The sequence below is a fragment of the Lissotriton vulgaris genome, chromosome 3_1 (genome assembly GCF_964263255.1).
Source record: "Lissotriton vulgaris chromosome 3_1, aLisVul1.2, whole genome shotgun sequence".
Lineage (NCBI taxonomy): Eukaryota > Metazoa > Chordata > Amphibia > Caudata > Salamandridae > Lissotriton > Lissotriton vulgaris.
This window is the reverse complement of record NC_141689.1, coordinates 562,259,858-562,331,946: the sequence shown is the minus strand read 5'-3', so window position 1 is coordinate 562,331,946 and position 72,089 is coordinate 562,259,858.

Below are 72,089 nucleotides of genomic sequence, written 5' to 3'. Positions count from 1 at the left end.
TAGGGTTGTCGCAGCTTTTGTCATGGGAACGCCCACTCTGCATCTCATTAGCGATTGTTGTGGGGGTCCTCTGTGGCGATGTTTTTGCGGTTGCTATCACGGGAAAAGTGGTGCTCATGGCTGTTGGCATAGTTTGTGAATGGTGGGGTAAATTTATCACGACTTTGGCTGCGATAAAGTGCAGTTAATTTCGCAATGGCTCCTTGTGAATATGCCCCTATGTGTATAGATGACACAACGTGGTCTCACACAACTTACTGCTTATGCATATTTTAATTGTGGTCCACACTCCTACAGAGAATTAAAGAACAAGGTATAACATGATGTCAAAACTGAAAAACATTAATCAAGAACCCTGCAGTTATGCTCTGCGTGCTAGGATTCAGGATTATTTGGTCTTAACCGCTGGATTTCAAGAATAGTTGTTTTTGGAGGCAAATAGTACAATTGATTTTGGCATGGAATTATGGAAAGTATATCATTTGTGATAACCTAAACATAAAAACCTGAAATGAAGAGAGTTATAATTGTTGGGAGTGGTCAGATAAAATGTGTTTCCACAATGGGAAAGATACTGGATGCATGGTAATTGATTTGAGATGGCAAATGTAAAAGATTTTCATAACTGTATTAATTTCCGGCTGTTGGAAATGATACAAGAAACACGAACACCCCTTCCTACAAATGCATATACAGCCACACGAATCTGCAAGTACTAAAACACGAAACATGGGCACACACAAGCATGTAGCAATGCACATTCATACAGATATGCATGTACACAAAATCAGCCTAATTCCACACCCATGAGGGGAGGTTATTTCTTGGTAGGGGTAGCATGCTCCCTTGACACTTCTGTGTCTCACAACTCGTGCCACCAGCCCCCCATTCCATGTCACTTCAGCAAGCCCAGGTTTAGTGAAACCTTGCATAGGAGGGATTCCTTGATCCAGCCACTAACGCTAAGACGGAGGAAACGAGCCCCCTAATTTGTCACCCAGGCTGGCCAGCTCAGAGAAGCACAAAGGCCCTGAGCCAAGCAAGGGCACTTTGGGTGGTGGGGTCCACTGTACTACAGGGGCTGATGACATGCCAGTACGCGGATATGCTATCAGGAGGATTCAACACCCTTGATGCCACACAACACCTTGCCCATTTGAACTTGCTGAAGTAGCACAGAAAAAGACTGCTATTTAGGAAGTCCCGCATTTCAACATCAGCAAACTGAACTAGGTGATTCTCTGTAGATAAAGTTAGTGAAGCAGAGACAATGACTTAAACTGCTATGGACAGCTAAATACTTTGGGCCACAGGTATGAAACCATTTTGCATTTGCAAACGGTGTGAATCACTAAGGGCCATATGTATCAAGGCCAAATGGGTTCGCAAACGCCGAAATTTGCAGAATTTCGGCGTCTGCCAACTCATTTTCGCAAAATGGTATGTATGAAAGAATTTTGGTGCAAAATAAGGAATTGCAAAATTTGTGATTCCTTATTTTGCGATTGCATTTAAGGAATCGCAAATTTTGCAATTCCTTAAATGCAATGTATTAAGCAAAAATAAATTCCAAAATGCCCTTAAGGAATCGTAAATTACCACCAACTTCTAGTTGGTGGTAAGTTGCGATTTCCTTGAAAAATGCAAATTTCAGCATTTTTCAAAGTGCCATGTGACGCACATACATGCCCTTAGGGCATGTAAGTGCACCACATGTGCACCCATAATTATTTCAGGGGTGCAATAGGGTGTCCTTTGGACACCCCTGCAACCTTGAAGTTATTCTCAATTTGCGATTCGCAAATTGCGAATCGCAAAGTGAGAATAAATTCCCATTCCTTCCTATGGGCCAGGAGGCCCATAGAAATGAATGGGAAAGTATTCTTTAATTGCGAATTCGCAATTTGCGAATTCGCAATTATGAAATATCAAGAAATCGCTAAAAAATTGTGATTTTCTTGATACATACCAATTAGCGATTCTGAAATAGCGATTTCTTAAAAATCGCTATTACAGAATCGCTAATTGGTATCTTGATACATATGGCCCTAAATTCAGCCATTTGCGAATGCAAAAGCTTTACAAGATGTATGAAAAGCTTTGGCAGTACATTTTAGGTCATCACAAATTTTTGCGATTATCTAAACTTGCAACTACAAATAAAGAAATCGCAATTCACAATTCTCTAAGCAAACGTACCAAGCATTTTCTAAATGCAAACTGTGTAGTATGGAAATGCAACTCCAAGTCGATGATAACGAAGTGCAATTTAAAAAAATGCTCCAAAAATGCATTTTTCGAAGTGTCATGTAGCGCACACATGCCCTTAGAACATGTGTGCGCTTTACATGTGCATATTTTTTGGGTGAGTCCTGCAAGGGTTCTTAGGCTCCCGGCCACCCTTGCTTTTGCATTACCTAATTTACGGTTACCAATCTTGGTAATCGTAAATTAGGTAATGCAAACTCATTCGCCCATATGGGCCTTTAAGTAGTATTATCTAATAGCGATTTCTAATTGAGATTGTGACTCTGTAGGAATCGCTATAATGTAATTGCTATTTTCTTACATACAATATCAGGCAATATGATGCTATAGCAGTCTACCTCAAAGCAGGAAAACCGGGTTCGAGTAATGACAAGGGACACTCAACCTCCTGTAATTCTCGGCAAATCACTAAATCTGCCCGTCCCTAACAAAATGAACGTGTCCGTCTGTAATGCAGCTGGTGCTTTTGTAAAGGGCTCTGATAACTGCGGGTCAAGTTTGCGCTATATAAATCTCAGGGGGAAAAAGGAGAGCAGCATCTGGATTGGCTGGGCAGCCTGTGCCTTCCAGAGACTGCCAGGATTGAAGCACTGAGGCGGCCGACAGTGTCTGGGCAGCGAGAGGTAGGGTTTTATTATATAACTTTTACCCTCAAATACCCTCATCCTTCCCCTTCCCGTCTCCCCACCTTCATTGTGCAACAGTTCCCACTGCCAGTAATGACTCATAATGGGACACAGAGGTGGTTTTCTATGTTGAGTACAGCTTTCACTGAAGAACCTATTCTAATTCAGATTTAGATTAGCTCCATCCCGACCTTTGCGTTCCTCTTCATCCAGGCTACTTATAGTCCTGCGCTTCCAGAGAGTGAGGATGGGTGGCCGATCGTTCAGAGTAGCGGCGGCCAAACTCTGGAACTCCCTGCCAATATCCCTGAGAAGTCTTGAGGATCTCTTAGCCTTCAGAAAGGCGCTGAAAACCTACCTCTTCCCTAGGACAGGCTGAGTCGCTGAATTTGTTGGATCACGGGTCAAAGCGCCAGGATGCCCTTTGTGGTGACAGGCTTGCGCTATATAAGTATACCACAATACAATACCTCCTGGAGGTGCAGAAGGTGTGAGGCAGTACTTGAAGTTATGTGGGATTGTCACTCATTTGGTAGCCTCTAAGCATTGCTGATTGTGGCGACACATTGAAAGAACTTAGTGAACATTGTTTCTGCATCTTTACTGGTACGTGCTGGGTTTTAGCTCTGGGTCTTACCACATCTCAATAAACTGAGACAATCACTGAATACTCTCTTTCAAATGGCCCCTGGCCTTCTGTGAATTTACACATATTAGAAATGGGGGTCTCTACTTGGCAGTGGTATGTACTCTATCCAAGTAGGAACCCTTCCTTCTAGTCAGGATAAAGGAGTTACGCACCTAGATCTATTAACATCTTGGTCTCTTTCTGTCTGAAAAAAACACATCTGTATAGATGGTTTTGGAAAAATCCCAGATGATGAAGGGCGGTTCCGAGTGGTGACTGATGGGTATCTCTGACCATCTATCAGGTTGTCATTGAATACTATTTTTTATAGGTCAGCATTGGGATCGTTTTTCGTTTGTCTGTTTTTCGCACAATATAAACCCACCTTTTCTTCTAGACCCTTTTGTACTCTTTTGTTGTTCTGTATCTGTGGGGGCTGTTCCCAGAGTTTGGTCTTTAAATATTTCCCCGGGTCCTACCCTACCGTAGAGTTGTTGTTGTTACCCAGGAAACATCACACTCAAGCCTTCAGCCCCAACTTGCACACTCCTGTCACTTAGAGCGCACAAGTCATTTAGTATGTAGTCGGAAGTCCTGGAGACCTCTATGAAAACCGGAGGCAAGCACACACAAGGCCTTGTACAACCTTTGGCAAGCAGGAGAGAAAGACAGTCCAGTCCGCTCACTGCCCACAGAAAGAAGCAGCATCTGCAGCGCCTGTCAGCCCAAACCAGACGTTGATTCGGCATGTAGGGGCACAGAATGGTAGAGCAAGAAAATCCCCACTTTCTAAAAGTGGCATTTTCAAACACACAATCTAGAAAACAACTTCACTAAAAGATGTATTTTAAAATTCTGAGCTCAGGAAGTCCAAACTCCAAATCTCCATCTCCTCCTAGTTGAAAATTACACTTGTAAAATGTTACAAGGTAGCTCCAATGATAGCCTATGGGAAAGAGAGTCTTTTTAATAGTGAAAAACGAAATTGGAAGGATTTCTGAACATGTAAAACACACCAGGAAGGAAAAAATAGGGAAAGGAAAAGTAACAAGGGCGTTGGGGGGCCTTTCATTCTTTTCACAAATCATATTATTGTACATGGAAGGCTGTCCGGTATGCAATTTCTAATAATATATATTGCATCTAGAAGTGGTCCAGTGTTAAGTTACTATTGCCACTCTGCACAGATATCCAAACGATCCAGGCTTAATGAAAGAGAGTTGACGTATTATTTTTCTTTTTCTACTCCTTATCCACACGAGCACCTTCTCTGAGCACTCACCTTGATCACTTTATCCATTTGTGGAACTAAGAGTTTTTGAGATATTGCGTAAATAAGAATGTTGTTTGCAACTGACTTATATGTAACTAAACTTTCTGAAATACAATTATGTGTATGCGTCTTAAAATGGTTTTGAAATCTTGTCTGCTGCCCCAACAACATAACTGTGGATTGAATCTACAGGACTGTGTTTTTTCTTTTCCATATAGTGTTAGTACATCTTTTGATATATTCAGTTCTCCTATGCCTCCTGTTGCTTTTTCCGATCAGACCATTGTTTGTCTGTATCACAAATTATCCAGGTTCTTCGGGTTAATTTAGGGTTACCCCATTGTTTTGTGATTACAGGGGCTACCTTGGGCCTACCTTAGGGGTGCTTTACGTGTATGAAAAGGAAAGGTTTGGGGCCTAGCAAGTGGGTGCACTTGCCAAGTCAACATGGCAGTTCAGAACTGCACTCATAGACACTGCAATGGGAGGCCATGGACATGCTTGCAGGGTTACTCATGTGGGTGGCACAATCAGTGTTGTAGGCCCACTAGTAGCATTTGATATCCAGGACCTGGGAACACACAGTGCACTTTACTAGGAACTTACCAGTACATCAGATATGCTAATCATGGATAACCATTCATAATCACTATATAGACAGAGAGCATATGCACTTTAGCACTGATTAGCAGTGGTAAAATGCCCAGAGTCCAAAAGCCAATAAAAACAGGTCAGAATAAATAAGGACCAATAGGAGGAAGAATGCACAAAGTTTGGGGATAACCCTGCAAAAAGGGCCAGGTCCAACAACACACTTGCCTCAGGCTCATTCAATACATTAAAAAGTGGATGAAACTACAAAACCTTGAAGTGCTCCTGTTGGAGAAGGAAGGGCTGGTGTTTTTTTTAACATTGTCAGCGATTATCAATGAGGTGAGCAAATTCAGAAACAAACCTTTGAATCTCATTCCTTCTTCGACAGTTTTCAATAGGATGGAATGATTGGCCATACTGAATGAAGTGGATACACTTCATCAAGTTTACCAAAAGGCTTGTACCTATATTGTAGCATTGTAGTCTCAGTGCTGTAGTCTGCAGTAGCAGCTGGCAGGGAAGGAGAGTGGATTGGAGGTTGCGGAGGACAGGACCTACAAAATAAAAAATAATTATCTCCTCGCTGCACCTTGAGTCCTCAGTAGTCTCTCCTCTGTCGCCCTTGATCATCTCACTGTGGCCGGAACCAGGAAGTCCACAAGCTCCCTCCCCTAAGCAAATCACAACTCTGCAATGCGGTATTGGGATTGGTCTGAGCGCTGTGGCTCGGCACTCTGACAAGGAGTGTGAGGATGGGCATGTTCCCCAACAGGCTGTGTAATGCAGCCTGGTGGGGATCATGCAAAGTGCGCATGACTGTTTGGCTGGCCCGAGAGGGCCTGCCAAACAGTCATGCACACTTTGGAGTGCGGCAACCACTCAACCTCCAGCACATCATGGGAGACCAGCCACGCCCTGATGCACCCAACCTGGCTTATACTAAAAATAAAATGATAAGAACAGAGATAACTTCTGTTATTATCATTTTAATTTTTCTTTTTAAATTGTTCCGAGAGCAGTGGGGCGACACTCCTCCACCTTCGCGGAGGAGCCTTCGCTGATGGTTTGGTCTGAAACCTGATTGGAAGTTATATTTATTTTAGCTGGTTCTTCATACATCTTTTGAGGGATGGATTTGACACAAGATGGTAGTTATTCATGTCTTTGGAATCAACTTTTTTTTTCGGAAGGGGCATGACTGGCCAGATTTCTAATCAGAAAGATACTTTGTTTTTAGAGAGTGAGGATTTTATCGAATTGACTTAAAAATGGAATCAGAAAGCACTGATTTTGTTAATGAATGAAGTAGGGATGAGATTTGTGAAGTGGGGTAGAAGGTCTAAGATTTACAATAGTTAGGTGTAGTTTTGATAACAAGATATCTCTGAATTCAGAACAATGGAGTGTTAACATGGAAGTCGTGGCAAAGGGTAGCTCAATCTTCTTTGCTTTCTCTTTAAAGCAAAGGGTACATTTTTCTCTGTTTTTAGGTCTCGCTATTCGATGCGCACGCATCGAGCTTGCGAGGATATAGGGCTTTAAACAAACTTTAACTAACTGGGCAATTTGGTGCTGTGCCCGTGGCTTTTAGGTCAATGCGCAAGCGCATTGACCTAAAATGCGCGTGCACATCACCAAATCGCCATCTGTTCCCTCAGCCGCACTCCAGGCCCCTGCTGCTTTCACACCCTTTCCCCGCTCCGCCCCCTCCCCTGCCCGCCGTGTCGCATTTCTCCTCCCCCCTCCCCTTCTCTGCCTTCCCTCCGCTTGTTTTTTTTTTTACCCGCTCCGCCCCCTCCCCTGCCCGCCGTGTCGCATTTCTCCTCCCCCCCCCTTCTCAGACTGTCCGGCACCCGCACTTCAGCAGTGGCGGCCACACACCACTCGTAGGACGATGCCATTGAACAATAATGGCGGTCGCTACTTGTTAACATAAGGTGCCATACCTGCTTTAGTGTGAAACATGCCTGGTATGCTTGCTTTGTCATAGAGCCTTGGTGCGTTGTGTAGTTGCTCAGAGCATGCCTGCTCTTTATGCCCTTTTCCTTTGCGTCTCTTGCCAGCTAGAGCCTGCCCTAAACACGGGCTTCCCATAAACGGCAGCCTGACCACTTATAATTACAGGACCCGTAGCAGGCTACCCTGGACAAGGTGAACGACGGGCACGAGGCGCAGACCCTGTCACTAAGCAACCTCTCTCCTTTCCCTCTGCACAAATGCTCCCTTGGGCAGAGCAGCGGCCTTGCCTGTAAACTACTTCCTGTCCAGAAACAATTAGACATAGCATTGCAAATGCATCCTTGTAGCTCTTGACACAGGCAGCTAATTTCAGGCGGCGCTATTCATTGCAAATGCCATGCTCTCAGCCTGAGATCAGGCCTTTTTGCTGCAGCTGTAGACAAGAAAACTGTGTCAGGTGCCGTCTTCCTCACTGCACATGTGATGTCGCTGTATATAGTACCCATCGACAGCCAGGCTTCGTCACTGCAGATGGATGCCTGCTGCAAACAGCTAATTTCAGATGGTGGCCCTTTCGTTGCATATGGGCATCTGCTGTAGGTTCACCTCCAGTCCCCAGCTGCACACTTGTCGACTTGGTGAGACCAAATTTAGGGTTTGTCAGGTTTTAAAACTACTAATTCGCATATGGATGAAATCTCTGAAAATTACACTTGTTGGTCAGAGGATGATGTAACATGAATTCACTCTGTGTTTTTATTTAACTCAATACCTCTGCCCAAAACCTCGCCAAAAATAAACATGGGAGAAGATGTAGCACAACGAGCAGTGCTGATGAATTTGGAGCTGGGGAACCAGGTTCGAGTCTCCGCATCCACTCAACATCCTGTGATTTTGGGCAAATCACTTAATCTCCCAGTTCCATCTAAAAATAAATGTGTACTTGTGTAACTTAACTGGTGCTCATGTAAAGCACTGCAGGTCGAGTTTGCCCTATGTGAAACTGCAGAAGAAAAAGTTTTACTAACGCGTTAGGCCTCATTTCCTATGTGCTGGCGATGCAGATAGAGCGCCCACACTGCATAAAAGTGGCATCCTTCTCTACTGCATTTTCTTTTCCGCAAATTGCTATAATATCTTTGTTACATTTTCCAAACTATAATGGCAACAAGTCCACGCCTCCAGAAAAAAGGCTGAGTTAACGCTTGTAGCTGGTATCTGTTATTGTTAAGCTACAAGTTCAAATCAAATCAAGGAAACTCAGACTTTCATCCGGGGCACAAGTGCAAATAAGCATTTGAAATGCAGTAGGTCTCGCATTAATGAAACTTGGAGCTCTTAGCGTTGCAAATGCCACTGGTTTTTTTTTGTCAAAATATCCCAGCAGTAGGCTAAGTAATGAAAAAAGTCCACTAAGCAAAGAAAGGGTGCAGTACCACAGGCTGTTACTAGGTGTCCCTAAGGAGTTGGTAATGGACTTCTATTAGCCACAGAAGGTACTGCACCCCTAATGCAATTATAATTTGAAAAATTGCAGCTGAGCATGCGTTTCCATTTGTTATATTACAATTGAGATTTTTGCTAGCTTGCATTTTAATGATGTACCATATAAATAAACAACAATGGTGCATTTTTAAAACGCAAGCTAACAACCTGAAAGCTTGTGCGCTGTGGTTTAACCAGCTTTAGTTGTGAAAACCAATACAAACATTTGATATTACAAATGCAGAAGTAGCAGTTGTGTGAATAACCATCATTTCAATGCTGTTGGAAATACCGTGCAGGTCTGATGTTTTCAATTTGACTTTTTCCTCCTCTGTGCTCAAGTGCCTGTTTTAGTTAAAAACCTCAGAATGCACAATACTAATAACATAGCCTCTCTTTGCCGAAACACTCATATAAAGATCCTAAATAATTTGCAAATGTGACATAATTTGATGTAGAGGTGAAGGCATTTTTTTAAACGAGTAATAGCGCTGGAGGGATGCGCAGGGACGGGCAAGCAACTACAACAGCAGGGCTTCAATGACGACATAATGTATCGTATAATACGCATGGGTAGGAGTACAAATTGCCAAATGACCTGTTGAGCTTTGCAATGCAGCAGCGCCCGGTAGCTGGCCACAACAATATCTGAAGAGTATCTGTAGGAAGGTAGTATCTTTCTGCCGGTTACACCCATTTTTAGGTCGAGCGACCTATCTCAATGCGCATGCACATTGAGCGGGAGCTCGATATATAGGGACTTAAACAGAGCTTACCGAGATCAGGCGATTCCCAGGCGATTTCTTGCAGTGCATGTGAAAGCGCGTGCACAATGCCACCAGCCGCTTGCCTCGCATTACCACATCAAAGGCGGCCGCGTCTCAGGCCCCTGCTGCTTCACACCCTCATGCCGCTCTACCCGCTCCGCCCCCTCCCCTGCCCGCTGTGTCACATTTCTCCTCGTACTTTATTCACGGCCGGCCGGCCGTACTTTCTCCCTCTCCCCATCTCCCCCTTTGCCTGCTCTCCTCTCTCTCTCCCTCCCCCCTCTCTCCCCTCCGTCCTTCGCACTCGCATGCTTAAAAAAAATACTAAAAGTAGCCAAAGTGACAGAATAAATTATTTCAGCCAAGATGATCTCACAAGAACGGCCAATTCTATTGCTCGCAGCGTCTTAAATGTTTCCTATTTATTGCAGAGGCTAATGGAAACGCAGTGAGTTCAAATTACGAAACGTAGACCGGGTTCTTGGCATGGTGTTTACTTTCTGTTCTGCACTGCTTCTTGACCACTCGGGCCATGAGTATTAAGGGCAGATCTCGAGGTAAACAAACAGTAAGCCAGAGGTAACAACACCTGGTAACCCTGACGAATCTCAATTGTCGTCTATTTATGAACACAATCAGACTTTGAGATATTAATCGCATAATTCAAAGGTGCAATTTATATTTGAGGGAGGTCATGATTACGTGCCACAGGCAATACAGTGGAGAGAATGTGTAAGGTGTACAGCCGTTGGAACTAAAACCTACTTCTGTGCAGGCATGTGCTTAAGAACAAGAAAGCAAAGTGGAAATGCATACTGCGAGTTAGAAGAGTGAAGAACTTACCCGTCTCATTCTACCATTGGACATGATGTCTGCAATTCCTTTCGCTGCATCGTTTTTCTCTGCAACACAGAGGACTTTACGAATCTGAACTCTGCGAGCCTGAAACATGGCGGAGGACTGACAGAACCTACTACTACACTTAGATAAAAACCTAAACCCATAGGAGGCTAAAATCGCGGGCTGAAAGATCATCCCTTACTTAGGGGGGCGCTGCCAACTCCCACTGACTTCATGTCATATAGTACCCCTGCTCAATCATAAATGATTCCCGATTCCTAAAACTCCCTCTTTTAGCTTATATTGCATAGTATGCTTATGGTAGCGTAGTTTACACCTCTATATCAAAATGGGATTCATTACTTTTGACCTGTCATTGCTTTCAAGTATTTAAATATTTGTGAACTGCAGCCATTCTAATTCAGTACTAACAGTCAATTCCGTCATCTTCTTTGGTCTCCATATCAGAGATGCACTGGTATTTTCACTAACACGGGCACTTGTCACCACTGCCCGCGGCTGTTGGGTCTCCATATCAGAGATGCACTGGTATTTTCACTAACACGGGCACTTGTCACCACTGCCCGCGGCTGTTACCTGCAGCACTAGATACAGAGGGGCAGCAAAGTTCACGGCATACCCAGGCACACACAACTACCCAAAATGTATTAAGGAGCGCCCCTCGTCCCAGCACACTATAACCTCAATTCTCTCAGTCACAAAAAGCGGGTAACTCTCCCTATTCCAAAACAAGGCAGCGCAACCCACCATCTACAACCATTACATTAACATCGGTCAGTGATTGGTACAAAATAAGTACCCCTCGGTATATAATAAAAATGTCATGCCACATCCACCACCACATCCACCATCACCACCGCATCCACCACCACCACATCCACCGCATCCACCAAAACCACATCCACCGCATCCACCACTGCATCCACCACCGCATCCACCACCACATCCACCACCACATCCACCATCACCACCACATCCACCATCACCTCCACATCCACCATGACATCCACCGCCACATCCACCACCCCATCCACCACCACCACCACGCATCCACCACCACCACCGCATCCACCACCGCATCCACCGCATCCACCACCCCATCCACCACCACATGCACCATCACCACCACATCCACCACCACATCCACCATCACCTCCACATCCACCATGACATCCACCGCCACATCCACCACCACATCCACCACACCCACCACCACCACATTCACCTCCACCACCACCTCCACCACCACATCCACCACCACCTCCACCACCACCTCCACCACCACCTCCACCACCACCACATCCACCCCCACCACATCCACCCCCACATCCACCCCCACATCCACCCCCACATCCACCACCATCACCACCACATCCACCACCACCACATCCACCACCACCACATCCACCACCACCATATCCCCCAGATCCACCACCACCACATCTATGTGTGTGTGGCTGTGTGTGTGTGTAGGTGCAAATGCAATGTTCTTGGATTTCCGTCATAATAAAATACACTGAACATAATCTTCACAAAAGTTATTTACAAACGTATAAGCTATTTCCATTATAAATTACAATAAATTTGATTTAAGTATTAATTATTTACAAAATTAAAAGCCATTGTTATTTGCAATATCAATACATCTAAGTCACGTAAATACAACACACATTGCATTACAAATGCTATAGGTGTCACATTTGCGGAAGTTAAAACTATTGACATTGTAACTGACAAAGCTATTACTTTTGCTATTTTCAAAACCAACACATAAATAAAAAAAGTGTCATTTACAATAACAATTGCTCAAACTTTCCTAATGCGAGACCTATTGCATTTCCAATGCTTGTTGTCAGAGGTATTATTAGACAATGGAAAGAGGATTAGTTGGGTCTGTCAAAAATCAAATCGTTTTAGTATGATTTTATTTCTGCTCAAATAAAATAAGCTTTGGCTTAAAACATATTATCCTATGTCATTGTCTTTTATTGCTGAGATTTTCAAGCTTCCCTGCTGCTTGCTGTTGGCACCAGATGTGTTCCACTTCTTTATTGCCTTTCCTGCTTGATTATCTTGAAGATTTGGATTTGTGTTATTTTAGTTTGACAGGGGCACATTTATTAAAAATCGGAGTCATGTTCGCTGTGCATTGGTTAGTCGACTTAGAGACCTCCTTGGTTGCTGGAACGTTTTGATGAGTGGAGGATATATTGGTTGACTAATATCTAGGTTGATGTGTTTATACTTTTATTGTCTTGTGGTTATTTTGTTGGCTTTTGAGTGTTAGTTTGGAAAAGCTGAGGAATGACAGGCCAGGGGAGATCTTACCAGTCAACTGCCTTTGGAGAATCCACATCAGCTGCTCTTTATTAGCAAAGTTTAGGTCAAGAATAGAACCTCTCTCGAGTGTAGGGGTAACAGAGTGCTGTCTACGGTCACTGCAGAGTACAAATGTAGACAGCTGTGAGATACAACAGTAATTTTGATCCCCACAGCGTAATTTAAAGACTGCGAAAAAAAGATGTGCTTAGAAAATGAGCTGTGCTTCTCCAAAATGATAGGATCTATTCAACAACTCATCCCTTAGGATGATAAATATTTTTTAATGGGATTGTGTCTGCCGACTTATTTCCCACCAAAAGGCACACATTATTTTTCTTCAGACTTTTGCACTATATAGAGTTTTTATGAGTAAGTGCAACATCTTCAACTAATGTTATATTCACTCTAGCCAAATCATTGGATGGTCTGGCAATGATTTGGCTACAGTGAATGGAGTCCTGTACATGGACTAAGCAATGTTGAACCTAAACAATTGTATACAGCAATAATTGTATACACACCTACACACACACACATACACACACACACACATATCTATATAAATTGCACCCCACCATGCTATAGTTACTATAGGGTCTAAGTTAGTTACTTGACATAACTATAACGTGTGTATTTCAGTGGTTTTTAATTTAAAATGGTATGTTTAACTGACATTTTCACTTAACTATAACATCCCTTTAACCTTTCTAACTTTTATTTTTAAAGTAAAGTAATATGTTATTGGAATTCCTAACTATAACATCACTTTAACCTTTAGTTTTTTCAGTAAATTTCTATGGTGTTTGTAATGTGAAGATTGATGTCCATTGCCATGTGCAGTATTGGGTTGGGTGCTCCCAACCTTGTGTGATAGCCTACCCTCCTTCCGCGTACGGCTGACTGTGTCATGTAACAATATAGAGGGTTTCCTTTTAATAAGACAGACCTACTGGCTGTGTGAAAGGATCAAAATACAGAAATATAAAATGTAACAAGCCTATTGACTTTATTAAGGGGTCAGCACATCAATATATATAATGAAATCCTATTGGCCTTATCACAAACTCATGAATAACTATACTGAAATGGATGTTTCATAAATTCACACATTCAATGTTCAATAATAGCAAGAGTTACAAAATATTTTCAACAAAACATTATTTTAAAAAATGTTTTATAAAACAAAGTTCAGGCCACCAACCATAGAATAAACCACAAGGGGTCCCTATACTTCAGCTAAAGACCACACAGCTCGGTGTGCTTTAAAGAAATACAGCACGTTCTCCCGGGGTCACAAATTTAATGACCCAGTAGGCTTACTGAGTGTTTTTTTATGTTGCTGGGAGAACTGCTGTCCTCCCTGCAGCCCTCCGCAACATACGAAAACATGATTTCTGGTGAGCCTGCCCCTTCTAGGGGCATCACCAGGAAGAAAAAATATAATTTAAAAAACCCTCACAGGGCATTATGGGGCGCCTCTTGCATGAATGAGTGCAGGGTGTCCATAAGGCTCGGAGACAGAGGCCACTTGCCCTCCTCCACATAAAACAACAGAATGCCACACCCCCTGGCCCTGGACTACACGAGAGCTTACATTTAAAAAGGGCAGAAGCCCGCTATTTTTTAAATGAGACCTTGAAACCTCTGTGGGTCCCTTAAAAAAAAACGTTTTTAGCTTCAGGGGGACCCTTGCCGGGTGAGAGGTAGGGTATCCCTATATGTTTTTTAAAAAACTTTACCTAGGACAGGGAACTCAGTCCTCGAGTCCTAAAATGGCTACTGCTACATTTTTGTTGATGTGGTGACAGTCAATCAGATCTTATCTTTAGATCTGTTGGCTATGCAGATCTTCCACAGTGTGAAATATACATATATTTTCAACCATAGTTTCCCAAAAATTACTGAATGGATTTACACCAAATCACAAAAAGATCTCTTGTGGGTAGGAGCTGGGCGGGAGGGATGGGAGGAGAGGGAGGTTTCTTTTATTTATTTGTTATGATTCTTGCGAGTTCGTAATGGAACAGACTGTTAAGATGTCGGCTATCCACTGAAAGGACGTAGATCTTGGCTCGCTTGAGGACACTGATCTGACCTCAAAGAACTGTTGACATCTTGCACAAAGATCATATCTGGCGATTATCTGGGGACGGTGGATTGAGATCATTATATATGTTGATAATTATTGGCAAAAGTAAGATGTAAGCTCTGGATCCCCATTGTATTGCTCTTGAATGCTTTGATGCTATTGAATAAAATCTGTGTACAAAAAAAATCACAAAAAGATCTCTTTCTGGACTAAGATATAGCTTTCTGCCAAATGTGGTGTCATTCCATTCAGCTGTTTTCAATGTAGCTGTGTCTAATTTTCCTATAAAAAATTGCATGGGGAAACGCATTTTGGGGACCCTCTTTTTATCGCCCATGTTTGACAGATCACTCTGAAACTTTCCAGGAAGGAGCGAAGGTGAATGAACATTTGTTTGCTGAAGTTTCCTGAAAGTTAGCCAAATAGCGCACAGTTATTAGCAAACCAAAAATGGTCTGTCTATGGAAAAGCAGCCCTATCTATAACTAGTTTCAAGTTCAATTTTATTTATTTATGATTTAGAACTCAAATGAGATCCACATAAAAGATTGACAAAGACAAATACATTTTCATACAATCACAAATGAAAATACAAAGGAGAATGAACATTCAAAACCCTCTAATATATATCTAGAAAACTTTTTAAAAAGTTAAAAATGTTATGACAAAACATTTCATTGGGGGGATTATAAATAGCGTCTAAAAATGCAGTGGCGGAGAGAATACTTAGTTGAAGTCAAATTGGTCTCAGCCACTTACGCCTATGCAAAAGTAGAGCCGGACACACAAAGAGCACATGGGTGATATCCTGAGTTGAATTATTACAAAAATTACACATAGCTGAGAAGGCATACCATCTGGACAATAGATTATTCAAAGGAAGTAGATCCTGCCTTAATAAAAACAAAAACTGACGTACACCATGTGGAAGATTCCAGGTAACATATGATTGCGCTTTTCTTATTAGGCAGGCATTGATGGCCAGAGAGACACCTTTCTTCAAGATACGGGCTTCCCTATCCATCTTAAAGCTTAATTTCCAAGAAGCCAGCTTCAGAATGGACTTCAAGTGATATGCAGATAAAGTAAAAAGAACTGATTCATCAAGTTGTAAAAGATCAACTGCAGTTCTAAAAATTTTTACAATTAAAGAATGCTCTTTGAAAGTTCCTAGCAATTCTTTTTGAATGAGGTGTCTTAGAGTACCAGGTTCTCCCCTTGCAAGGCTAAAGACCCAGCGCACTATCCCAGCTAGGCCCTGAACCCAACTACTACGGAGGCCAAATTCCAACCTAAAAGCGGCTATAGAGCACGCTGTGTTAACTGTGGTTAGATACCGCAAAATATTGCCTTCCGTAGTATTTAAGAAACCCTAGTGTCTTATATCAAGTAATTCAATACAAGAGAGTAACGATGCTTGGATTTTAGCACGATAAACCTCTAGCAGAATAGTGAAGTGTCTTCTACCTGTAGAATTATAAAGGGAGAATAAACTTTTACCTTGGGCAATTGCTTTCCGGGTGTTGTTTGCTATGTGAGCCTTTTCACTTAGATTACCAACAATAGTTTTTCCGAGGAAGACATACGATTTTACCACTTCCAATCTTTGTCCACCTACAGACCAAGGAAAGCTCACATATTTCAACTTTTTCCTTCCCGTCATGCACATTACTTTACTTTTTGACACATTTATCTTCAGAATCAGATAGTCTGCCTCTGCATATTCATGAAGTACCTGTAGACGATTATTTAATCCTTTTTGTTTTAAGTCCAGAATTAATATATCGTCTGCATACAGCAGACAGACGTTCGGTATACCTCCAGAATGGGTGCAATTCCTTCACTTAAGGACAAAACATGAGGGAGATCAGATATGTAAAGGGAAAATAATAAAGGGGCCAATAAACAGCCTTTTTGTAACCCATTGACTGAAGAAATTACTTGAGAAAGTCCCCTTTCCCCACCTAACAAGACTCTACACCAGGTGTCAGAGTGGAGAGCCCGGACTTGCTCCAGGAGGGTGGACGGCATGCCAAGGTCCGATAATTTCCTCCACAGCAAAGAGCGATCTACTTTGTCAAAAGCTGTGGAGAAGTCTATAAAAGCTCCATAGACTCTCCCTCCTCGGACCTTGATATATTTTTCAGTTATGACTTGCAATGCCGTTAAATTGTCCATAGTACCATTCCTTTGCCTGAACCCAGTCTGCTCGAGGGGTAAGATTTCACCCTTGACCACCCAATCATTAATCAACTTAAGAAGACATTTTGCGAAGACTTTGCCTATGGCGTCCAAACGGGCAATTTAACGGTAGTTGTGTGGAGCGTCACGGTCTCCCTTCTTGTGTAGGGGGACCAATATGCTCCCCCTCCAGGAGGGGAGAACAGATTTATGGGAAAAACAAAAACTAAAAACCGGAAAGAGAATTTTGCTCCACATCTCACTGTTTTGTTTTGTGACCGAAATGGGAAGCTCAGCCGGACCCATTGCTCCGGAAGAACGCAAGCCCTTAATAGCCAGTTCAATGTCCTTTTCGGATGGCGGTCCATATGGAGAGCTATCTACATATATTCTACCACATTCAAACACCAATCCATTGCTGGCATATAGATTCTGAATATACCCAACCAAGTTTGCTCTTCAATGAGTATTGGCAGTGGTCTAGATCTTACTCCACAACCCTCCCCAATAAGCGACCAAAATGTTCTAGCTTGACCGTTGCATGCTGCTTCCCCCAGTTTAATCCATAAAGTGTCTTCACTCTCTCTTTTCAATTTAGCCTTCACCCTGCTCCTCCTTCTTCTTAGTAAGACTATTCTGTGGTATCTTTCGGGAGTATAAATCAGGTACTGTTCCCTTACTAATTTGTTTATTTCAATATTAAGATACCTAAGACAACTGGGAATTACTTTGGTATTTCCTATAGGATAAGGGTTTTTTGCAATGGAAGTTACCACAGTCAAAAAATCAGCAAAACATATTCATTCAAAACCATTCCAATAAACCAAATTCTCCACAGCAGCCTCTAGGATACTCGCCAAGCCCTTAATAGCCCTGAAATTCCAATGGCATCTCCCAAATTTGTCTCCAAAACTCACCAATTCGCTATTTATAACCCACGAGTCTGTCAAGGGCGGATTTAAATTTACGGTAATAGTGAGTACCTTATGATCACTAAATACTGTGTTGGAGACCGAAAGATCTTTCAGGAGGGAAAAAGAGGAACTTCCCACTGACACATAATCAAGAATAGACTCACTATTGTTGGACTTATAAGTGAAATTTGCCGGAGTATCTGAAGACAGCCTTCCATTTACTATGATGCCATCAACTTCTAACAGTTCCTCCAGAAATAATTTCCCTCTCTTATTAGTCTTGATATTGCCTGGAAAAAGGGCTTGAGGTATCTGTAAGGATTCCTCATTAAGCTTATTTCTAAACAGCTCTAAACTACAGTTAGAGATTTTACAATTAAAATCCCCTAATAGAATTATTTGGGGAGGGGGTTCAGAATCAAGGATTTTCTTTATATAGGAGAAAACCTTTTTTAAACATACATAATAACATGTGTCTGGAGGAATATAAACATTTATCAATACAGTCAATTTACGTGGGTTACCATTAACAAGGTTGGACAGTGTTATTGCCTGGAAAAGATTACTGGGATCTAAATAATGGGCAATATTCCATTTTATCTTATTAGACAGCAAACAGGCCACTCCACCCTTAGCATGGCCTCTCCAAGAGGAGGTGGCTCCGCCATCCAACGAGTAGTAGTCCTTACCCGCAAAAAAATTCGCATCACACCAGGTCTCCTTGAGACAGATCACATTAGCTTCTAATGTGTGCAAATATTGTAGTTTTTCTGGACTATTCTTTATTCCGGCCGCATTCCATGATATTATTTTTAAATCAGTGCTAAAGATGGGGATATGGTTTGGGATTATTCATAGATTTACTTGACAAGACACCGGGCAACCAATTCCATTTAAGACTCTCTTCTGCCGCATTCAGTTGGCAAGGGAGGGGGTTTATGTTTGTCACATGTCGTACATTTTTTGAGATACAAATTTTTAGTTCATCAATTTCAACGGGCCTATCTGTACTGCCCAAGACTGCCTGGGGGAGTAGGGGCTTATTGGCGAGTCTTCCGTTACGAGATTCCACTAAAGATGGAATGACATCAATCCCCCTACTTTGTAATCCTTCAGACCATTGTAAAATATGAGTTACAACAAGTTTAGAAAAAAGTCTAACCCTCTCTAGATTCCCAACCTCTATTTTCACAATGGAAACTACATCTATATCATTAGTTTGAATGAGTTTCAGAGTTTCGATCTCCCAAAAACATTTGAGGAGCGAAGATCTATTTAGTGTGAGATCCGTATCAAACAGCAGAACAAAATCTAGATGGAAGGTGTCTATACTTTCCTTTTCAGGAACAGTATTTGGCTGGAAGGTATCTATACTTTCCTTTTCAGGAGCAGCATTTAGCCACTTAGAAGCTTTTTCACATCCAATTGTATCGGGGAATGGCTTGGCTAAGGGATTAAGGGCTGTTGAAAGAGGACTAGCAGGTTTTATCTGTTCGACAGATCGAATACTGTTAGAAGACCCCCTTGTACGGCGATCATAAGTTCTTGGTCTGATTTGATTTCCCCAATCATGTCTTGGGATGCATTAAGCAAAGAGTCTTGGAGGAGGTTTTTTTCTATGGAGGTATCTAAGTTTTCATCAAAATAAATTTTCCTCTGTCTTTTTTTTGCAAATCTACGAGTTGGTTTCCTCTTTTTTCCTCTGAACTTTTTATGTTTTCCTGTTTTTCCCTTTTTTCCCTCATACGGAGAGTCCAAAGCACCCTCTTTCTCTTCATTTATCTGGGGTTTATATATAGGGAATAACTCCTTATCTGTCATTTTTTCAGGGTCCATCAAGATTTCTATTTCTTGATCAAGCTCGATAACACAATTAGCTACAGCTGCTTTTGATGTACTTACCGGGGTATTCCCCAATGTAACTACTACTTTCTTTCTATCAGTAGGATGGAAATTCTCATCATGTTCAGTTCAAACTAAATCTGAATCTTGAGGGGCGCTCTCAAACTTGTTCTCTGCCATCTTATCTTTCATTACTTGCGCGTCTACTGGGAATGACTCATGATGTAAGCTAGATTCGACCCCCTGTTTACTAGTTAATAATACCTTAAGTATTTGGGTTACAGTTTCTAGCACACAATCTGAGCCACCAACACATTTTCCAGTAATAGTAAAATAGAGGAAAGCAGGTGTTGTAAGGATGTCAAAGAATCGGAGAATGGTTTATCGTGCCTAATGGGATGTTTAGAATGGATGTCAGTAATGTTAAAATTAGGGCTCGTGCAGATATTTGACTGTGATATAAAAAATTGACATTTATTAGAAGGGGTACTACTATATAGTTGAAGCCCTGTAGGGGCTGGTGCTGCTGGAATATTTGTTTGATCTAAAACTTTGCTAGAGTCATAAGTAATGTATCTCTTGCAGAGCTCGATATCTATATCAGGGAGATTAAAGTCATTACCACAAGCAACCGCAAGATGGGACGGTCCAGGGGAATCTTTTAAGCCATCACCAGGGGAAGAAGAGGAGTTGTGCACTAACACCTCAACTGTTTTAGAAGTGAAGCCGTGGAGGGGCACAATACTGTTTAAGCTTGTTTCCCCGGGAACTTGCTTTAAAGGCACCGGCAATTTCAGGGTGTCTGAGGGCCCACCCACCCCAGCGGTGGGAAGATCAGCAACCTTTACTGTATTTACCAAAACAATAGAAGCATCTTGATTGCTGTACCCTCTCGTAGTAGTTCTGCCTTCTTCTTTACCTTTATCATTGCTGTCTTCTGACATTGAACCCCCAGTCTGGGCCTTATCCTTTCCCCTTTCCCATAAACTATGTAGTTGACATTTTCCCTTTAACTGCAAGACAGAAGCATCCTTATTTCGTAAGGGATTTGATTTAGTCTTAGAGCAGGTCCTGCCCACCAATAATCGGCCAGGCCGTAACTTTTTAGCAGTCATTTCAAAAGACAATTCACCAATAAGAGGTGAAAAAAACAGTAACGTTAAGAAACAATTAAATAGCAAACAGCTTTACTCCTATTGGATATTCCCTGACGTAAGCATACAGGGAAAGGGATTGCAAGCACAACTAGCTCCAAAGCAGTCTTTACTGTGCAGGAACCACAACACAAGATTATTACAGACACCTAATAATAGATGTATTTTAAATAGGACTAAGAGGGGCGGCCCCAGCCCAGCCTACTCCGGTCTCGGAGGGCCTCAGAGGGCCCGCCCTTTGCCCGTGCTTAGCCCCGCGCTTTGACCCGCGCGCGTCCCACGTGCGCGGGGAGGACGTGTGTTAAATGTACAAAGGTGGCCGGGGCTCGTCCGGGAAGAGGCAGCAGCTGAGAATGGAGCAAGGTGAGCTGGTCCTCGCAGTCCCGGGCTCCCACAGTGAGTCCTAATGCTCAGGGTCCCTCACACAGCAGTCTCCAGGCAGCACAACAATGAAACAGCACAAAGGAAGTCCGAAATGAATATGCAGACAGGCTTTCGGCAAGAATACCACTGCGAGTGGCTCCCACGTAGCGGGGGCCGCGAGCAGTAATCAGCTGGTGGAGGCGGGCGGTGCTCGTCCGGGAAGAGGCAGCAGCTGAGAATGGAGCAAGGTGAGCTGGTCCTCGCAGTCCCGGACTCCCACAGTGAGTCCTGATGCTCAGGGTCCCTCACACAGCACAGTCTCCAGGCAGCACAACAATGAAACAGCACAAAGGAAGTCCAAAATGAATATGCAGACAGGCTTTCGGCAAGAATACCACTGCGAGTGGCTCCCGCGTAGCGGGGGCCGCGAGCAGTAATCAGCTGGAGGAGGCGGCGGGGCTCATCCGGGAAGAGGCAGCAGCTGAGAATGGAGCAAGTCGAGCTGGTCCTCGCAGTCCCGGGCTCCCACAGTGAGTCCTAATGCTCAGGGTCCCTCACACAGCATAGTCCAGGCAGCACAACAATGAAACAGCACAAAGGAAGTCCGAAATGAATATGCAGACAGGCTTTCGGCAAGAATACCGCTGCGAGTGGCTCCCACGTAGCGGGGGCCGCGAGCAGTAATCAGCTGGTGGAGGCGGGTGGTGCTCGTCCGGGAAGAGGCAGCAGCTGAGAATGGAGCAAGGTGAGCTGGTCCTCGCAGTCCCGGACTCCCACAGTGAGTCCTGATGCTCAGGGTCCCTCACACAGCACAGTCTCCAGGCAGCACAACAATGAAACAGCACAAAGGAAGTCCAAAATGAATATGCAGACAGGCTTTCGGCAAGAATACCGCTGCGAGTGGCTCCCGCGTAGCGGGGGCCGCGAGCAGTAATCAGCTGGAGGAGGCGGGCGGGGCTCATCCAGGAAGAGGCAGCAGCTGAGAATGGAGCAAGGTGAGCTGGGCCTCGCAGTCCCGGGCTCCCACAGTGAGACCTAATGCTCAGGGTCCCTCACTCAGCACAGTCTCCAGGCAGCACAAAAATGAAACAGCACAAAGGAAGTCCGAAATGAATATGCAGATGGGCTTTCGGCAAGAATACCGCTGCGAGTGGCACTAACTATAACTACCCAGTGGTGATCCCACAACTCCTCTCACTCCAACGGAAGACAGGCACTCTGGTGCACATTGAGTTAAGTTTTAAGTTTAGAGCATCACAACGTACAGAGGACCCGTTTTGGCAGAGAACTGCCTTTGTCACAGTGATACGCGCCATTTTGTCCAAACATTATATGGTCTCATGAGCATGATGTCGAAACAAACATAGATAAAAGCTGACAGAGTAAACACTGGCAAAAGTTGCATACAACATAAAATATTTGACAGCGCATTTGACTTAAAAAACTTTAGACAAATACCACATATTTAAAATATCACATTACTGCTATAGTGTGCATAATACCTACCTCTTAGCCTTTTGTGCTACAGAAAGGCCTTAAATAAGCACAAACTATGTAGTCAGATACCAAAATCCCAACTGCCACATCTACTACCCGAGTAAGCAATTGAAATTATACACATAATAAAGCAAAATAAAGAGAAAAGGAGTAAAATCAAATGAAGAGATAATTGTAAATCTTAGTGTATCTCAAGGTAAAGCTGGGGTTGTAGGCTGCACATATGGACATTCACTGAGGGATATCTTTAGTGATTGCACCAACGTAAGCCATAATAGCTTAAATTACTAGAGGTTCACAGTTGTACAAATATACAAATAAAATAAAATGGCATGTGGTGGCTCTAATTCAGCCCAAGTGGGCTCTCAACATACATGTGCAAAAATATAGTGGTCAGGTGTCAACTAGCATTGCACATATATGTGTGTACAAGTATATGTGTATTTATTAAGCATGGGCGAATTTTGCGAATCTGGCGTTCGCGAATTTTGCGAATTTGCGAACTCGCAATCCGCAAAATCCGCGAATTCTCGCGAATTTGCGGATTATTTTTTTTGTGTGTGTTTGCAAGGATTCCTGCCAGTTCGCGAGGGTTTTGTACCAGTTTGCAATTGCGAACTTACATGTCGGCCCGCAACGGTCGCAATTATGTTGTTTCTACGTCTGGTTCATCATCACAGGTTCCCAGCACCCTCTGTTTCACCCCTGCCACCCTCTGTTTCACCCATGCCACCCTCTGGTACATCAATGCCACCCTCTGGTTCATCATCACTGCAGATTATGGGGGGAAAAAGCAAGCACACCTGCCCTGCTTCAACTGACATGAATTAATTTGGGGTTGATTTATTAATGTGTCACTGTTTTAAAATTCCAGTCTGGCACCTGCTTCCTTATCTGTAATTTGCTTTCTGTTGCAGTGCAATTTTTTTTCCAGGACCTTTGTGGTCTACGTGTAGCAATTCTATGATCCGGCTGTGAGTGTCAGAGCAGGGTCATACAATTGTTGCAACTAGCAACTGAACTCTGGAGGGGCCCCAGTCAGGAAGCACTACAGGGAATGGTTACTAATGATGAATTTGAACTTTTGCACCTGCTGAGTGCTTTCAGTTTAGCAAAACTTGTTTTTCTGCAGAACAGCATTACAGCAAAAGTAATGCCCCAAACAAGCTTACTTGTGAAAGTTGATTTCTAATCCAAAAGTGATCCAAAGAAAGTCAAAAGGCCTCAAATCCAAAAAAGTGCAGGCAAATGTCAACCTGAGGAGTTATTCTCATAAAAATCATCATTTTCAGAAGGTCTATGCTGCTTGCTCGTGGATTTCTTGTGCAGAATTGCAAGTTTTGTAATTTCGCGAGTGCGAGATTGTTGCTGCCCGCCGCACCTACATGTTCGCAATTGCGAACTTACACTGCACGCCGCAAAATTGTATCACCAAGAAAAAAAAATCCGCTGCGTGCGAATTTGCGGATTTTCGGTAAATTCGCGAGCGTTCGCGGATTGCGAATTTACAGAAAATCCGCAAAATCCGCGAGCGGAACGGATTTTCCGCCCATGCTTGGTATTTATGTATAAACGCTAAAATGAAAGAAAGCTGCATTATCACCTGAAAACATAATAGTTTTATATATATATCCAATACAGCAAATGTAAAACGAGGTGATGGATGGAATGCTTAAATTAATCTCAGACACTGCCAATTGCTTGGGCTGCAGTCCAGTCCAATATTTTTGACCACCATGCATGCCTTGTGGTTAGGCTTATTGACTACCAAAGTAGTCATTGGCCAAAGACCATAGGTCATACATCATAGACCATAGGGCAGAAGCAGGGAAGGGGTGAAATATAGGAGTAAAAGTTCAGATGTCAAAGAATACATAATGAATATTTTTTAAGCACACAACATAGGTTGATGCATAGAATTACTTTGCGGTACCTCATCAACACTGCTCATGTTACATCGGTTATGGCTGCTGCTGCTGTGATGATGTTTCTGTTCCTCCCACTGGGGAATAAAGTAAGCCCCTGTAGCCCCTGTAACCCCCGTGGCACAGGGGGACCCCAACCCTTCAAAGGACACTCAACCCTACAGGTAGAACCTCATTCAGTCCAAAACCAATTTATATCTGTGAGATCTGGAAGACCGAGGGTTCCTCATCACATTCTATAAGGGAACAGATCAATAGATCTTGCCTAGGCAGCACATGCACGCTGTCTCTTGGAGACATGCTGTATCTATAATATGGGCTTGAGAAACCGCTCAACGTTTTCATTGGTTCCTCTTACTGTCCTTTGAAAATTCCAGCTTTTCTTTGTTGAATATGCTTAATGGTCCCTCTTTTTGGACTTTTGTATCCTCCCATGAGGACAGCCCCTGTTAAATGTGCTCTTACTCTTCATGTTATTTAGGATACTTTGAGACCACTCCTTTTTTTGTTGGCCTGCAAGTCTGTGTTAAGTGTTTGTGTGGTGTTTACTTCGTGGCCGGCTTGTTTTTTTCTTTCAATAGCTCCTGCACCATTTGTTTCCATTTCAACTTGGTTTCGATTCACCACTGTTTAAATTAATTTGCTATGAGTTTAATTTTATTTATTACGATTGGCATGTTTTTTGTAGAGCCGACGCCAAGACTCAATCCCGGTTCCCCAGACACAAGTCTGTAGCTCTCTTTGTTACGCCACATCACTAACTTGTTTTTTCTTGGAATTGCTTCTGCACTGATTAAAGGCTGCAGCACTTCAATGTAATCAAGCACTTCCCATGTGGCACACGCTTCACAGGCACAATGTTCTTTTCATTTATGCACATGCTTCGTGCAATGTTATTTTTTATATTTTTATTCTTTTTAGGGATGCTCAGCACGGCACCTGCTTCACCGGAGTCACAATTCCTTTGCTCTTTTAATCCCTTGCTCAGCACTGCATGCCCTCAATCTGCACCTAGATGGGGCACCAGGATACCGCCTTCGTGGGGCGGTTTGCCGAAGCTTGTTACTCATGCGTCTATCTTCCTTTGTGGCTAGACCACGCCCCCCCCCTGGTTTTTGCTTGATAATGAGGCTTATACCTATTTTTGCCTCTTGCAGCTTCTGCCCATCTCCCCTGCGCCCTCCTTGTACCTCACTCTGGCTTCCGTCTGTTGCTGAACTTGCTTCCTTTCTGTCTAAGATCTGACAACCACCCAAAGAAGAAGAAGTGTGGCTCAATGGTTAGAGCAGCAGACCCTGATGCAGAGGTCTAGCTCGGGACCAGGGTTCAATTCCCCGCCTCAGCGGGTCTTGGGCTCAAAAATTCCACGGACCTGATAATACTCGCCTCGGTGCCTATTCCAATCATGGAGTCCCACTCTGCAACTCTGGGCAATAGCTTGCTTAATCTCCACAACGGCCCCCCACAGCGCTAAGGATGCCTGGCCTCCACCTTGGGGGTGCCCAGGAGTGGAGGCCTCACAGAGAAAGCCAGGATGGGTTCCACAGCGGTATTCGTACAAGTGCCTTGAGACCCTTGCGGGTGAGTAGTGCGCTATACAAGTATCAATTTACATTTACACCCGTGCTGCAGAGATCCTGGCCATTAAGGACCCAACACACTTACGCCATCCCCAACCACCACAGAGTTGGTGAAGTTCTGCCAGCAGTTGTTTCTCAATGCTGATGTGGATTGGTGCAGTCCTCTGCTTCCTGGCCTACGGCATCCAGGCAGCCCTCGGAGGATGGAGGATAAACTGCTCAACGACAATATGAGTGTGTGCAGCAGCCGATGACATCTGTACCTGGGGCAGACTGTGTGTGAGTGGCCATTGCGGTCAACTGTGCAGATCGTTCCCCTGTCCTGGCAGCAGGTCGGCAGACCATGTACCATACCCCACCCCCGTCTGGCTGCTGGTTGGCAGACTCTATACCAGCACCCCTGTCATTGCACCTATTGCCTTGCTATAGTTGGATCGGGAATTGTTCTCCAGCTCCTAATGCTGAGCAATTCTAACCATCCTTGCTACCACCGAGTTCCATCTTGATATTATTGTCCACTCAGGCAGAAACTTTGGGGAACTTATCCTGCCTGGACACCAGCCTTTGGAACCAGATAATAAAATTAGAAAAAACATCTAACCTCCGAAAAAGTCTTAAAATGCTCATTTTCAGACTTTTCCCTATCGTAATTCCACCTAGTAGATTGTCTGCAGCTGTTCTGACTTCCCTAGAATAAATTCTATTGGAAGATAATGTTACACTATGTTCTAATGTAACTGAATGGTTATCTATAAAGCTTCCCACTGTCGTGTGAATAGGCTTGTTCTCTTTAAATATTGTAAATAAAACAAATGTGTTGTTCTGTAGTCTTCAATTTAACTGTTAGCTTATCCTCCTGTTCAAATTCTTTTTGCACTTTTATATAGCGTGAAGTTGACTCCAAGGTCGAGCACTTTACATGAGCCCCAGTTACATTACATAAGGATGTATTCTGTTTTGTTTTGCAGGCACCGGGAGATTAAATGATTTATTCAAAAACAACAGTTGATGGACAGAATGCAGCACAATGTCATACATTCACTCCAGTACAGAGATCTGGGCCTAAATCCATCGTTTTTTTGCACTCCACACCACCCCAGTTCAGACATGGCCATATGCAAATCAGCCTTGACCCTGTGCCTCATGAGAACAGTCCAGCCCGAACTGCCAAGTCATGTCTTTCCTGGACCGGAATCAAGCATCCTAGGACCGGTTTCTGTCTATCAGCCGTCTTCAGCCAGGATAGCTTGACTCCAGTGGTGTGGAGAGCATGGGACTCACGTCTGATCATACCCATCCCACTCGTGGTGGCAAATGCATAAACAACAGTTGAAGGACAGAATTCAGAACAATGTCATACATTCACCCCAGTACAGAGATCTGGGCCTTAATCCATCGTTTTTTTGCACTCCACACCACCCCAGTTCAGACATGGCCATATGCAAATCAGGCTTGGCCCTGTGCCTCATGGGAACAGTCCAGCCCGAACTGCCAAGCCATGTCTTTCCTGGACCAAAATCAGCATCCTAGGACCGGTTTCTGGCTATCAGCCGTCTTCAGCCAGGATAGCTTGACTCCAGTGGTGTGGAGAGCATGGGACTCACGTCTGAGCATACCCATCCCACTGCCCTGAATCAAGGATGTTGAGCCGAAGCCGAGACTCAAACCTGATTCCCCTGTTCCAAGGTCGGCAGCTATGGCCATTGCCATTCCCATCTCATATTCTTTGCAGATTTCATGCTCATCAGTGTTCTATTCCTGAGCTAACCTTCCAGTTGTAACAAACAATGAATGGGACACCTTCACTATTTCATCCTGACCTCGGATACAAATCTTTAACTTAACCATCCTTTTCAGAAATCACAGTCAGACTGCAGAATCTTGTTCAAGCTCCCGTGTTTGCAGAAGGAGAGTACTGCAGAATCAGCTGCATGGACAGCATGTCATGTCTTTTGACAGCCGCGCATCCCTCTCTTGGTACTTAAGGTTGTGGTGGAGGTCCTCCCAGTAACTCTTATACCCTGATCCTGAATCTCAGACCCCGAGGCCCTGCAGGCTGAGAGAAAGAGAGGGCAGAGTAGCAGGAAAATGGGGTCACCCAGAATCTACTAGTGAAGTCTCTACCACCTTCTGAAAGATGAATTTTTAGCCCCGGCTAGTTTCAAGCGCCTTTTATACTTCTCTTTTATCCACACCTAAAGAGGCTGCCGCTTACACTCGGGCATTCAACGTCCCCAGTGTAATACAGCATTTCAGACTTTACTGGCTCTTGTAGGCAAAGTCCAGCCAATCACAGCCAGAAGGAAGCAGTATGCAGTTTCCTATTTTCTATTGGGAGTTAGCTGTATGGAAATATTGTTTTCTCTTAAACACCTGAGGTACAAATTTTAGGAGTGTATGTTATGAGTAGTAGCCAACAATGCTTATAGTGTACAGAGCTATGGATAGCCATGGTGTTATTTGTTTAATTCTATGCCCTGTTAGGATAATACCGATGTCAGCTATGGAGGTGTATATTATGTGGGAAACAACCTTTACAAGGCAACCATTACATCGCACTACACTTACAACGCAGACATTACATCGCAACATCCTTTACAACGCATGACACTACAACGCTGACATTACAACACATACCATTAGAATGAATGACACTACATCGCATTTTTACCCCTACACTATTCAACACTTACCCTACTGTTGCACCCCCTGGAGTTAGAATAGTACTTTTTTCCCCTATACTATCCAATACTTACCTTAAATGCAATGTAATGGTATTTTTTGTAATGGTATCCCTTGTAAAGGTAGTATGCGATGTGATGGAATGCGTTGTAAAGGTAGTTTTTAAAAATGCGATCTAGTGTCATGCGATGTAATGGAATGTGTTGTAGTGGATGTTACAATGTAAAAACTGCGTTGTAAGTGCAACTTCTGCAGGATTCTACCCTGATTGTTGTGGAGGGTGTTCTGCACTGCACATTGCTCAGATTCCTCTCAGCTGGTGGGGCTCCGTGGAGGCGGGCTCTGACGGTGTCATGACCTAAAGCTTCCCTCTACTTGACGCAGAGCCATTTCTCACGCGCAGCGGACGGTGTCAGGTCTGTAAATCCTAGCGCGGCCATCATTTTTAGAAAAGAAACAAGTAAAGCACTGCCACGCTTTTTAATATTGTTTTAAGAACAGCTTTCACTTTTCATTCCCTCTTTGATTAGCACGCTCACCTTGGTCCACCGCGTGCTTCTACCCTGATTGTTTTAGAGGGTGTTCTGCACTGCACATTGCTCAGATGCTCTCAGCTGGCGGGGCTCGGTGGAGGCGGGCTCTGATGGTCACATGACCTAGAGCTTCCCTCTACTTGAAGCACATACTATTCCTCATGCACAGAGGGCGCGCCAAAGGCAAGCCTCTCTGCCCCCATCCGCGTCTGAACAGTGCCAGGGGCCACAACCCCTGCTCAAAAACACTCAAAACGGAGCCCCTAATCCTTCGATCAGCTCCTTGCTCTATTCGCCCCCAGCCAAAACTAGGTTGCACTTGGTTCTCCACTGATAGTACAAGCACTAAATTATGCCCCCACTGCAATTTCTCTCCCGACTCCTCACATCTGTGACTCCCTACCCAGCCAGGGACGAGAGCCAACCCCTCTTTGTCAACCCAGTCCACTAAAGACTTCACCTTCCTCAGTCTTAACTGCCGCTCATTACCCAAGCACAAAGGTGATATCTATGACCTTCTTTCAGACGAACAACCCGACGCCTTATTCCTCACCGAGACCTGGCTCCATGAAAGTGCTGGTCCTGACGTCGCTGCAGCTCTACCTCCCAATTACGCTATTGTCAGGAAGGACAGAGTCAATAAAACAAGGGGTGGTATAGCTATTATTTTTTGAAAACCATCTCCAATGTAAATTTGATGCGCAAGACTTCCCAAACTGTGAGGCTACCCTTTTTAAACTATCCCTAAACCGGAATTTTACATTCTCTGGTCTCTTAGTTTACCGTCCACCAGGAACCCCCAACCCCTGGGCCTCATCCTTTCCAAACCTAACAATCCCTTTTCTTATGCACTTTAAAAATGTCTCAATCCTAGGTGATCTAAATCTCCACCTAGATGATCCCCATAACTCCACGTGCAGCAATTTCATATCCGATCTAGCTGCCATGAACATCCCTCTCTTAAACTCGGGCCCTACTCACATAGCCATCTTCTTGACCCTATCTTTTCTAACCTTCCACATATCCACTGCGCCCCTGCAGTGCAGTTAGACTGGTCTGATCACTTCTTATCTAAAATCAGTTTTGCCCCCCCTTCTACTCCCACCCCTTCCAAGCTATTTTGAATGACGCCCGATGGAGCTACCTGGTTTAGCTGTAGGGGAGACAGGTCGGGGATTCCCTCCTTGGACGTCACCTACCCAGTCGGTCTTTAGCCAAACTTCCTTCCTTCTCTCCTGTCATATCTTCCTGCATCCACCCTCTATTTATGTCTCTCCTTTTCTCCTCTCTCAATGTATTGAGACTGAACTATTTTGACTGATGCCCGATGGAGCTACCTGGTTTAGCTTTAGGTGAGATGGGCCGTGGACTCCCTCCTTGGTCGTCACCTACCCAGTCGGCCTTCAGACAGACTTCATTTCGTCTCTCCTTGTTGTCTCTTCCCCTATCCTCCCTTTCTCACCTTCCCTGTCACCTCCCCTCTACGCTCCATTATTTTGCCCTCCATGTTCTTTAAATGTTTCCCATTGAGACATTGCTATTTGGCCAAAGCCCGGTGGAGCTACCTGATAGCTATAGAGGAGATGGGTTTTGGGACTTCCCCCTTGACCGTCACCTACCCAGCCGGACTTTGGGCAGACTTTCCTTCGTCTTTCTGCCGTATCTCCCTCCCACCCCTTTACCCTTACCCACTTACCCTCTATACCTCACTTATCTCGTTCTCTATGCTCTTGTAATTGTTTGTCTAGCAACTGATGTAAATTGAAACTGATGTGATCTTGTAATTTTGTGGAACCTCATGTAAAGTGCTCTGATACCTCCGGGTCTAGCCAGCGCTATATAAAACTCCTAAAATAAAATAAATAAAATAAACATAAAAAAAATAAAAAATTCCTGTCCACTTCTCAACCTAGATTCTCTGAAAAATACTTTAGGGAAATGAAAATCTGGCTCGCCAAAGGATCCTCCTCCCATCCCAATATTTAAACAACTTGACAACCCCCATCTGTCCCTTATTCTTAAAACCCTTAACTCTTCCCTGCTAGAATCCACAGTCCCTGTTCATTGGAAGCACGCCATGGTGACACCTTTCTTGAAAAAGTCTACAGCCGACCCAAGCGATCTCTCCAACTATCGCCCAATTTCTCTTCTGGCAGCCTTCTCCAAGATCCTTGAGAGACACATTCACTTCCACCTCTTCAAATTCATTGAATCCAACCAAATCTTCCATCCCTCTCAATCCGGCTTTAGAACTGGATTTTCCACCAAATCCACATTACTGGGGGTCACGGAGAAGCTGCGCCAGACACAGCTGCGCTCATATTGCTCGACCTCAGCGCGGTGTTCGACACAATCTCCCATACCATACTCATCAACACACTAAGCTCTCTGGGCATTTGTGGCCCAGCATTGAACTGGATTTCCTCTTTCCTTGCCAACCGCACGTTTCAAATCTTCTCTACCACGGCTATTTCCAATTTTCACCTAATGGGGTACCCCAGGGTTCTGTTCTCAGTCCTTTGCTTTTTAATTTGTACGTCAGGCCTCTAGCGCGCATTGCCGAACAAGCCGGCCTAACCCTATTCATTTACGCCAATGACTCTCAGATCACCTTTTCCCTTTCGAGCACTGACCCCAGCGCGACTTCTCTCCTTCAATCAGGCTACATGGATGAATGACAACCTTCTAAAATTAAATGGCGAAAAGACCGAAGTTCTGATTCTTGGCAAAAAGAAAGACCTATGGGGCCCGTTACACTGGCCTGAAGAGATGGGTGCCCTCCAGCTGACCTCCAGACACATCCGTAACCTGGGAATTACTATTAAAGATGCCCTAACCATGCACCAACATGCAGTCAAGGTCTCAGCCCTCTGCTTTACCATCTTGCATTGGCTTAGGAAAATAATCTGGATGCTGCCAGGTGACACCCAAAAATCTGTGGTCCATGCCCTTATAACATCTCGGCTGGACTACGGAAACGTCCTTTATTTGGGCTCTAACAAGGCAATGACCAGACAACTGCAGCTGGTATAAAACTCTGCCGCAAGATTACTGTGCAGGATTCCCAAAACCACCCCCATTTCCGGTTATCTCCGTGACCTATATTGGCTCAGGGTAGAGAGTTGTATCAAATTCATAACCCTGAGCTATATGTTTAAAATCAAAATGGGCACGGCTCCACAATACTTACAATCCCCTGTACGTCCCTACACTCCCACTCGTGATCTACGATCAACAACTCAGGGAAATTTTACTGTACCTAGAATCAAACTTTCCAGGATGGATGGTAGATCTTTCTCATACCTGGGTCCTTCACTGTGGAACTACCTTCCCCCAGACATCCACAAAGAAACTATCTACACATGTTTTCGCAGATCCCTTAAGACCTGGATATTCAACCAATAACTCTGTCTATCTGTATAAATTAACTATTACCTGCACTCAGCCAGTCCAGCGCCGGGAAACCCTTTTTGGGTAGCTGTCATGCTCTACAAACTCAATAATTAAATAAATAAATGTGTTGTAAATGTATGCGTTGTAACGTCATACATTCATATTATGTACATTCCCGTGGTTATGTATCGATAGAGTTACCATATGTCTTCATGTTGAACCAAGGAAGCAGTTTTGAAGACTTGTCTTTTTTACAAAAAACTGAATGCATTCTGGTAGTTAGAGATGTTTGCCATAAATTAAACCAATCCCCGTAAATCAGATTACAGGAGATTATAAAACAAAAGACCTTGTCAGTAAATTGCTTCCCTCGCCACACAGTTCTGCCTGGTAGCTGCCTTCTGACCCTCCCAGGTATTTAGTTTGCGGCCCGTATCCCTGGTGGTCCACTGGGGAGCATCTCTGCCTTGCTGCTGCTCTCTGCCCTCTTTTTTTCCTGCTTCTGCCTTTTTACACCGCTGCTCTTTTTTACCTTCCTTTTTTCTATTTGATTGCTTTTCTCATTGTTTTACTGCTTTCCCCACTTTCTCTTATTTCTCCTGTTATTGCACCTTTCCCTTCCGTGCCCTTGCCGCTGGTCGTCCCCCGTGGCATGCCACCATCCAGTGCCATTTTTCGGCTTCCCGCCTCCCAGCTTTCTAGCCTGCCCCAAACACTACTTAATGACGTACCAAAGGCAAGCCCGTCTGCGCCCGTCTGTGCCTGGACTGCACCCAGCGCCACATATCCTTACCTGTGGACCATCCGCCACTATGACTCCAGCACCCTCCATGCCTTCAACACAGGACGTTCCACCGCCTGCAGCCTAGCGTCACCGAAGACCACCTATGACCCGTTCACCTGTCGCAACTGCACTTTCGCCTGCCTCTTCACATTAGATCCACCAACCATACTCCCCTCAAGAACCAGAAATGACCACCTCAGATGCATCCTACTCACCATCCGCTCTCTCAAAAGACACGCCATGGAGATCTGGTACCTGAGAGACTCCACATCCCCTGATGTCGCCTTCTCCACGGAGACCTTGATGAACCCCACCTCAGCCCGAGACATCGCAGCTGCCATCCCAGACGCCTACAAAATCATCAACAAGGACCACTTCGACTGACCGGCAGAAGGCATTGCCATCGGAGACAAAAACATCCTCCACTTTACAACCAGCTCCAACGACCACTAACCCGACATAGAACACTTGCACTTCCAGAACCAGACCAACCTAAATGCCACCTTCTGCAGCACCCTCATCTACAAACCACCCAGACCCCGCCCCCTCTTCAGCAAAGCCATAGCAGACTTTATCGCTTACCATGCCCTCGCCTAAATGGACTACACCCTCCTCAGCGACCTCAATTCCCACCTGGACAACCTTGATGGCTACAATACCTCATACCTACTGGAGAACATCACCACCATCTGACTGAAACAACTGGTCACAATGCCAACCCACTCAGCAGGACACATGCTCAACCCCATCTTCTCCGCAAGCACCAACATTTCAGTCAGCCACACCTCGGAGCAACATTGGACCGACCACCACTGCATCCACTTCTCCTTCACCAAACCCACCATAAGCCACCACACCCACTGCGCAGCTCACAGAAACTGGAGCAAGGTCACCGAAGACTAGCTCACCACCTCCCTCAGCAAAACCCCACCACCGACATATATGTATGCCAACACCTAAGCATGCAACCTCCACTGATGAATCTATGACTGTGCCAACACACTGGCTCCCCTCAGGGAAACCTCAGGCAAGCAGCCCTCCAAAAAAGCAAGCTGGTTCTCACCCGCCCTCCAAGAGTCTGGGCACACCTGCAGACGGCTCGAGAAAAGATGGAGGAGCAGCAAGATCATGACAGAGTAAGCAGCCTTCAAAACCACTGTTACAGCACACCACCACCTCATCAGAACAACAAAGAAAGCAGCCATCCAGGAACACATCAATACCAACGCACACAACAGCAAAGAACTCTTCACCGTGGCCAAAGAATTCACCAAACCCAGCACAGAGGCAGCAAAAATTCCTTCCTCTGAAGACCTCTGAGAAGATCTATGACAGCTTCACAACCCAAGACCCACCACACCCACAACCACCGCATCCAATAGCTCCAGACCCCAGCAGACCTTGTCCAACTGGGCCACCCTCACCTCTGATGACAGCCTAAGGATTATGAAAAGCATCCACTCCGGAGCCCAAGGGGAACCCTGCACTTACCACATCTTTAATAAATCCGGCACCTACATCGCACCTGAACGCTGCTGCACCATCAACTGCTCCATAGAGTCTGCCACATTCCCGGAAGCTTGGCAGCAAACAGAGGCCAGCCCTCTGTTGAAGAAACCATTTGCCGATCTGACGGACCTCAAGAACTACAGACCCATCTCTCTACTCCCCTTCCCAGCAGAAGTCATAGCAAAAACCATCAACGCAGAACGCTCTGAGTATATTGAAATGAACCACATTCTGAACGTCTACCAAACGTGCTTCGGAAGGAACCACAGCACCAAGACTGCTCTCCTCGCTGCTACAGATGACATCCGCACCTTCCTCGGATGGGGTCAAACTTCTGCCCTCATCCTCTTGGACCTCTCAACCGTCTTAGACACCGTCTCCCACCACACTCTCTGAGCAAGGCTCCATGATGCCAGCATCCATGACAAGCCCTAGAATGGACCTGCTCCTTCCTCACTGGCAGAACACAGAAAGTGAGACTTCCACCGTTCAACTCAGAACCCACAGAGATCAGCTGCGGAGTGCATCTGGGATCCTCCCTGAGCCCCACCCTCTTCAACATCTACATGGCCCACTTGCAGCCATCGTCAGAAACCCCAGACTCAACATCATCTCCTACGCCGATGACACCCAGCTGATTCTCTCCCTCACAGACAAACCCACAGCCACCAAGAGCAACTTCCACAACAGGATGAAGGCATTCGCCACCTGGATGAAGGACAGCTGCCCCAAGCTTAACTCAAACAAGACTGAAGTCTTCATCCTGGGCTCCACCCCCTCCGCCTGGGCCGACTCCGAGGGGCCTACAGCACTCAGGCCCCCCACAGACAATGCACGAAACCTCTGCATCATTCTAGACTCTTCGCTCTTAATGAACCGCCAAATTAACACCATTTTGTCCTCCTGCTTACACACACAGTGCCTGCTTCATAAGATCTTCAAGTTGATCCCCACTAAGTTCAGAAAAACTGTCACCCATGCGCTCGTCAGCAGCAGTCTTGACTACGTCAACGCACTCTATGCTGGCCCCACACAGAAATTCCAAAAGAAACTGCAGAACATCCAGAATGCCTCCGCCAGACTCATCCTGAATCCCACGCCGCAACCACATCAGCAGCCACCTGAGAGAGCAGCCCTGGGCGCCATCCCATGGATCTGCAAGACCACGGCTGGATGAAGATCCTTCTCCTACCTCACTGCGAAGACCTGGAACTTTCTGCCTCTGCACCTCAGGCAATCGATGCCGCAATTCAGGAAGGACCTCAAGACCTGGCTCTTCGACTGAACCCCAGACCCCCCGATCTCAGTGCCTTGAGATACTCATACTTGAATAGTCATGCTATATAAGATCCTGGATCGATTGTTATGGCCAGTGTGATTTCAATATTTGGTGTCATGTATGCAAACACTTACTTTAGGTGGGTGACTCCCCTTTTTTTAAACACCACAATTACATTATTTAAGCTGTCTGAGCCTATTTGAAGCCCTATGCTTAAAGAACGCCAGACTTTCCTAAAGATGATACTGCTAGGTTTCTTGTCTTTGTGCTCCTTTGAAACACTGAATACACATGAATTTATTGCGAGGTCAAGGCAGATAAGTTTATATAATTTAGTGGTGCAATTGACATTCTGTTAGTCCTCTTTTAATCTCCAGTAAGATCCTGTATGTGCTCCAATCCCAGTTCCAGCAATGATCTAGGTGTAATGTGCATGTGTGATCTTCCCGCAGCAAATTTGCCCTTTCTAGTGCTAGGTGTACCTCGGGGCTTGCCTGCATTAAACAGGATATATGGCATTCCTGCCATTTATCAAAATGAAAAGAACAATAGGGACAAGGATTGGCCAGAAAACTATTCACCCTTTCTTTCAGACCCAGGGCCAGATTTACAAGAAACTGACGTGTCTGCATAGATGCGTGAGTTTCCATGCACCAGTTCCAAATGTCCTTGGGCCACAATAGATGTGCTGTATTTACAATACAGTGCTCCATGGAGCGAGGATTAACAGATGCATTTGAAATACTGAAGAATCTGTTGCCACAAAAGTAATGCATTGCTGGGGTTGCTCATGAAAGTGACGCAACTCCAGCAATGTGCCACAACAGATAGGTGAGTCCCATACAAAAACCCATGCGTCATTCCTTACGCCTGGTATGAGCAGGCATAGGGATTTTGACGCAGTGAAGACGTAGAGTGACACATTGAAATGTTGTAAATTTCACTGCGTCAGTTGTACTTGGCTTTTTGCGTGGGATTGCTGAACCTGCATACATTATACCGGGCACAGGTATAATGTGATGCAGGGCATTACAACGAGACACATCTCCCTAGATGCGCCACATTGTAAATTGCCTGCATTGTTTGCACCGCCGTTGTGCCAATAAAAGTGAAGCAATGGCGGCGTAAGGAGGCGCATAGGGCTTGTAAATCTACCACCCGGTGTGTAGTAATTGTATAGCTCTTCAATCTCTGGCCACACTGCACCCAGGATAATGCGCTTCATGGCTAAACATTTAAAAGGTCCAAATGGTGAGACCTATTGGCTATGCCAATGATTGTTCTTTTAAACCACTGCCTCCGACTCCGTTTCTGCTGCAGTCATGAAACTCCCACTGCTGGTAACCTGCTGGGGTAAGTCCTGACCCGCTCACCAACAAAGATGAAGAAAGTAGTGTGTGTCTGGGTCTACTTGTGAAAAGGAAGGAAAGAGAAGGAGCGTTAATTTAAAAGAGAGACATGGGATCGGCATAGGCTATGTAGGGAAGGACGGGCACAGGTAATTATTGATGTCAGACCTTGTGATGCAATGGACAGCATATAAAACTGGCGGTTTAATTAGCCAACTAATTTAAAACTAAATTATCTTAGCAAGGACCCTGTTTGGACAGCAGAGATAAAGAGAAAAATCAATACAACTACCAGAAGAGCAAAGATTCTGTTAATAATGTAATGATTTATAAAACAAAACAATGAGTCCCAGGTGTTGAACAGAGGAAGCAAACCAGCAAAATATAATGAACAACACAGGATGGAGGAAAAGCTAACCTCACCCTTGAGTGGGGTAAAAAGGACACACACAACGGAAACAGGAAGCAACAAAACCTGGACTGCTACTCAGTGTTCCTAAAAGAAATCATAATTAGAAGAAATGGGCGCCCCATTGCTATAGGAAAACGTTAATATTTTTGAGACCTCTCTGGAAAATGATTGATAAAGCACTAATCGTATACAATGGTAAATCTTTTAAAATACGTGTAATGGGAATTGACTTGCCATTTCATGACTATGCTAGTAAAGGTGGTAACATCTTTGTAGCAGTGTATGTCTTGCATATGGTTTGCAGAAAGTATAGAAGACAGTAAATGTATAAGTTGGCCATAGAGAAACCCCTTCGGTCAGCATGGTCCCAAAGGAGTAATTTCGTGGCAGGTTCCAAACTGGAATGGTTTCAGGCCATTCCTGACTGTGCAGTACAATGGGTTGCAGATTCAGTGTGGGAACAGAGCATATGGAAAACAGGAAGGAGGCGGCTAATCTCACATCCAGATGGCCGCTCCAGGACTTGACAAGAGCTAAGGGACTTCTTCAGGTCTGCATGGATGACAGCTTTTCCCTGAATATATAATGTGAACTATGTGTAATATCTTCCAAGTATCCTTTCAATACGTATTAACTGTACATTGAATAATGCATTTGCGGGTGCGCAAGTATTACTTCCACATCCGCAGTTCTGATCTGCTCAAGTTCAGAAACAGAATTTGAAAGTGTACGTTAGGTGAAGTCCAGCCTTTATTACACTATCTCCAGATTTGCACATTTGCCAGCAAATGGGCTGCGTGAGGCATGGTCTAGACTACTGCAGAACATCCATAGTTCACAAAGGGTTGCAAGCCAATTATGATCTCCCAGAATTGCAAATCATTTGCATCAATTATAAAGGAAAGATTAAAATATAGATCCCGCTGAGCTTGCGGAGCTGCAGTCACATGCACATAATGTCTATTTTTAACTCAGAAACGTGATAAAAAATGTAAGTGAAATCACCAGCAGGAATGGTCCGTGGTGGGCAAGAAAAGTGGGGAGAAGCATGGGGGCAGTGCCAGGGGCAACACAGGAGAGAAAAATAATTTAAAAAAAATAGAGTTTACCTGTGGCTGCCACCTTAATGGTCTTCTGCTCCTCTTGACTATGAAAGTCCATAGACAGGCTCCAAGACTCTTCATCCAATCCAAACGCTGCTCCTATGTTATTACCAAGCATGAGAGCATCGCCAGGGTTGGCCTGAGTTGGCTGGTTTGACACTCAATCAGCCACAGGGAGTCCGTACCGTTTCCCCACCCGGCTGTGGAATACAGCTGGGTTGGAAAAACCTAATCGCACATGTTGGTTTGGCCGTCCTAAGACGGCCAGCCAAAATGACATGCAAACTTGTAGCTGGGCCCACCACTCCTCCTCCCACAGTGTCAACAAGGATGTCCCAGCTGTAGCGGTCTAGTTACTTGCCCGATGTGGACAAGGCCCCAGAAGCACCCACAAGCTTAAATAAAGGGGCCGGAGTCGCTCGGGACTTCGGGCCGGGACCAGCACCTGACGTGTCTGAGTGGTTCATGTCTGCAGCGCAGCGCTAGCTATCACCCTGCGTATGCGCAACACCGGCCCCGCTAGGCTGTGACACTGGCGACGAGGGTGGGATAGAATCCCCCACCGAAGAAACACACAGCACCCCCAAGACAGCTCAACAAATGCCACGCGGCCAAATACCTGCAGCGTGGCCAGAGCGGCGTCGGCGTGCACGAAGGTCAGCCGAATTCGGGAGCACAGCGGGAGGAACCACAAACGCCAAAGACACCACGGTGAGCAGAGAGCGGCATAGCTCAGAGTCTGCTGGTGCCCTCGCACAGGACCCCCACAGCGCAGCCGAAGAGCTCCACATCACTGCGCTGAGTACGCGCATGCGCAGAAGCGTCTCCTGCTGCAGCTAAGCCCAGCCGAGCACGAGAAAGAAGCACGAGGACACGGAGCAGCCCTCAGATCCCAGGACAAAGGCAAAAGGAGAGGTCAATCAATCCAGCATATGGCACCAGTGTGTCCCCCCCCCACCCTCCTGATCAGGCCCAAATAAAACAAGCAGTGGCAAAGGCAAACCTGGCCAAAATAAGGTAAGTGCAAACAAACAGTGGCAAAGGAAAATCCCCTGGAGCCAGTCGAGGAGAGCAGTAACAAGTCAGGTGCCAGGCAGCAGCAAAATAGATGTCAACACAACCAAGGGTCACCAAGTAGAAGAGAGGGGAAAAAAAGAGACTACCAACAAGCACTGGCACAACCAACAAAATCCTCACAACGTAAGCACAGAACAACGGGCACGAGTGGCTAGGACGTCACGTGCACAGGACAGACAGCAAGTGAGGCCGCAAGAAAAGAACAGACCATGGTGGATCCAGCCGCACCAGCGGCTTAACAGCCCGTAGCCCCGGCTCCGCCACCACATCCGGTACACTCCCAAATCAGCGCACTCCCTCCGTTCAGTGAACTGATCGACCCCACCACTGCGTCACCTCGGTGGAAGGTGTGGATCAGCCGCCTCGACAATTACTTCATAACAATGAGGGAGCTGTCAAGAGATCGCTACTTTTACATTTCGCTGGAGACAAAATATACAACCTGTTTGCCCACCTGCCAGACACTGGGGCACCAACAGACTATGATGCCGCGGTCAGGGCCCTAAACGTCCATTTTGACCCCCAGCTAAACCCTGATTATGAAAGCTTCAAACTCAGACAAGACCGTCAGAGGGAAGGAGAGTCCATGGACACGTACCATGCACGACTCAGGGAATTAGCAAGCACACGCACTGAAGACGACCAGGCTAAAGAAGTGAGGGCACAAGCCATCCAGGGATGCCGCAACAAGACCTTGCGGACTCTCATTCTCCGGCAACCCCGCATTTCATTGGAAGACATTTGGTCCTAGCCCGCTCACATGAGCTGTCCGATATCAGAGCAACTGCCATGGAAGCTGCGCTTAAACAACAAGCAGAACAGACGGTCACCGTCAAGTCGGAGCGAGCCGATGCCATCCGCACGCCGTCCCGTGGTGGGCGGGGAAGATGGCACACCAGAACCACACGGCGGGCACAGTGTGGATACTGCAGGAAGGAGGAACACCCTCAAGAAGACTGCCTGGAACAGGGAAAATCCTGCACCAGGTGTGGCATTCCTAACCACTTTGCGAGTGTATGCAGGGGAGGTATACAAGGCAGAGGAAACCCAGGACGGAACCCGCAAATGAGAGCCGTGAAAGATCTCACTCTGGAAGAGCCCACTGCCTCACGACCGGTAGGCACCGCCACTCACCGCAGCCAACGCCTGAAGGACTCATCCACGGAAGAAGACGAAGAGTGCTACCTCATATCCTTCGCAAGCGACCTCAAACAAAGACGTCGACCACAACCTAAATGCAACATTGAGATCGCCGGGTCACCGGTAATGGCTCTGATTGACACAGGAGCAACAGTTAAGCATGGGCGAATTTTGCGAATCTCGCGTTCGCGAATTTTGCGGATTTGCGAACTCGCAATCCGCAAAATCCGCGAATTCTCGCGAATTTGCGGATTTATTTTTTTGTGTGTTCGCGCGGGTTTCTGCCAGTTCGCGAGGGTTTTGTACAATTTCGCAAAACGCGAACTTACCTGTCGGGTCGCAAGTTTCGCGAACTTGTTGTTTCTACGTGTCCAGCCTGTTTGGGACACTCTTCTTCATCACTGCCACTCTCTGTCACCACTGCCACTCTCTGACTACTCATGCCACCCTCTGGCCCACCCATGCCACCCTCTGTTTCATCACAGCACCCTCTGGTTGTCCAGTCAGTGTACATTATTGTGGCAACGCAAGCACACCTTCCCTGCCTCAAGTGACCTGAATTAATTTGGGGCTGATTAATGTGTCACAGAATATTTTTTTAGCTGGCACCTGCTTCCTTAGTGCTTCCTGATTAGTGATCTTTTGCACTTGCTAAGTGCTTTCATTGTTGCAAAATTAGTTACAACACCTGCCCTGCCCCAACTGACAATAATGAATTAGGGGCTGATTAATGGATTTGAACTTCCAGCCTGGCTCCTGCTTGTCTCCCTTAGCTGTAATCAGGACCTTTGTGGCATATGTGTAACTATTCTGAGGTTCAGAGCAGGGTCACATAATAGTTGCAACTGGCAACTGAACTCTGGAGGGGCCCCTCAGGAAGCACTACAGGAAATGGCTACTAATGATGAGCCTGAACTTTTGAACCTGGTAAGTAGTTTCAGTTTTGCTAAGATCGTATTTCTGCAATTTTGCGCTTATTCGCGGGGCGCGAAGTTGTACTGGGAAGCCGCAAACTCACGCGAACAGTGCAAGCAAGCCATGAAATCCGCTGCTCGCGGATTTGCGGATTTTGCGGGAGATTCGCGAATCTCGCGGATTGCGAATTTACCGAAAATCCGCAAAATTCGCGAGCGAAACGGATTTTCCGCCCATGCTTAGCAACAGTAAATGTCATGGGGTCACAACACTACAAAAAGCTGAACCCAAGACCTTCACTCACCCCATCAAAAATCAGAATTCTCACGTATGGAAGCCAGACACCGCTTCCCCTAAAAGGGAAAATGTCTGTCCATATAAAATCAGAAAGCCAAGAAGTCATAACTACATTCCACTTGGCCGATAGAGAAGCGGACATACTAGTCGGGAGTCACACCACAGAAGATCTGAGCCTGGTCGCATTTGCAAATGCAGTGAAGTTACTCCAAACCGATGACATCCTAGACCTGTTTCCACAGCTGTTTAAAGGACTAGGGAGCAATAACAGGCCACCAGTGAGACTTGATATAGACACAGCAGTGCAACCTGCCGCGCTAAGACACAGACAGATACCTTTTCACCTCCGACCGATGGTTGAACAGGAGCTCTAGAAGCTAGAACAACAGGGAGTAATCGAGAAGGTGACGGGCCGACCCCATGGGTGTCCCCCATGGTCATCGTGGAAAAACCAAAGCAACCAGGAAAGACCCGAATCTGCATTGACATGAGGATGCCCAACCAGGCCATAAAGAGAAAGAGACACCTAACACCAAAGGTTGACGACATCTTAGCCGACCTTAATGGCGCCCAATGGTTTTCTAAACTAGACTTGAATGTTGGATATCACCAGTTAAAACTTGCGGAAGAAATCAGGTACATTACTACGTTTTCGACCCACCTTGGGCTTCGGCGATATAAAAGACTGAACTTTGGTATATCCTCCGCAGCGGAAATATTCCAAAATGCCGTGAGGGAGATATTATCAGGACTCCAGGGGGTCATCAACGTCAGTGATGACATCCTCATTCATTCAGCAACGATTGAAGACCATCACCATCGACTCCGAACCACCCTCCAGCGATTAACAGAACATGGAGTTACCCTTCATAAAGAGAAATGTCAATTCTTCCGCAAGACAATCGATTTCTTTGGGTATGTATTCAGCTCGGAAGGTGTCAAAGTGGACCCCAGAAAATCACAGGCGATCCAACTCGCCCCCGCACCAACCAATGCCTCCGAAGTGAGGAGTTTTCTGGGTATGGCAACAAACTGCAGAAGGTTTATTCCAAACCTTGCCACAATTGCAGAGCCACTACGAAACTTGACCAAGAAGGAAACCGCCTGGCGGTGGACCCAGGAAGAGGAGAAAGCATTCGAACAAGTGAAGTCAGCCTTGCTAGACAGCACGACCATGGCATACTTCGACACAACTCGGCCGACAGAACTACTGGTAGACGCCAGCCCGGTGGACCTAGGAGCCCTGCTCACTCAGGAAACTGAACCAGGAACCTGGGTGCCCTTGGCGTTCGCGAGTAAAGCACTCACAGCGACGGAGGCCTGCTACTCACTACTTGTACTTGTACGTGAGTGGTCAACCATTCAGAGTAGTCACCGATCACCAGCCTCTCCGCCCGCTCTTCAAAGGGACTGCACCTCACCCGACCCCCAGGATCGAAAGATGGGCAATCCAACTGCAGCATTACCAGATGGAAATGCTATACCGACGGGCGTGAAAAATCCAGCCGATTTCTTGTCACGCCACCCAGCAAAATCAACCGAGACGGATGCCGATCAAGAGATCAAAACAGAGGAATTTGTCAACATGATCTCCCAGTGGTCATGCCCGCGGGCTCCCTCTATAGAAGAGATCAAGGCCCACATGGAAGCAGATGTGATCCTCAACCGAGTCGCTGATGCTCTGAGGGATGGCTTTTGGTAAGGATTCCTCAAGAACATCCAAGGGTGGATTGAACCTGATAGAACCCACTTAGGACAATTCTGGAAAGTTCGAGAATAACTCAGCTCAACAGAAAATGGCATTATACTGAGGGGGTCACGCAACATCATCCCACAAAGCCTGCAAGAGCGAGCAACAATCCTCGCACATGAAGGACATCAAGGCACCGGTCGAATGAAATAAAGAATGAGGGAGAAGGTATGGTTCCCAGGTCTAGAAGAAAGTGTGGACACCATTGTACGCAACTGCAGAACTTGTCAATTCACTGGCAGCTCAGAAGCCCCAGCGCCGGTGATAACCGAAGACCCTGCCCCATCACCGTGGTCATGGGTGAGCCCTGATTTCGGAAGCTTCCGGACGGGAGAGTGACGGCTGTTCTAATCGACAGCTACACCAAGTATCCCATCGTAGAGGTCCTACCATCTACGGCATTCTCTCACCTACAGCCTGTACTAGAAAGATCGTTAGCACTATTTGGCCTACCACACGTCCTCAAGACAGATAATGGGCCCCCATTCCAGGGCAGTGACGTCAAAGACTTCCTGACACGACTAGGAGTCAAACATCACCGGATTACCCCTCAGTGGCCATAGGCCTATGGCGAAGTCGAGCGATTCATGTACACCACAAACAAAGTTTTGCGCATAGCAGTGGCTGAACAGACTGACCTGGAAGTCGCTCTACGGCAATTTCTAAGAGAGTACCGCAGCACACTTCATTGCACAACACAGAGGTCTCCATGGTCCCTCATGCTGGCAGGATCCCGGCGTGACACGCTACCCATGGCCGACAACTGGAGGCAAGAGCCATACGACCCAACGTGCACCCAAGCAAGGAGGCAAGAGCCATACGGCCCAACGTGCACCCAAGCAAGGAGGCAGATGACCAACGACAAAGCGAGCCGAGGAGAAAAGCACGAGCCCGAGTGCTGATGCCGGGGTGGTCATTATTGGTGCGAAATAGTCGGAGCGGAGGAAAGTTCCGCACTCCCTATAAACCAGGACTGTGGACTATGAGGTCAACCAGAGGAACAGCTGTCACCATCGAACGCGAAGGGGAGGTGATCACAAGGAACATCTCGTGGTTCAAAAGAGTCACCACACCAGATGGTACACAGCATGCATCGGAGCAGTCAGAAGTTAGAGATTTCCAGACTGAGGTGGCAGAACATAACCCTGGTGAAATTCCACCTCAGAGTCCTGTGAAGCCGACATCATCCGGGGCCCTCAGTCCAGGGGTTATTGCTGGTGACAGAGAACCGGTGAGCCTCAGGCGAGAGCAGAAGAGTCGCCAACACCACTACAACCTCAGGCTGAATCCCAGGAACAATCAGAGATTGACTGATTTTGCATGTTAGCATCCTTAGGGCATTTTGTTTAAAGAACTAACTTGGGATGGGATGTAGCGGTCTAGTTACTTGTCCGATGTGGACAAGGCTCTGGAAGCACCCACGAACACTGTATCACTCTCTGGCCAGGCGTGGCCAGAGAGCTTAATTAAAGGGGCCGGAGTCGCTCGGGACGTCCAGCCGGGACCAGCACCTGACGTGTCTGTGAGGTTCATGTCTGCAGCGCAGCGCTAGCTATCACCCTGCGTATGCACACCGGCCCCGCTGGGCCGTGTCACCAGCCCTGCCATGCCCTTGAATCAACCTAGCAAGGAAAAAGAAAACGATAATAACCTGTTTTATTATCACTTAATTTTTACTTTTTTCACTACTGAGAACGCAGTGGGGTGACCCCCTTCTCCTTAAGGGAAGAGCCATTGCTGTCTGTGTGGACTAATAGTCATCTTGTAGAACGCTGAGAGAAATCTTTTGCGGCAGGAGCGACCATGCACATTCACATACTCCTGTCAAGGCCAGTCCAGGAGGTATAGCTTCCTACATGTCCCTGCATTCCTACATTAACCATTGCCTGCCTTGTGACTGACTCCAGAGGGTCGGAAGCAGGAGGGATCAGCAATTTTCTAGACCCATTTTTCATACACAGTTCCAGATCAGGGGCAGAGCTACTAAAGCAGCTTAAAATGTTGCAACCCGCACTGTAGTGCAGAGCAGGAATTACTACTGGCGGGAGGTGGAGGGGAGAAAGCAATGTTCTCAGGCTTTCTAAATTTTTAGGATTGGCTAAAAAATATGCTATACGATGAAATCACTGTAATTAATGTTGTGTAAACTTTGCCATCAAGAATGGAAATAAAGCTTGAAAACGATTCAAAATAAATGTAAAATCAATTAAATAACACCAAATGTTCACTAAAATAGAGCATTATCTGTAACTGCAGCGGATAGATCATATGTATCTATGTATACAAATTAAATCAGGGCAATAACGCATCCCTGAGGAGTGAAAAGAGAGCAGGGTGGCTTTATCAATAGAAGAGTGATTAGTTTGTCTGCAAGCAGCAGCACTGCCCCCCCCCCCCCCTCACCTTCCCCACACGTACTGCACCACAGTTCAGATGGATTTCTTTCTGGTGCTGTTTTTGTTCCTGGAGGCGATTAGTCAGGCCTGTGTGTGCTGAGTGTCACACAGATGGAGCGATCAACGGTCATCATGGGGTGCTGGTGTTTTGTGGATTCACGCGGCACTTGCAAGGAGGACACACTGCGCAGCCCTGTACTAGATGTAAAACTACAATTGATTTGCAACAGGCCAAACTCTTGCACATGAGAGTCTTGGATTACTGGGTATAACTTGTCTTGTTGTGCTGATGAGTGGGTCTCAAAGAAGTATTCCAAGTCTATATTAGTAAAACAACTAACTTTGAACTTGAACTAATTTTGAACTAATTAAACTGGGTCATAAATCACTAAGGATTACAGTGATTGCTTTGATGTAGCATTATGATAAAAAGGCACTTTAAGCCTGAACTATTTTTTTACTATTGAAACTGGAGTTTATTGATTGCAGAGTTTTAACGCTTATGGGGCTATTCACAAAAGTAAGTTACACTTATGAGTAATCTACTCTGACACTTTCAGTAATTTTAATACTTTGTGCTATTCACAAAATCTGAGTTGAAAGATACTCAAAAGTGTAGACTTAACATTGCCACAAAGGATTGGAGTCTAACTTACAATTTTAAATTGCTACTAAAAAAAAGAAAGTACGTCTGGTACCGCACATGGCCAAACCTCTGGTCCTGCAACCCCCTCCCCCTAGGAAATAATGTTAAATTAAATTCAACTATATGAAAAAATTACAAATGTGAAATAATCAAATGTTAAAATCCATATAAAAATAAAACATCTTTTTTAATTAGTTATAAACGATATTTATAACTTTTTTGCATTTAAAAATTAATGTAACCATATATTTTATTAAATATTGTCAATCTGTTGTTGGTTTTTTGGGTTTTTTTTTGCATCTTATTTATCTCTTTGCATCGCATGTGTACATGTACGTATTATTGGCAAACTAGAAAACGGAAAAATGGAGTTTCTAGAATGTGTTGCTCCGCTCATCATATTGTTGGTCACATCTAACCATGTTTAATTTTGCATTCCTGTTAATAGTGTCACTGATTTTCTCTACACGCTAAGTGACTGTTTGCTCCTATGTACCAACCTGATGCGAATAAAGAGATTTAAAAAAAAAAAAAAAAAAAATATTGTCAATCTATGTTTAATTAATCCGATACATTTCTAGTAATAATTAATTATGCCTAATTATTTTTTTATTTAGGTGGGATTTTTTTTTTACTTTGAGAAAATAATTTAAAGATCATTCATTTTATTTTAAATATTTCCACTTTTAGATCAAAATGTCCTTAATAGTGCTGTAGCACTTCATTTTTTAATTGTACATTTGAAATAAATATATACAATTATTTTCATTCATATTTAGCATAAAAATATTATAACAAACTTTTTCCAAGTTGAATAAACTTTTTTAATTTTCCCTCTACTTTGCCATGGAGAGATATCAGCCATCGTTCTCCCTATGGTAAAGTATACAGAATTTTCCTCTATATTTTAACAAACGGAGATCTCGACCCGACTGTGGCGTCTTTGTGTGATCACTAGGGAGTTAACTGACGGGCTACTGCTGGTGTTGGAAGAGAATGTTTCAGTCTGCATGTCAGAATGAGTTACTGAAATAGAAGAGAAAGATATCTGAGCACTCATTGAAAATGTGTCCTCATTTTGGTTTCTTGAGCACTAACCGTAATTTTGATGACAAAAGAAACCCTCTCATCTATACTACTATTATAAAGAGAGAACACAAACCTTTGAGCCAGGTAAACTCGGGAACCACAGCGTCAATCCACACACTCGATACATCGTAGAAATTGTCTTGGTGTGCAGATGGACATAGGCTATAAAAAATTTTAAATAAACGTAAATTTAAAAATTTAAGTTTAAAAAAAAAGTAGTGCCCTGAAAGTAGTGCCGGCCGCAACTCTGCGCTGGCCGCAACGTAGCGCTGGCCACGACGTGCGTGATGACGAGGAGGAGCGGCGGACATGGAGCAACGGTGAAGTGAGGAGTGCAGGGAGAAGCGGCAGCTCAGGTGCGTCATGACAAGGAGCGCCGGACATGGAGCGGCGGTGAAGTGAGGAGTGCGGGGAGAAGCGGTGGCTCAGGTGCGTTATGACAAGGAGGAGCGGCGGACATGGAGCGGCGGTGAAGTGAGGAGCGCGGGGAGGAGCGGCGGCTCAGGTAAGGTAAAGGCACACATTGGAGTCAGGGCAGGAGGGAGTCGGGCGGGAGTGGGTGCGCACACAGGGATGGGCGGGAACCCTTACTGCATGCAAGCCTAAAGGAACACATTGGAGTCGGGCGGGAGGGGGTCAGGGCGGGAGCGGGTGGGCACAGAGGGACGGGCGGGAGCCCTTACTGCACGCAAGCCTAAAGGGACACATTAGAGTCGGGGCGGGAGGGGGTCAGGCGGGAGCGGGTGGGCACAGAGGGACGGGCGGGAACCCTTAGTGCACGCAAGCCTCAAATGCTGCCCCAGCCCCCTTCTGCCCCGGGCAACGCTGGGGCGGACTGCTATTTTTTTTTATAAAGTAAATGCTTTACATTTTAAAGTTTTGATTCCATCAAGATATCTTTAGGTCTGTTGGAACCCCGGGCGGTTAACTACGCTGCGCCTGCTGAGTTTGCGTAGTTTTGCCTACTTCACGTTCCGCTGCGAACGCGATTTTCAGGCAAAACTATGACTCTGTGGCCGAGCGTAGTTAGCCGGCCCCTCCACCCTACCAAAGTTATTACAAATAATTAAAAAGTCACTTACCTGCCGCGTCTTCCTCGGCTGCCTGCTCCTCGCAATAGCTGCACTTTCCTGCCTCCTCCTCGCACTGATAAGCCCTAAGTGTATGTCTTCCGAACGCGCAAGATGTACAAGGTAGGGGTTATTCAGTGCGAGGATAAGGCAGGAGAGAGCAGCCATTGCGAGGAGGTCAGCCGAGTAAGACGCGGCAGGTAAGTGCCTTTTTAATTATTTTTAATTGCTTTGGGAGGGGAAGGGCGCAAAGCAGGAGTAGTTCCAAAGAGTAGGTTTTTAACTCCGTGGAACTACGCAGAGCACCACTTCGCACACTCCGCCCAGGCTTAGTCTGTTGTGCTTTTGTAATAAATACAGACTTTTATTGCTCTAGTTAATTGAAAATCATCAGCAGGCTTCACTGGACTCAGGACTAGGACACCTGCTTCAAGTTACAACTATGCCTTTCTGATCACTTCAGCCCTGTGCTGGTTGTGTTGAAACAGCTACCAATCAAAGAGAAAGCTTAATTCTAGTCACTTTACCGTCCACACATGGAAAGGCACTACAATAGCTCACCCTTCACCACTTTGCTCTTACAACTCTACCAGATACCCAAGGCTGTCAACCTGAACCAATCAGATGCGGACAATACAATATAAATACTCTCACATAGTAGCTTCTACACCTAAAATCTGATTGACCTCCAAATGAAGCTAAGAGACTTCCAGAGACACCAAAGACTAGGGCTTATTAGGATTTAGGCAAACATGGCTGGAAGACTAAATCACTAACCTCGGTTCAGACTCACATACACACCTTCTGGGTTGGAATTATTTTGAGGTCATGAGTTGTTATAATTATCATATATTTTCTCCTAGAGGTATCACCCTTCTTGTGTTGTATACTTTGTTTATTTAGGTATAAGTGTCAAATATAAAATGCACATTTATTTATCTTCACTGATGTTGGTATTCATTGCAATGTGGTAATTTAGACTGCCTGCATACATTCATGTTTTTCTGTATGGATCCAATTATTTTCCAGGGATTGTTTTTAAACAATGAACAAGGTTTCATAGAAGCTGATAACTTCTCTTCTTGTTTATTGTTTTTAAACAATAGTCAACAATTCACATAATAAAAGTAAGTGAAAGCATGTAGGAGCTTTCTGCTAATTGTTCATTGCAATGTGATAATTTAGACTGCTTGCATACATTCTTGTTTTTCTGTATGGATCCAATTATTTTCCAGTGATTGTTTTTAAACAATAATCACGGTTTCATAGAAGCTGATAACTTCTCTTCTTGCGTATTGTTTTTAAACTATAGTCAACAATTCACAGAATAAAAGTAAGTGAAAGCATGCAGGAGCTTTCTGCTAATTGTTCTAAAAAATCACAATGTTGGTAGAAATGGGGTCTCTAGTTGGCCGTGGTTTGCACCCTGTCCAAGTAGGGTCCCTTACTCTTGACAGCTGAAATAACACCTGTCTACCTCCTTGGTAGCTTGGCAAGAACAGTCAGACTTATCTCAGAGGCAATGTGTAAAGCATTTGTAAATACACACACTTTAACACAATGAACACACTACAAAAGGAGTCCACACCTGTTTAGAACATTAACTAATAGTTATCTGAATAAAACAAGACCAAAATGACAACAATCTAATATACAAAAGTTAAGACATCAGTTTTCAAATGTTAAATCAGTTCAGTCCATAGAAATCTATAGATGCGTCACTTAATTGCACAAAGTACATTTGATGCATCAAAATTCAAAGATGAAACAGGCAAAAGGGAGGTGAGGCATCGGAAAAGCAAAGCGATGCGTTGGTTCCTTACTCCGCGGGGAGGTGACGCATCGGTTCCTTACTGCCAGGGGAGGTGATTCATTGGTTCCTTACTGCTGCACCGCGGAGGTAATGAATTGGTTCCTTACTGTCAGGGGAGGTGATGCGTTGGTTCCTGACTGGTAGGGGAGGTGATACGTTGATCTCCGGAAACGTGGTCTCAGTTCGTCACTGCTGGGCAACGTCACTGAAGAAATCAGTGCCCAGGGATGATGAGTCGCAAATCCAGATACACTGTGTCGATGCATCGTGAAGCAGGCTCTGCGTCTTTTTCACAGCCACGAAGCAGGTGATGCATCGATTCTTCAGACGCAAAGCATGGACTGTGTCGGAGTCGGAGCGGATGACAAGGACTTTTGTGACACAGTGCTCAGGACTCAGGATGCATTGTTTTTTCAGCCCGATGCGTCAATTCTTTGGCCGCACAGAAGCGATGTGGTGATTTTACAGCCTCCTAGCGGTGTTGCGTCGAGAAAATGGAAGCTGAGACTCAATGCATTGATTTTCTCTTTAGGTCACCAGATTCTACTTCCAAGGGCCCATTAACTGGATTTGGCACCACTTGGCAAGTCTGGGCTCTCAGCAGAAGAACCCAGGAACAGGTAGGTGAAGTATTTGATGGCCCTGAGACTTCTTAAATGTAGTCAAGCATGCACAAGCCCTTGGATAACCTTGGAAGCAGGATTTAGAAAGCAAAGTCAAGTCCTTTCACGCCCAAGGCAGAAACAGCAAGCAGTAGGCCAGCACAACAAAACCACAGGCAGAGTGTCAGTCCCTCAAACAGCATCCAGCTCTTCTTTCTGTCAGAATGTCCTTTAGTCCAGAAGTGTTCTGAAGTTATGGTGGCACAGCTCCAGTACTTATACCAGTTTCTGCCTTTGAAGTAGGTAAACTTCAAAGGAAAGTCTTTGCCATGCACAAGACCCTGCCTTCCCCTGACCCAGCTCCAGACACACTACAGGGGGCGAAGACAGCTTTGTGAGAGGACTGGCACAGCCCTATTCAGGTGCCAGTGACTATTCCTCTCACCAATCTGGCTCAGGAAGGCCCTTCAGCCTGGTGATTACCCATCAGGAAATGCAAGGCACATCTCAGCTTCCTTTGTGTGTCTGCCTAGAGTGAATGTACAAGAGCCCAACTGCCATCCTAACCCAGACCTGTATTCTACAGGCAGGCAGAGGCACAGAATGGTTAAGGAAGAAAATGCCCACTTTTTAAAAGTGAAGGCAAATGCCGAGATTGATATCTAGGTAAACCCAGTGCCTTCATTTTGAACCAGGTGGTTTGCGGAACCCATTGCCTGGTGCACACGTAATTTTGTTTATATACTTAATATTACACTATAATTTTGACACAGAGTGTTTGAACTATTTTCCTGAGTGCACAACAGCTGCGTTTACTCACTTTCACTTTCTAAAAGTGTCATTTTCAAACTCGCAATTTAAAAACCAGCTTCACCAAAAGATGTATTTTTAAAGTACAGAGACCCTAAATTCCAAATCTCTATCTGCTCCCAATGGGAACTCACACATAAAAGATATTTCAAGGCAATATCCATGTTACGCTATTGTAGTATGGTTTATGGGCCTCTTCCTACGTGCATGTTAAGTTAGCATGACTTATTCGAAGTTTAAACGCCATTTTTCCTTTTTGCTGCATTTGCACACAACACTGCTTTGCTGTTTTTGCTGAATTAGCTTTCACGAAGGTCTATACTAAGCATGGGCGTAAAATCCGTTCCGTTCACGGAATTTGCGGATTTTCTGCAATTTCGCGGTCTGCGAATCTCGCGAAATTGCAGAAAAATCCGCGAAATCACGTGCGGGACGGATTTTCAAAAACTGAAGTACATGAAGCACTTACAGGGTTACAGCAGCTAAAATGGTTACAAATGGTTACAAAAAATGGTTACAAAATGGTTACAAAGAAATTAACTTCAACTTGGGCACCTGCTGTAACCCTGTAAGTGCTTCCTGAGCGGCGCCTCCAGAGTTGTTGCCTACTTGCAACTATTCTCTGGCCCTGCTCTGACCCTCGAAGCAGGGTCAGAGAATAGTTACAAGTATGGCACAAAAATGTAACCACAACAGGAAGCACTCACAGTTAAGGAAGCAGGTGCCGGACTTGAAGCTCAAATTCAGTAACACATTAACCAGCCCCCAGTTGAGGCTGGGCAGGTGTGCTTTCTCCCCATAATCTACAGTGGTGAACCAGAGGGTGCAGTGATGAACCAGAAGATGCAGTTGTGAACCAGGGGATGCTGTGATGAACCAGATGGTGGCAGTGGTGAACCAGAGGGTGGCAGTGGTGAACCAGAGGGTGATGTGATGAACCAGAAGGTGCAGTTGTGAACCAGAGGGTGGCAGTGATGAACCAGAGGGTGGCAGTGATGAACCAGAGGGTGGCAGTGATGAACCAGAGGATGGGAGTGATGAACCAGAGGGTGACAGTGATGATCCAGAGGGTGAAAGTGATGAACCAGAGGGTGACAGTGATGAACCAGAGGGGGGCAGTGGTGAACCAGAGGGGGCAGTGGTGAACCAGAGTGTGGCAGTGGTGAACCAGAGGGTGGCAGTGGTGAACCAGAGGGTGGCAGTAATGAACTAGAGGGTGGCAGTGATGAACCAGAGGGTGGCAGTGATGAACCAGAGGGTGACAGTGATGAACCAGAGGGTGACAGTGATGATCCAGAGGGTGACAGTGATGATCCAGAGGGTGGCAGTGATGAACCAGAGGGTGACAGTGATGATCCAGAGGGTGAAAGTGATGATCCAGAGGGTGACAGTGATGAACCAGAGGGTGGCTGTGGTGAACCAGAGGGACGCAGTGGTGAACCAGAGGGAGCTGTGATGAACCAGAGGGTGGCAGTGATGAACCAGAAGGTGGCAGTGATGAACCAGAGGGTGGCAGGGGTGAACCAGAGGGTGCTGTGATGAACCGGAGGGTGGCAGTGGTGAACCTGAGGGTGGCAGTGGTGAACCAGAGGGTGGCAGCGGTGAACCAGAGGGTGGCAGCGATGAACCAGAGGGTGGCAGTGGTGAACCAGAGGGTGGCAGTGGTGAACCAGAGGGTGGCAGTGGTAAACCAGAGGGTGGCAGTGGTAAACCAGAGGGTGGCGGTGATGAACCAGAGGGTGACAGTGGTGAACCGGAGGGTGGCAGTGGTGAACCATAGGGTGGCAGTGATGAGCTAGAGTGTGGCAGTGATGAACCAGATTGTGGCAGTGGTGAACCAGAGGGTGCTGTGATGAGCCAGAGGGTAGCAGTGATGAACCAGAGGGTGGCAGTGGTGAACCAGAGGGAGCTGTGATGAACCAGAGGATGGCAGTGGTGAACCAGAGGATGGCAGTGATCAACCAGAGGGTGGCAGTGGTGAACCAGAGGGTGGCAGTGATGAACCAGAGGGTGGAAGTGATGAACCAGAGGGTGGCAGTGGTGAACCAGAGGCTGGCAGTGGTGAACCAGAGGGTGACAGTGATGAACCAGAAGGTGACAGTGATGAACCAGAGGGTGGCAGTGATGAACCAGAGGGTGGCAGTGATGAACCAGAGGGTGGCAGTGGTGAACCAGAGGGTGGCAGGGATGAACCAGAGGGTGGCAGTGGTGAACCAGAGGTTGACAGTGATGAACCAGAGGGTGGCAGTGATGAACGAGAGGGTGGCAGTGGTGAACCAGAGGGTGACAGTGATGAACCAGAGGGTGGCGGTGATGAACCAGAGGGTGACAGTGGTGAACCGGAGGGTGGCAGGGGTGAACCAGAGGTTGCTGTGATGAACCAGAGGGTGGCAGTGGTAAACCAGAGGGTGGCAGTGGTAAACCAGAGGGTGGCAGTGGTGAACCAGAGGATGGCAGTGGTGAACCAGAGGATGGCAGTGATCAACCAGAGGGTGGCAGTGGTGAACCAGAGGGTGGCAGTGATGAACCAGGGGGTGAAAGTGATGAACCAGAGTGTGGCAGTGGTGAACCAGAGGGTGGTAGTGATGAACCAGAGGGTGGCAGGGGTGAACCAGAGGTTGCTGTGATGAACCAGAGGGTGGCGGTGGTAAACCAGAGGGTGGCAGTGGTAAACCAGAGGGTGGCAGTGGTGAACCAGAGGATGGCAGTGGTGAACCAGAGGATGGCAGTGATCAACCAGAGGGTGGCAGTGGTGAACCAGAGGGTGGCAGTGATGAACCAGGGGGTGGAAGTGATGAACCAGAGGGTGGCAGTGGTGAACCAGAGGGTGGCAGTGGTGAACCAGAGGGTGACAGTGATGAACCAGAAGGTGACAGTGATGAACCAGAGGGTGGCAGTGATGAACCAGAGGGTGGCAGTGATGAACCAGAGGGTGGCAGTGGTGAACGAGAGGGTGGCAGTGATGAACCAGAGGGTGGCATTGGTGAACCAGAGGGTGACAGTGATGAACCAGAGGGTGGCAGTGGTGAACCAGAGAGTGCTTTGATGAACCAGAGGGTGGTAGTGATGAACCTGAGGGTGAGAGTGATGAACCAGAGGGTGGCAGTGGTGACCCATAGGGTACAGTGGTGAACCAGAGGGTGGCAGCGATTAACCAGAGGGTGGCAACGATGAACCAGAGGGTGGCAGTGATGGACCAGAGGGTGGCAGTGGTGAACCAGAGGGTGACAGTGGTGAACCAGAGGGTGGCAGTGATGAACCAGAGGGAGACAGTGGTGAACCAGAGGGTGGCAGTGGTAAACCAGAGGGTGGCAGTGATGAACTAGAGGATGGCAGTGATCAACCAGAGGGTGGCAGTGATCAACCAGAGGGTGGCAGTGATGAACCAGAGGGTGGCAGTGGTGAACTAGAGGTTGGCAGTGATGAACCAGAAGGTGACAGTGATCAACCAGAGGGTGGCAGTGATGAACCAGAGGGTGACAGTGATGAACCAGGGGGTGGCAGTGATGAACCAGAGGGTGACAGTGGTGAACCAGAGGGTGCTGTGATGAACCAGAGGGTGACAGTGATGAACCAGAGGGTGACAGTGATGAACCAGAGGGTGGCAGTGGTGAACCAGAGGGTGCTGTGATGAACCAGAGGGTGGCAGTGGTGAACCAGAGGGTGACAGTGATGAACCAGGGGGTGATAGTGGTGAACTAGAGGGTGGCAGTGGTGACCCAGAGGGTGCTGTGATGAATCTGAGGGTGGCAGTGGTGAACTAGAGGGTGGCAGTGGTTAACCAGAGGGTGGCAGTGATGAACCAAAGGTTGCTGTGATGAACCAGAGGGTGGCAGTGATGAACCAGAGGGTGGCAGTGGTGAGCCAGATGGTGGAAGTGGTGAACCAGAGGGTGACAGTGATGATTCAGAGGGTGGCAGTGGTGAACCAGAGGGCGGCAGTGATGAACTAGAGGGTGGCAGTGATGAACCAGAGGGTGGCAGTGATGGACCAGAGGGTGGCAGTGATAAACAACAGGGGGTGCTGTGATGAACCAGAGGGTGGCAGTGATGAACCAGAGGGTGGCAGTGATGAACCAGAGGGTGGCAGTGATGAACCGGAGGGTGGCAGTGGTGAACCAGAGGGTGCTGTGATGAACCAGAGGGTGGCAGTGATGAACCAGAGGGTGACAGTGATGAACCAGAGGGTGACAGTGATGAGCCAGAGGGTGGCAGTGATGAACCAGAGGGTGACAGTGATGAACCAGAGGGTGGCAGTGGTGAACCAGAGGGTGCTGTGATGAATCAGAGGGTGGCAGCGATGAACCAGAGGGTGGCAGTGGTGAACCAGAGGGTGGTAATGATGAACCAGAGGGTAGCATTGATGAACCAGAGGGTGGCAGTGGTGAACCAGAGGGAGCTGTGATGAACCTGAGGGTGGCAGTGATGAACCAGAGGGTGGCAGTGATGAACCAGAGGGTGGCAGTGATGAACCAGAGTGTGGCAGGGGTGAACCAGAGGGTGCTGTGATGAACCAGAGGGTGGCAGTGGTAAACCAGAGGGTGGCAGTGGTAAACCTGAGGGTGGCAGTGGTGAACCAGAGGATGGCAGTGGTGAACCAGAGGATGGCAGTGATCAACCAGAGGGTGGCAGTGATGAACTAGAGGGTGGCAGTGATGAACCAGAGGGTGGCAGTGATGAACCAGAGGGTGGAAGTGATGAACCAGAGGGTGGCAGTGGTGAACCAGAGGGTGGCAGTGGTGAACCAGAGGGTGGCAGTGATGAACCAGAAGGTGACAGTGATGAACCAGAGGGTGGCAGTGGTGAACCAGAGGGTGACAGTGATGAACCAGAGGGTGGAAGTGGTGAACCAGAGGGTGCTTTGATGAACCAGAGGGTGGTAGTGATGAACCTGAGGGTGACAGTGATGAACCAGAGGGTGGCAGTGGTGACCCATAGGGTACAGTGGTGAACCAGAGGGTGGCAGCGATGAACGAGAGGGTGGCAATGATGAACCAGAGGGTGGCAGTGATGAACCAGAGGGTGGCAGTGGTGAACCAGAGGGTGACAGTGGTGAACCAGAGGGTGGCAGTGATGAACCAGAGGGTGACAGTGGTGAACCAGAGGGTGGCAGTGGTAAACCAGAGGGTGGCAGTGATGAACTAGAGTGTGGCAGTGATGAACCAGAGGATGGCAGTGATCAACCAGAGGGTGGCAGTGATGAACCAGAGGGTGGCAGTGATGAACCAGAGGGTGACAGTGATGAACCAGAAGGTGACAGTGATGAACCAGAGGGTGGCAGTGATGAACCAGAGGGTGACAGTGGTGAACCAGAGAATGCTGTGATGAACCAGAGGGTGGCAGTGATGAACCAGAGGATGGCAGTGGTGAACCAGAGGATGGCAGTGATCAACCAGAGGGTGGCAGTGGTGAACCAGAGGATGGCAGTGATCAACCAGAGGGTGGCAGTGGTGAACCAGAGGGTGGCAGTGATGAACCAGGGGGTGGAAGTGATGAACCAGAGTGTGGCAGTGGTGAACCAGAGGGTGGTAGTGATGAACCAGAGGGTGGCTGTGGTGAACCAGAGGGACGCAGTGGTGAACCAGAGGGAGCTGTGATGAACCAGAGGGTGGCAGTGATGAACCAGAAGGTGGCAGTGATGAACCAGAGGGTGGCAGGGGTGAACCAGAGGGTGCTGTGATGAACCGGAGGGTGGCAGTGGTGAACCTGAGGGTGGCAGTGGTGAACCAGAGGGTGGCAGCGGTGAACCAGAGGGTGGCAGCGATGAACCAGAGGGTGGCAGTGGTGAACCAGAGGGTGGCAGTGGTGAACCAGAGGGTGGCAGTGGTAAACCAGAGGGTGGCAGTGGTAAACCAGAGGGTGGCGGTGATGAACCAGAGGGTGACAGTGGTGAACCGGAGGGTGGCAGTGGTGAACCATAGGGTGGCAGTGATGAGCTAGAGTGTGGCAGTGATGAACCAGATTGTGGCAGTGGTGAACCAGAGGGTGCTGTGATGAGCCAGAGGGTAGCAGTGATGAACCAGAGGGTGGCAGTGGTGAACCAGAGGGAGCTGTGATGAACCAGAGGATGGCAGTGGTGAACCAGAGGATGGCAGTGATCAACCAGAGGGTGGCAGTGGTGAACCAGAGGGTGGCAGTGATGAACCAGAGGGTGGAAGTGATGAACCAGAGGGTGGCAGTGGTGAACCAGAGGCTGGCAGTGGTGAACCAGAGGGTGACAGTGATGAACCAGAAGGTGACAGTGATGAACCAGAGGGTGGCAGTGATGAACCAGAGGGTGGCAGTGATGAACCAGAGGGTGGCAGTGGTGAACCAGAGGGTGGCAGTGGTGAACCAGAGGCTGGCAGTGGTGAACCAGAGGGTGACAGTGATGAACCAGAAGGTGACAGTGATGAACCAGAGGGTGGCAGTGATGAACCAGAGGGTGGCAGTGATGAACCAGAGGGTGGCAGTGGTGAACCAGAGGGTGGCAGTGATGAACCAGAGGGTGGCAGTGGTGAACCAGAGGTTGACAGTGATGAACCAGAGGGTGGCAGTGATGAACGAGAGGGTGGCAGTGGTGAACCAGAGGGTGACAGTGATGAACCAGAGGGTGGCGGTGATGAACCAGAGGGTGACAGTGGTGAACCGGAGGGTGGCAGGGGTGAACCAGAGGTTGCTGTGATGAACCAGAGGGTGGCAGTGGTAAACCAGAGGGTGGCAGTGGTAAACCAGAGGGTGGCAGTGGTGAACCAGAGGATGGCAGTGGTGAACCAGAGGATGGCAGTGATCAACCAGAGGGTGGCAGTGGTGAACCAGAGGGTGGCAGTGATGAACCAGGGGGTGGAAGTGATGAACCAGAGTGTGGCAGTGGTGAACCAGAGGGTGGTAGTGATGAACCAGAGGGTGGCAGGGGTGAACCAGAGGTTGCTGTGATGAACCAGAGGGTGGCAGTGGTAAACCAGAGGGTGGCAGTGGTAAACCAGAGGGTGGCAGTGGTGAACCAGAGGATGGCAGTGGTGAACCAGAGGATGGCAGTGATCAACCAGAGGGTGGCAGTGGTGAACCAGAGGGTGGCAGTGATGAACCAGGGGGTGGAAGTGATGAACCAGAGGGTGGCAGTGGTGAACCAGAGGGTGGCAGTGGTGAACCAGAGGGTGACAGTGATGAACCAGAAGGTGACAGTGATGAACCAGAGGGTGGCAGTGATGAACCAGAGGGTGGCAGTGATGAACCAGAGGGTGGCAGTGGTGAACGAGAGGGTGGCAGTGATGAACCAGAGGGTGGCATTGGTGAACCAGAGGGTGACAGTGATGAACCAGAGGGTGGCAGTGGTGAACCAGAGGGTGCTTTGATGAACCAGAGGGTGGTAGTGATGAACCTGAGGGTGAGAGTGATGAACCAGAGGGTGGCAGTGGTGACCCATAGGGTACAGTGGTGAACCAGAGGGTGGCAGCGATTAACCAGAGGGTGGCAACGATGAACCAGAGGGTGGCAGTGATGGACCAGAGGGTGGCAGTGGTGAACCAGAGGGTGACAGTGGTGAACCAGAGGGTGGCAGTGATGAACCAGAGGGAGACAGTGGTGAACCAGAGGGTGGCAGTGGTAAACCAGAGGGTGGCAGTGATGAACTAGAGGATGGCAGTGATCAACCAGAGGGTGGCAGTGATCAACCAGAGGGTGGCAGTGATGAACCAGAGGGTGGCAGTGGTGAACTAGAGGTTGGCAGTGATGAACCAGAAGGTGACAGTGATCAACCAGAGGGTGGCAGTGATGAACCAGAGGGTGACAGTGATGAACCAGGGGGTGGCAGTGATGAACCAGAGGGTGACAGTGGTGAACCAGAGGGTGCTGTGATGAACCAGAGGGTGACAGTGATGAACCAGAGGGTGACAGTGATGAACCAGAGGGTGGCAGTGGTGAACCAGAGGGTGCTGTGATGAACCAGAGGGTGGCAGTGGTGAACCAGAGGGTGACAGTGATGAACCAGGGGGTGATAGTGGTGAACTAGAGGGTGGCAGTGGTGACCCAGAGGGTGCTGTGATGAATCTGAGGGTGGCAGTGGTGAACTAGAGGGTGGCAGTGGTTAACCAGAGGGTGGCAGTGATGAACCAAAGGTTGCTGTGATGAACCAGAGGGTGGCAGTGATGAACCAGAGGGTGGCAGTGGTGAGCCAGATGGTGGAAGTGGTGAACCAGAGGGTGACAGTGATGATTCAGAGGGTGGCAGTGGTGAACCAGAGGGCGGCAGTGATGAACTAGAGGGTGGCAGTGATGAACCAGAGGGTGGCAGTGATGGACCAGAGGGTGGCAGTGATAAACAACAGGGGGTGCTGTGATGAACCAGAGGGTGGCAGTGATGAACCAGAGGGTGGCAGTGATGAACCAGAGGGTGGCAGTGATGAACCAGAGGGTGGCAGTGGTGAACCAGAGGGTGCTGTGATGAACCAGAGGGTGGCAGTGATGAACCAGAGGGTGACAGTGATGAACCAGAGGGTGACAGTGATGAGCCAGAGGGTGGCAGTGATGAACCAGAGGGTGACAGTGATGAACCAGAGGGTGGCAGTGGTGAACCAGAGGGTGCTGTGATGAATCAGAGGGTGGCAGCGATGAACCAGAGGGTGGCAGTGGTGAACCAGAGGGTGGGAATGATGAACCAGAGGGTAGCATTGATGAACCAGAGGGTGGCAGTGGTGAACCAGAGGGAGCTGTGATGAACCTGAGGGTGGCAGTGATGAACCAGAGGGTGGCAGTGATGAACCAGAGGGTGGCAGTGATGAACCAGAGTGTGGCAGGGGTGAACCAGAGGGTGCTGTGATGAACCAGAGGGTGGCAGTGGTAAACCAGAGGGTGGCAGTGGTAAACCTGAGGGTGGCAGTGGTGAACCAGAGGATGGCAGTGGTGAACCAGAGGATGGCAGTGATCAACCAGAGGGTGGCAGTGATGAACTAGAGGGTGGCAGTGATGAACCAGAGGGTGGCAGTGATGAACCAGAGGGTGGAAGTGATGAACCAGAGGGTGGCAGTGGTGAACCAGAGGGTGGCAGTGGTGAACCAGAGGGTGGCAGTGATGAACCAGAAGGTGACAGTGATGAACCAGAGGGTGGCAGTGGTGAACCAGAGGGTGACAGTGATGAACCAGAGGGTGGCAGTGGTGAACCAGAGGGTGCTTTGATGAACCAGAGGGTGGTAGTGATGAACCTGAGGGTGACAGTGATGAACCAGAGGGTGGCAGTGGTGACCCATAGGGTACAGTGGTGAACCAGAGGGTGGCAGCGATGAACGAGAGGGTGGCAATGATGAACCAGAGGGTGGCAGTGATGAACCAGAGGGTGGCAGTGGTGAACCAGAGGGTGACAGTGGTGAACCAGAGGGTGGCAGTGATGAACCAGAGGGTGACAGTGGTGAACCAGAGGGTGGCAGTGGTAAACCAGAGGGTGGCAGTGATGAACTAGAGTGTGGCAGTGATGAACCAGAGGATGGCAGTGATCAACCAGAGGGTGGCAGTGATGAACCAGAGGGTGGCAGTGATGAACCAGAGGGTGACAGTGATGAACCAGAAGGTGACAGTGATGAACCAGAGGGTGGCAGTGATGAACCAGAGGGTGACAGTGGTGAACCAGAGAATGCTGTGATGAACCAGAGGGTGGCAGTGATGAACCAGAGGATGGCAGTGGTGAACCAGAGGATGGCAGTGATCAACCAGAGGGTGGCAGTGGTGAACCAGAGGATGGCAGTGATCAACCAGAGGGTGGCAGTGGTGAACCAGAGGGTGGCAGTGATGAACCAGGGGGTGGAAGTGATGAACCAGAGTGTGGCAGTGGTGAACCAGAGGGTGGTAGTGATGAACCAGAGGGTGGCAGGGGTGAACCAGAGGTTGCTGTGATGAACCAGAGGGTGGCAGTGGTAAACCAGAGGGTGGCAGTGGTAAACCAGAGGGTGGCAGTGGTGAACCAGAGGATGGCAGTGGTGAACCAGAGGATGGCAGTGATCAACCAGAGGGTGGCAGTGGTGAACCAGAGGGAGGCAGTGATGAACCAGGGGGTGGAAGTGATGAACCAGAGGGTGGCAGTGGTGAACCAGAGGGTGGCAGTGGTGAACCAGAGGGTGACAGTGATGAACCAGAAGGTGACAGTGATGAACCAGAGGGTGGCAGTGATGAACCAGAGGGTGGCAGTGATGAACCAGAGGGTGGCAGTGGTGAACCAGAGGGTGGCAGTGATGAACCAGAGGGTGGCATTGGTGAACCAGAGGGTGACAGTGATGAACCAGAGGGTGGCAGTGGTGAACCAGAGGGTGCTTTGATGAACCAGAGGGTGGTAGTGATGAACCTGAGGGTGAGAGTGATGAACCAGAGGGTGGCAGTGGTGACCCATAGGGTACAGTGGTGAACCAGAGGGTGGCAGCGATTAACCAGAGGGTGGCAACGATGAACCAGAGGGTGGCAGTGATGGACCAGAGGGTGGCAGTGGTGAACCAGAGGGTGACAGTGGTGAACCAGAGGGTGGCAGTGATGAACCAGAGGGAGACAGTGGTGAACCAGAGGGTGGCAGTGGTAAACCAGAGGGTGGCAGTGATGAACTAGAGGATGGCAGTGATCAACCAGAGGGTGGCAGTGATCAACCAGAGGGTGGCAGTGATGAACCAGAGGGTGGCAGTGGTGAACTAGAGGTTGGCAGTGATGAACCAGAAGGTGACAGTGATCAACCAGAGGGTGGCAGTGATGAACCAGAGGGTGGCAGTGATGAACCAGGGGGTGGCAGTGATGAACCAGAGGGTGACAGTGGTGAACCAGAGGGTGCTGTGATGAACCAGCGGGTGACAGTGATGAACCAGAGGGTGACAGTGATGAACCAGAGGGTGGCAGTGGTGAACCAGAGGGTGCTGTGATGAACCAGAGGGTGGCAGTGGTGAACCAGAGGGTGACAGTGATGAACCAGGGGGTGATAGTGGTGAACTAGAGGGTGGCAGTGGTGACCCAGAGGGTGCTGTGATGAATCTGAGGGTGGCAGTGGTGAACTAGAGGGTGGCAGTGGTTAACCAGAGGGTGGCAGTGATGAACCAAAGGTTGCTGTGATGAACCAGAGGGTGGCAGTGATGAACCAGAGGGTGGCAGTGGTGAACCAGATGGTGGAAGTGGTGAACCAGAGGGTGACAGTGATGATTCAGAGGGTGGCAGTGGTGAACCAGAGGGCGGCAGTGATGAACTAGAGGGTGGCAGTGATGAACCAGAGGGTGGCAGTGATGGACCAGAGGGTGGCAGTGATAAACAACAGGGGGTGCTGTGATGAACCAGAGGGTGGCAGTGATGAACCAGAGGGTGGCAGTGATGAACCAGAGGGTGGCAGTGATGAACCGGAGGGTGGCAGTGGTGAACCAGAGGGTGCTGTGATGAACCAGAGGGTGGCAGTGATGAACCAGAGGGTGACAGTGATGAACCAGAGGGTGACAGTGATGAGCCAGAGGGTGGCAGTGATGAACCAGAGGGTGACAGTGATGAACCAGAAGGTGACAGTGATGAACCAGAGGGTGGCAGTGATGAACCAGAGGGTGACAGTGGTGAACCAGAGAATGCTGTGATGAACCAGAGGGTGGCAGTGGTGAACCAGAGGATGGCAGTGGTGAACCAGAGGATGGCAGTGATCAACCAGAGGGTGGCAGTGGTGAACCAGAGGGTGGCAGTGATGAACCAGGGGGTGGAAGTGATGAACCAGAGTGTGGCAGTGGTGAACCAGAGGGTGGTAGTGATGAACCAGAGGGTGGCAGGGGTGAACCAGAGGTTGCTGTGATGAACCAAAGGGTGGCAGTGGTAAACCAGAGGGTGGCAGTGGTAAACCAGAGGGTGGCAGTGGTGAACCAGAGGATGGCAGTGGTGAACCAGAGGATGGCAGTGATCAACCAGAGGGTGGCAGTGGTGAACCAGAGGGTGGCAGTGATGAACCAGGGGGTGGAAGTGATGAACCAGAGGGTGGCAGTGGTGAACCAGAGGGTGGCAGTGGTGAACCAGAGGGTGACAGTGATGAACCAGAAGGTGACAGTGATGAACCAGAGGGTGGCAGTGATGAACCAGAGGGTGGCAGTGATGAACCAGAGGGTGGCAGTGGTGAACCAGAGGGTGGCAGTGATGAACCAGAGGGTGGCATTGGTGAACCAGAGGGTGACAGTGATGAACCAGAGGGTGGCAGTGGTGAACCAGAGGGTGCTTTGATGAACCAGAGGGTGGTAGTGATGAACCTGAGGGTGAGAGTGATGAACCAGAGGGTGGCAGTGGTGACCCATAGGGTACAGTGGTGAACCAGAGGGTGGCAGCGATTAACCAGAGGGTGGCAACGATGAACCAGAGGGTGGCAGTGATGGACCAGAGGGTGGCAGTGGTGAACCAGAGGGTGACAGTGGTGAACCAGAGGGTGGCAGTGATGAACCAGAGGGAGACAGTGGTGAACCAGAGGGTGGCAGTGGTAAACCAGAGGGTGGCAGTGATGAACTAGAGGATGGCAGTGATCAACCAGAGGGTGGCAGTGATCAACCAGAGGGTGGCAGTGATGAACCAGAGGGTGGCAGTGGTGAACTAGAGGTTGGCAGTGATGAACCAGAAGGTGACAGTGATCAACCAGAGGGTGGCAGTGATGAACCAGAGGGTGGCAGTGATGAACCAGGGGGTGGCAGTGATGAACCAGAGGGTGACAGTGGTGAACCAGAGGGTGCTGTGATGAACCAGAGGGTGACAGTGATGAACCAGAGGGTGACAGTGATTAACCAGAGGGTGGCAGTGGTGAACCAGAGGGTGCTGTGATGAACCAGAGGGTGGCAGTGGTGAACCAGAGGGTGACAGTGATGAACCAGGGGGTGATAGTGGTGAACTAGAGGGTGGCAGTGGTGACCCAGAGGGTGCTGTGATGAATCTGAGGGTGGCAGTGGTGAACTAGAGGGTGGCAGTGGTTAACCAGAGGGTGGCAGTGATGAACCAAAGGTTGCAGTGATGAACCAGAGGGTGGCAGTGATGAACCAGAGGGTGGCAGTGGTGAACCAGATGGTGGAAGTGGTGAACCAGAGGGTGAGAGTGATGATTCAGAGGGTGGCAGGGGTGAACCAGAGGGCGGCAGTGATGAACTAGAGGGTGGCAGTGATGAACCAGAGGGTGGCAGTGATGGACCAGAGGGTGGCAGTGATAAACAACAGGGGGTGCTGTGATGAACCAGAGGGTGGCAGTGATGAACCAGAGGGTGGCAGTGATGAACCAGAGGGTGGCAGTGATGAACCGGAGGGTGGCAGTGGTGAACCAGAGGGTGCTGTGATGAACCAGAGGGTGGCAGTGATGAACCAGAGGGTGACAGTGATGAACCAGAGGGTGACAGTGATGAGCCAGAGGGTGGCAGTGATGAACCAGAGGGTGACAGTGATGAACCAGAGGGTGGCAGTGGTGAACCAGAGGGTGCTGTGATGAATCAGAGGGTGGCAGCGATGAACCAGAGGGTGGCAGTGGTGAACCAGAGGGTGGGAATGATGAACCAGAGGGTAGCATTGATGAACCAGAGGGTGGCAGTGGTGAACCAGAGGGAGCTGTGATGAACCTGAGGGTGGCAGTGATGAACCAGAGGGTGGCAGTGATGAACCAGAGGGTGGCAGTGATGAACCAGAGTGTGGCAGGGGTGAACCAGAGGGTGCTGTGATGAACCAGAGGGTGGCAGTGGTAAACCAGAGGGTGGCAGTGGTAAACCTGAGGGTGGCAGTGGTGAACCAGAGGATGGCAGTGGTGAACCAGAGGATGGCAGTGATCAACCAGAGGGTGGCAGTGATGAACTAGAGGGTGGCAGTGATGAACCAGAGGGTGGCAGTGATGAACCAGAGGGTGGAAGTGATGAACCAGAGGGTGGCAGTGGTGAACCAGAGGGTGGCAGTGGTGAACCAGAGGGTGGCAGTGATGAACCAGAAGGTGACAGTGATGAACCAGAGGGTGGCAGTGGTAAACCAGAGGGTGACAGTGATGAACCAGAGGGTGGCAGTGGTGAACCAGAGGGTGCTTTGATGAACCAGAGGGTGGTAGTGATGAACCTGAGGGTGACAGTGATGAACCAGAGGGTGGCAGTGGTGACCCATAGGGTACAGTGGTGAACCAGAGGGTGGCAGCGATGAACGAGAGGGTGGCAATGATGAACCAGAGGGTGGCAGTGATGAACCAGAGGGTGGCAGTGGTGAACCAGAGGGTGACAGTGGTGAACCAGAGGGTGGCAGTGATGAACCAGAGGGTGACAGTGGTGAACCAGAGGGTGGCAGTGATGAACTAGAGTGTGGCAGTGATGAACCAGAGGATGGCAGTGATCAACCAGAGGGTGGCAGTGATGAACCAGAGGGTGGCAGTGATGAACCAGAGGGTGACAGTGATGAACCAGAAGGTGACAGTGATGAACCAGAGGGTGGCAGTGATGAACCAGAGGGTGACAGTGGTGAACCAGAGAATGCTGTGATGAACCAGAGGGTGGCAGTGATGAATCAGAGGGTGACAGTGATGAACCAGAGGGTGGCAGTGGTGAACCAGAGGGTGCTGTGATGAACCATAGGGTGGCAGTGATGAACCAGAGGGTGACAGTGATGAACCAGGGGGTGACAGTGGTGAACTAGAGGGTGGCAGTGGTGACCCAGAGGGTGCTGTGATGAACCAGAGGGTGGCAGTGGTGAACCAGAGGGTGGCAGAGGTTTACCAGAGGGTGGCAGTGATGAACCAAAGGTTGCTGTGATGAACCAGAGGGTGGCAGTGATGAACCAGAGGGTGGCAGTGATGAACCAGAGGGTGGCACTGGTGAACCAGATGGTGGAAGTGGTGAACCAGAGGGTGACAGTGATGATTCAGAGGGTGGCAGTGGTGAACCAGAGGGCGGCAGTGATGAACTAGAGGGTGGCAGTGATGAACCAGAGGGTGGCAGTGATGGACCAGAGGGTGGCAGTGATAAACCAGAGGGTGCTGTGATGAACCAGAGGGTGGCAGTGATGAACCAGAGGGTGGCAGTGATGAACCAGAGGGTGGCAGTGATGAACCGGAGGGTGGCAGTGGTGAACCAGAGGGTGCTGTGATGAACCAGAGGGTGGCAGTGATGAACCAGAGGGTGACAGTGATGAACCAGAGGGTGACAGTGATGAGCCAGAGGGTGGCAGTGATGAACCAGAGGGTGACAGTGATGAACCAGAGGGTGGCAGTGGTGAACCAGAGGGTGCTGTGATGAATCAGAGGGTGGCAGCGATAAACCAGAGGGTGGCAGTGGTGAACCAGAGGGTGGGAATGATGAACCAGCGGGTAGCATTGATGAACCAGAGGGTGGCAGTGGTGAACCAGAGGGAGCTGTGATGAACCTGAGGGTGGCAGTGATGAACCAGAGGGTGGCAGTGATGAACCAGAGGGTGGCAGTGATGAACCAGAGTGTGGCAGGGGTGAACCAGAGGGTGCTGTGATGAACCAGAGGGTGGCAGTGGTAAACCAGAGGGTGGCAGTGGTAAACCTGAGCGTGGCAGTAGTGAACCAGAGGATGGCAGTGGTGAACCAGAGGATGGCAGTGATCAACCAGAGGGTGGCAGTGATGAACTAGAGGGTGGCAGTGATGAACCAGAGGGTGGCAGTGATGAACCAGAGGGTGGAAGTGATGAACCAGAGGGTGGCAGTGGTGAACCAGAGGGTGGCAGTGGTGAACCAGAGGGTGGCAGTGATGAACCAGAAGGTGACAGTGATGAACCAGAGGGTGGCAGTGGTGAACCAGAGGGTGACAGTGATGAACCAGAGGGTGGCAATGGTGAGCCAGAGGGTGCTTTGATGAACCAGAGGGTGGTAGTGATGAACCTGAGGGTGACAGTGATGAACCAGAGGGTGGCAGTGGTGACCCATAGGGTACAGTGGTGAACCAGAGGGTGGCAGCGATGAACGAGAGGGTGGCAATGATGAACCAGAGGGTGGCAGTGATGAACCAGAGGGTGGCAGTGGTGAACCAGAGGGTGACAGTGGTGAACCAGAGGGTGGCAGTGATGAACCAGAGGGTGACAGTGGTGAACCAGAGGGTGGCAGTGGTAAACCAGAGGGTGGCAGTGATGAACTAGAGTGTGGCAGTGATGAACCAGAGGATGGCAGTGATCAACCAGAGGGTGGCAGTGATCAACCAGAGGGTGGCAGTGATGAACCAGAGGGTGGCAGTGATGAACCAGAGGGTGACAGTCATGAACCAGAAGGTGACAGTGATGAACCAGAGGGTGGCAGTGATGAACCAGAGGGTGACAGTGGTGAACCAGAGAATGCTGTGATGAACCAGAGGGTGGCAGTGATGAACCAGAGGGTGACAGTGATGAACCAGAGGGTGGCAGTGGTGAACCAGAGGGTGCTGTGATGAACCATAGGGTGGCAGTGATGAACCAGAGGGTGACAGTGATGAACCAGGGGGTGACAGTGGTGAACTAGAGGGTGGCAGTGGTGACCCAGAGGGTGCTGTGATGAACCAGAGGGTGGCAGTAGTGAACCAGAGGGTGGCAGAGGTTTACCAGAGGGTGGCAGTGATGAACCAAAGGTTGCTGTGATGAACCAGGGGGTGGCAGTGATGAACCAGAGGGTGACAGTGATGAACCAGAGGGTGGCAGTGGTGAACCAGAGGGTGCTGTGATGAATCAGAGGGTGGCAGCGATGAACCAGAGGGTGGCAGTGGTGAACCAGAGGGTGGGAATGATGAACCAGAGGGTAGCATTGATGAACCAGAGGGTGGCAGTGGTGAACCAGAGGGAGCTGTGATGAACCTGAGGGTGGCAGTGATGAACCAGAGGGTGGCAGTGATGAACCAGAGGGTGGCAGTGATGAACCAGAGTGTGGCAGGGGTGAACCAGAGGGTGCTGTGATGAACCAGAGGGTGGCAGTGGTAAACCAGAGGGTGGCAGTGGTAAACCTGAGGGTGGCAGTGGTGAACCAGAGGATGGCAGTGGTGAACCAGAGGATGGCAGTGATCAACCAGAGGGTGGCAGTGATGAACTAGAGGGTGGCAGTGATGAACCAGAGGGTGGCAGTGATGAACCAGAGGGTGGAAGTGATGAACCAGAGGGTGGCAGTGGTGAACCAGAGGGTGGCAGTGGTGAACCAGAGGGTGGCAGTGATGAACCAGAAGGTGACAGTGATGAACCAGAGGGTGGCAGTGGTGAACCAGAGGGTGACAGTGATGAACCAGAGGGTGGCAGTGGTGAACCAGAGGGTGCTTTGATGAACCAGAGGGTGGTAGTGATGAACCTGAGGGTGACAGTGATGAACCAGAGGGTGGCAGTGGTGACCCATAGGGTACAGTGGTGAACCAGAGGGTGGCAGCGATGAACGAGAGGGTGGCAATGATGAACCAGAGGGTGGCAGTGATGAACCAGAGGGTGGCAGTGGTGAACCAGAGGGTGACAGTGGTGAACCAGAGGGTGGCAGTGATGAACCAGAGGGTGACAGTGGTGAACCAGAGGGTGGCAGTGGTAAACCAGAGGGTGGCAGTGATGAACTAGAGTGTGGCAGTGATGAACCAGAGGATGGCAGTGATCAACCAGAGGGTGGCAGTGATGAACCAGAGGGTGGCAGTGATGAACCAGAGGGTGACAGTGATGAACCAGAAGGTGACAGTGATGAACCAGAGGGTGGCAGTGATGAACCAGAGGGTGACAGTGGTGAACCAGAGAATGCTGTGATGAACCAGAGGGTGGCAGTGATGAACCAGAGGATGGCAGTGGTGAACCAGAGGATGGCAGTGATCAACCAGAGGGTGGCAGTGGTGAACCAGAGGATGGCAGTGATCAACCAGAGGGTGGCAGTGGTGAACCAGAGGGTGGCAGTGATGAACCAGGGGGTGGAAGTGATGAACCAGAGTGTGGCAGTGGTGAACCAGAGGGTGGTAGTGATGAACCAGAGGGTGGCAGGGGTGAACCAGAGGTTGCTGTGATGAACCAGAGGGTGGCAGTGGTAAACCAGAGGGTGGCAGTGGTAAACCAGAGGGTGGCAGTGGTGAACCAGAGGATGGCAGTGGTGAACCAGAGGATGGCAGTGATCAACCAGAGGGTGGCAGTGGTGAACCAGAGGGAGGCAGTGATGAACCAGGGGGTGGAAGTGATGAACCAGAGGGTGGCAGTGGTGAACCAGAGGGTGGCAGTGGTGAACCAGAGGGTGACAGTGATGAACCAGAAGGTGACAGTGATGAACCAGAGGGTGGCAGTGATGAACCAGAGGGTGGCAGTGATGAACCAGAGGGTGGCAGTGGTGAACCAGAGGGTGGCAGTGATGAACCAGAGGGTGGCATTGGTGAACCAGAGGGTGACAGTGATGAACCAGAGGGTGGCAGTGGTGAACCAGAGGGTGCTTTGATGAACCAGAGGGTGGTAGTGATGAACCTGAGGGTGAGAGTGATGAACCAGAGGGTGGCAGTGGTGACCCATAGGGTACAGTGGTGAACCAGAGGGTGGCAGCGATTAACCAGAGGGTGGCAACGATGAACCAGAGGGTGGCAGTGATGGACCAGAGGGTGGCAGTGGTGAACCAGAGGGTGACAGTGGTGAACCAGAGGGTGGCAGTGATGAACCAGAGGGAGACAGTGGTGAACCAGAGGGTGGCAGTGGTAAACCAGAGGGTGGCAGTGATGAACTAGAGGATGGCAGTGATCAACCAGAGGGTGGCAGTGATCAACCAGAGGGTGGCAGTGATGAACCAGAGGGTGGCAGTGGTGAACTAGAGGTTGGCAGTGATGAACCAGAAGGTGACAGTGATCAACCAGAGGGTGGCAGTGATGAACCAGAGGGTGGCAGTGATGAACCAGGGGGTGGCAGTGATGAACCAGAGGGTGACAGTGGTGAACCAGAGGGTGCTGTGATGAACCAGCGGGTGACAGTGATGAACCAGAGGGTGACAGTGATGAACCAGAGGGTGGCAGTGGTGAACCAGAGGGTGCTGTGATGAACCAGAGGGTGGCAGTGGTGAACCAGAGGGTGACAGTGATGAACCAGGGGGTGATAGTGGTGAACTAGAGGGTGGCAGTGGTGACCCAGAGGGTGCTGTGATGAATCTGAGGGTGGCAGTGGTGAACTAGAGGGTGGCAGTGGTTAACCAGAGGGTGGCAGTGATGAACCAAAGGTTGCTGTGATGAACCAGAGGGTGG